This window comes from Mobula birostris, chromosome 5 (genome assembly GCF_030028105.1).
Source record: "Mobula birostris isolate sMobBir1 chromosome 5, sMobBir1.hap1, whole genome shotgun sequence".
Lineage (NCBI taxonomy): Eukaryota > Metazoa > Chordata > Chondrichthyes > Myliobatiformes > Myliobatidae > Mobula > Mobula birostris.
The window spans coordinates 128415192-128487280 of NC_092374.1; positions in this window are offsets into that span (position 1 = coordinate 128415192).

The following is a 72089-nucleotide window of genomic DNA, read 5'->3' on the forward strand; positions in this document are numbered from 1 at the left end:
GACAAGGTACCACACAGTAGGCTTATTCAGAAAGTTAGAAGGCATGGGATCCAGGGAAGTTGGGCCAGGTAGATTCAGAATTGGCTTGCCTGCAGAAGGCAGAGGGTGGTGCTGGAGGGAGTACATTCAGATTGGAGGATTGTGACTAGTGGTGTCCCACAAGGATCTGTTCTGGGACCTCTACTTTTCATGATTTTTATTAACGACCTGGATGTGGGGGTAGAAGACTGAGTTGGCAAGTTTGCAGACGACACAAAGGTTGGTGGTGTTGTAGATAGTGTAGAGGATTGTCAAAGATTGCAGAGAGACATTGATAGGATGCAGAAGTGGGCTGAGAAGTGGCAGATGGAGTTCAACCTGGAGAAGTGTGAGGTGGTACACTTTGGAAGGACAAACTCCAAGGCAGAGTACAAAGTAAATGGCAGGATACTTGGTAGTGTGGAGGAGCAGAGGGATCTCGGGGTACATGTCCACAGATCCCTGAAAGTTGCCTCACAGGTGGATAGGGTAGTTAAGAAAGCTTATGTGGTGTTAGCTTTCATAAGTCAAGGGATAGAGTTTAAGAGTTGCGGGGTAATGATGCAGCTCTATAAAACTGTGGTTAGGCCACACTTGGAGTACTGTGTCCAGTTTTGGTCGCCTCACTATAGGAAGGATGTGGAAGCATTGGAAAGGGTACAGAGGAGATTTACCAGGATGCTGCCTGGTTTAGAGAGTATACATTATGATCAGAGATTAAGGGAGCTAGGGCTTTACTCTTTGGAGAGAAGGAGGATGAGAGGAGACATGATAGAGGTATACAAGATAATAAGAGGAATAGATAGAGTGGATAGCCAGCGCCTCTTCCCCAGGGCACCACTGCTCAATACAAGAGGACACGGCTTTAAGGTAAGGGGTGGGAAGTTCAAGGAGGATATTAGAGGAAGGTTTTTTACTCAGAGAATGGTTGGTGCGTGGAATGCACCGCCTGAGTTAGTGGTGGAGGCAGATACACTAGTGAAGTTTAAGAAACTACTGGACAGGTATATGGAGGAATTTAAGTTGGAGGCTTATATGGGAGGTAGGGTTTGAGGGTCGGCACAACATTGTGGGCTGAAGGACCTGTACTGTGCCGTACTTTTCTATTCTATGTAATTATCTTCCAGTTGCTCTAAAAGCACTCACTCAGTCCCCTTCCTGACCTCAATGATTTTGACTTGCTCTGTTGCAAGAGCTGGGAGCTATCTCTTCCTTCTTCAGCCCTACATGAGTTCAAACTCAGTGAGTTGTTACCTTTTTTCTTTCTGACCCACATGTACTGCCAAGCAGCAAACATTAATCTTGGGAATGTCAGCTTCAGAGGACTGGAATGAGGCACAAACAGAAAGAAGGCCAATGAGAAGCAAGGGATTATAAAATGGAAGGCAAGAATGAATACCCATCAAGGAGAGTAGGGGAAACAGAATTTAAAGAAATTGGAGAGAGAAGAGATGAAAAGAGGGATAAATGTTTACAAGGAATGTTGAGAAGGTAATCAGTATTTCTGAAAATATGAAATAGGAATGCCAAAGTATGCTTGTAGCAGATTATATTTTAACATAATTACTCTTATTGCTAAACGAGTCCATGTTTTGAATTTTCAAGCAGCACGGATAATGCTAAAACAGATTTGATTGATGAGATAAATCACAAACATTCTGTGAAAATAAACCAAACTCATCTTTGTCATCATCTGTTCAGATGCCTGTATAGTCTATGAGTTAGGCAGATAATACTTCAGTTGCACTTAAGTTTGTTTTTCAGACTACAAACACCACGGGACCAAAACCTGTCAGAAATGTTGAATTCATTTTCATTAAATTCTGCTTCAAGTTCTTGAGTTGAAAAGTGAATTGATGGTAAATATTTTATTCTCAAAATCCCAAGTTGCGTGGTTGTACTGTTTCTGTTTGGAAGCATATGAAAGCACAAGGGTATTAGGAATATACTGAAGTGATTTTAGTGAACTGATCTAGAGAAATCTCCCTTAAGGCACTTTTTTAATGATTTCCTGTTGAGCATTCAACAGGGGAGGCCTTACTCTGCAAAAGGACAATAAACTAGTTTTGGTCAATTAATGCAAAATGGAATTAACTACAAATATTTTTACTTGTTTTTGTTTTATTACTTACCATATTTCATCTCTCCTGAAGCTAAGTTGCTCAGAAGTAAATAGAAGTTTTATGGAAAAGGAAATGCATTGGAAACAAAAGGTGCTTAAAATACCCATCGGATCAGCCGGGAGCTGCGGAAGAAAGGCAAAGTCAAGGTCACTGCCTTCCATTAGAATTGTAAGATATCATAATTGAGTATCTTTAATATAAATTCATGGCCAGGGAAAGGTTTCACACAGGTGAAGGAGGAAATAAGAGCAAAAGGAATGGATAACTTTGTGGGGTGCTGAGGAAAACAACATTAATTACTTGAGTAACTTTACATGTTGAAATCAGCTTCAGGTTTAATATCATTGGCATATGTCATGAAATTTGCTGTTTTTCAACAGTAGTACGGTGCAATACATTAAAATGTTATAAGAAATATATATACAAATTTGAGTTAAGTAGTGCAAAGTGTTTTCAGCTGATATTGCAACCGTACCATAGAAGCTTGGCCAGAGACAACACTAGCTCTGAAACACCTGTCTTTAGCATTGCAGATGGAATGCTCTCTGACCCCATAGCCTTTGCTGAATTCAGTTCGCTCAGCCAATTCTTGAGGTTATGTAGAATAAGTTAAAATGGCTGGAGATCGGTTTCTGTGATTGTCCATACCTCAGAAAGAAGGCAAGAAAAATCATTCATTTGGCATTTCTGACTAAGGGTGGGTGCAAATGTGTCAGCCTTGGAGTTGCTGGTGTTGTGATTATACTGTACGTTAGGTCTGCCATCATCGAGGATGGTGTTTACCCTGGATTTTCATCATTCGTTCATCACGTGCCGTGTCATATGATGAGGGCGATCATGGTCTTTCCATGACCATGATCGTTCTTGGCAAATTTTTCTACAGAGGCGGTTTGTCATCGCTTTCTTCTAAGCAGCATCTTTACAAGATGGGTGACCCCATCTATTATTAATACTCCTCAGTGGTTGTCTGCCTGGCGTCAGTGGTCACACAACCAGGACTTGTGATATGCACCAGCTGCTCATACAACCATCCACCACCTGCTCCCATGGCTTCACGTGACACTGATCGGGTGTTGGCGGGGGGGTGGTGAGAGGTTAAGCAGGTGCTACATCGCAACACCTTGCTCAAGGGTGACCTGCAGACTAGCAGTGGGAAGGTGTGCCTTACACGTCCTTTGGTAGATATGTATCTCCACCCATCCACCTAATTTCTCTTACCAGTTGTTTAATTATCCACTACCAATACTGACAAATGTTCATAAAATTATTAGAGGTATAGATAGTCAGAATCTTTATTTCCTACAGAAGAAGTATAAAATACTAGAAGACGTACTTACGATGAGCTTGCATAAGTTTAAACTAGATGTGCAGAGCAAGCTTTTGACACAAGAAAATGGTAGGTTACTGGAACCGATACAATTGTGTGGTGGAAACTAATGGAATAGTTGCATCTAAGAGGAATTTAGATAGCCACATGAAGTCTGAGGTCAGGGTCAACCATGGATGTTGCATCCTAGCTATCTAGGTACACAAAGCCAGTGCAGTACGGACAGCAAGCATGTAGCAAGCTCCCCCTCGCCACACAGCTGATTAATCCAAAGGAATGGCGGAGACTGATATAGTTTGACACCAGTGACATCGTAGGAGCTGCCATCAAAGTTGAACTCAGTGAGCTCCTGTTCCCGATTTTTTTCCTCAGTGTTTACTCCTGGCCTTCCCCATCAGTGAGTATAGCCATCAATTATTGTGGTTTGAAAGGGTCTGTTTATGTGCTATATTCTATGTTTATGATCTGTTTCACAATTTGATATAGCCGGTTTACAGAGCTTTTGCTTGATGATTGTGAGATCACTTAGCTCTCAGTATGGACTTGCAGTTCTCTGCAGCGTTCACTTTATTTTGAAATAGGCCCAGTTCTACCCAAGCATCTCATTCCCATATCCCAGTGAAGCAGTCAATCCCCACATGTGAAATGAATGCTTAAGTTTACTGATGGTTGAGGAGTGCAGTTCTGCTGTTGTTCAATAGTCCCCAGTGCCTGACAGATGCCCTGCTTTAAATTTTTAGATCTATATTCCATTTAACACAGTTGAAGCATCATGTAACATAGGAGACTGGGGGACAGTCAGGAAGGGGAAGGGGGCTAAGGAGAAGTGCAGAGTACTCCTGTGGTCATCCCCCTCAACAACAGGTATATCACGTTGGATACTGTTTGAGGGTGTTGACCTAACAGAGGAATGTCACAGCAGTCAGGTCTCTGGCATTGAGTCTGCCTCTGTGACTCATAAGGGAGGGGGGAGAAGAGGCACGCTATGGTGATTCGTTAGTTAGGAGAATGGATAGGAGGTTCCGTGGGTAAGAACGAGATTCCAGGATGGTATGCTACCTCCTAGGTACCAGCATCCCAAGAGGAAGAATTATTATAAAGGAATGATAACACAACTGTGACTAATGAGTAGTCAAATCCAACATAAAGCCAAAGAAAGGGTTTATTATAAAATCTGTGGGAAGTTAGAGAATTGGGAAGTTTTTAAAAACCAGTAGAAGGCAACTAAAAAATTCATTAAGAAGGTAAAGGTGGAGTACGAAAGTAAGCTAGGCAATAGTATTAAAGAGGATACCAAAAGTTTCTTCAGATACATAAAGTGTAAAAGAGGCGAGAGAGGATTTCGGAACACTGGAAAACGATGCTAGAGAGGTAGTAATGGGGGATAAGGAAACAACAGATGAACTGAATAAGTATTTTGCATCAGTCTTCACTGTTGAAGACACTAGCAGTATGGTGGAAGTTTCAGGTGTCGGATGATGAAGTGTGTGAAGTTACCATTACTAGGGAGAAGGTTCTTGGGAAACTGAAAGGTCTGAAGTTAGATAAATCACCTGGAGCAGGGTTCTGAAAGAGGTGGCTGAAGAAATTATGAAGGCATTAGTAATGATCTTTCAAGAATCACTAGATTATTGAATGGTTACAAAAGACTGGACAATTGCAGATGTCACTCCACTCTTCAAGATGGGAGAGAGGCAGAAGAAAGGAAACTACAGGCCAGTTAGTCAGCCTTCAGTGGTTGGGAAGAAGTTGGAGATGATTATTAAGGATGAGGTCTCAAGGTACTTGCAGGCACATGACAGAATAGGCCATACTCAGCATGGATTCCTAAAAGGAAAATCTTGCCTCACAAATATGTTGAAATTCTTTAAAGAAATAACAAGCAGGACAGACAAAAGAGAATTGGTTGATGTTGTGTACTTGGATTTTCAGAAGACCTTTGACAAGATGCCACACATGAGGCTGCTTAACAAACTACGAGCCCATGGTATTACAGGAAAGATTCTAGAATGGATACAGCAGTGGCTAGTTGTTAGGAGCCAAAGAGTGGGAATAAAGGGAGCTTTTTCTACTTGGCTGCCGATGAATAATAGTGTTACACAGGGGTCTGTGTTGGAACTGATTCTTTTTATCTTATATGTCAATGGTTTGGATGATGGAATTGATGGCTTTGTTAGAAAGTTTACAGATGATATAAAGGTAAGTGGAGGGGCAAGTAGTTTTGAGGAAGTAAAGAGGCTATACTGGATTTACACAGATTAGGATAATGGGCAAAGGAGTGGCAGATGGAATACAGTATTGGGAAGTGTATGATTATGCAATTTGGTAAAAGAAATGAAAGGGTTGACTTTTTTCTAAATGGAGAGAAAATACAGAGATCTGATGCACAAAAGGGATTTGCGAGTCCTTATGTAGGGTTCCCTAAGGCTTAATTTGCCTTAGAGTCTTGAGTTTGAGTCTGTGGTGAGGAAGGCAAATGCAATGGTAGCATTCATTTCAAGAGGACTGGAATATAAAAGTAAGAATGTAATGTTGAGACTTCATAAAGCTCTGGTGAGGCCTCACTTGTAGTATTGCAAGCAGTTTTGGTACACTCAACTTAAAAAAGATGAGCTGTAACAAGAGAAAGTTCAAAGGAGGTTCACAAAAATGATTCCAGATTTGATTGGCTTGTCATATGAGGAGTGTCCGACGGCTTTGGGCCTGTATTCACTGAAATTCAGAAGAATCAGGGTTGACTTCATTGAACTTATCGAATGTTGAAAGGCCTTGATAGAGTGGATGTGGAAGGGGTGTTTCCTATGGTGTGAGAGCCTAAGTTCAGAAGACATAACCTCAGAATAGAGGGGTGTCCTTTTAGAATGGAGATGAGGAGGAATTTCTTTAGCCAAGGAGTGGTGAATCTATGGAATTATTTGCCACAGGCAGCTGTGGAGGCCAAGTCTTTATGTATATTTAAAGCAGAGGTTGATAGATTCTTGATTGGTCAGGGCATGAAGGGATACGGGGAGATGGCAGGAGGTAGGGACTGAGGAGAAAATTAGATCAGCCACAATGAAATTGTGAAGCAAACTTGATGGGCCACATGGCCTAATTTTGCTCCTATATTGTATGGTCTTGTGGATTTATGGTAATATGGTGGGCCAAGCCTTCAGATGAAGATGGAACTTGGTGTTACTTTTGCCATATCTTGAGTGCATAGCAACTCATGATGGACAAAATAGGCAAATAGAGTGAAGTCTGCAATATACAGCTCTTGAAGAACAGTTAATCTTGCTGCTCTGAGTTAGAGATCTGCTCAGAAATAAAATTAAAACTCAGTCCAATCCACTTTGATCATGGCCATTCTGAACTCTACCAATGGTTATGGGCTTCAAATTGGCTTGATATTCAAATTGCTCAGCCCAATCCATATAGCTGTGTTTAATCAATGTTGGTCAGATAGCTACACAGTAAAGGTATAGAGCAGTATCACAGCTATTTACAAAAAGATGCATTTACCCAATTTAACCCTACCCTCAGGACTCGGTAGTAATGCTCACCAATTAGGGTTCAATTCCCACCGCTGGTTGTAAGAAGTTTCTATGTTCTCTCCGTGTACGTGTGTGTTTCCTCTGGGTGCACCAGTTTCCTCCCACATTACAAAGATATATGGTTAGGGTTAGTGAGTTGGGGGCATGCTATTTTGGTGCCTACAGCATTGTGATACTTGGGGTTGCCCAGAACAAACCTCGCTGATTTGATTTGATGTAAGCAACATATTTTGCAGTATTTTTCAATGTTTCAGTTTACATGTGATAAATAAAGTTAATCTTTTCGTAACATTTTGTTATTTGACCTGATCCAACATTTGTTGGACTTTTTTGAGGTAGCCAGTTTCTACCCTGATTTCCTCAAAGGATAAAATAAACATAATGCAAATACTTTTAGTCAAATAATATATTTCTCCATGGTAGAATTTGCTTTTTTATGATTAAAAATATTTCTGTGAAGTAGAAATTAAATGTAAGTCCACTAAATCAATTTTCAGGAATCTTTATTACATATTCAGCATTAGCTTGGGAATCTCATCATCTTCACCTTGACTGCAAGTCCCAAAAATCATCAGATTGCAAACTAGTTACAAAACGCTGCTTTGTATGGTTGAGGTTTTGATTTATGAGATATTGATTTGAATGAACAATTCCACATAAAGAAAGCACTTTGAACAAAATCAATATGTTCGGGAGAGCAAGAAACTTTAAATGATGTTGAATTAGAATCTTGAAAAGGAATTAACAGTTGAGAAATGTTTCCAGTCATGGAGTCACAGAGTCATAGAAAGGTACAACACAAAAACAGGCCCTTCGGTCCATCCAGTCAATGCCGAACCTTTTAAAATGCCATCGACCTGAATCAGGACCATAGTCCTCCATACCCCTGCCATCCATGCACCTATCCAAACTTCGCTTAATCATTGAAGTCAAGCTCACATGCACCACAGGCACTGGCATCTCATTCTACACTCTCACATCCCTCTGAGTGAAGAAGTTAACTCTTTATGTTCACCTTAACCTTTTCACCTTTCACCCTTAACCCATGACCTTTTGTCCCACCTGACCTCAATGGAAAAATTCTGCTTGCATTTAACCTAGCTATGCCTCTCATAATTTTGCATACTCCTATCAAATCTCCTCTCCACCTTTTTCTTTCTAAGGAATACAACCCTAACCTAATCAATTTTTCCTTATAACTCAGGTCCTCCAATTCTAGCAACATCCTTGTAAATTTTCTCTGTACTCTTTCAACCTTATTCACATCCTTCCCGTAGGTAGGTAATCAAAAAATGCACACAATGCTCAATTTTAACATATTACATGGAAGACCCTGGAATGATACCTCAACACCCCACATCCTGAAAGTTCCATTTGTTTTAACTGAGAACAATTCAGACTGGGAATTAAACTGATTCTGCATCTACCCCTGTGAACATCTTGATTGCTGGATTTGTGTATGATGTTCATTGTAATATTGTTTCATTGCATTCTGATTAGAATTCAGATCCTCATGTTGACTTGGACAGACAGTATGTCAGGAGTTATTAAGCTACAGCAAGGAGTAGGCCCTTCTGGACCTTTGAGCCACATTGCACAGCAACCCACCAAGTTAACCCTACCTAATCATCGGTCAATTTATAATGACTAACCTATTAACCGGTACGTCTTTGGATTGTGGGAGGAAATGGGAGAACCCAAAGGAAACCCATGTGGTCACAGGGAGAAAATATAAATGTCTTACAGGTAGTGTTGGGAATTGACCCTGTATTGCCTGTATTATAAAGCATTGTGTTACCCACTATGCCACTATGCCACCCTGATATGGAGAGGTCTTCTTTAGCATCACTCATCATAAACATTCTGTGGCTTTGTTATTTGAATAAACTCTTCTATGTTGTGGAACAATGTAGATTTTTTGTATGCATCTGGAAGTCACAGCTCTATGATTCCTACCAAATCCAAATAATGACCTTCTTAAAATCATCTGAGAGTTTTCTGACCTTTGTTTCCAATTACTACACACATATAGCAGGTAACAAAATTCATATAATTTGCATATTGGAATTACTGAGACTCTGAATATGAGTAGATTAATTATTAAATCCAAATGTATTGCATTATTAAGATTCATATTGTATGGAAATCAATTAACAAATGTTACTTTGTTGAATTTTTAGTGTTACTTTTCTTTCCTCATTACATTCTCCACTTTTTTCATTTGCCAAACCAGTCTATTTGTTTCTTGGTTCATTAGGAGCAAGAATAGACACTCCAGCACTACAAGTTTGTTCCATCATTCAAGAAGACCATGCCTTGGCCTCATCTCCGCTTTCTACATGTTACCTATAACTCTTGATTCCTTACAATCCAAACAACTGTCTATCTCAGCTTTGAATATATTCAATAATGTAACTGCTTCGGTTCTCCAGAGACCCATGGCCTTCTGAGGATATAAACTCCTTCTCCTTCCCATAAGGAAGAATACCTGCCCCTTAGTGGAACAAGTGTCACACCTGCCCCTAGTAGAACAAGTGCCATGCCTACACCTAGCGAAACAAGTACCACACCTGCCCTTAGTGAAACACCTGCCCCTAGCGGAACAAGTGTGACACTTGCTCCTACACCTCCTTCCTCACTATCACCCAGGGCCCCAAATAGTCCTTCCAGGTGAGGCGACTCTTCGCCTATAAGCCTGTTGGGGTCATCTGCTGTATCCAGTGCTCCTGGTGTGGTCTCCTGTATATCAACGAGACCCGACACAGATTGGGAGGCCCCTTGGCCAAGCACCTATGCTCTGTCCCTGAGAAAAAACAGCTTTTCCTCGTAGCCACCCATTTCAGTTCTACATCCCATTCCCATTCTGACATGTCAGTCTCTGGTCTCCTCTATTTCCGTGATGAGTCCACACTCAGGTTTGAGGAGCAACACCTTATATTCCATCTGGGTAGCCTCTAACCTTTGAGTAATTGCCCCCCCCTCCACCTTCATCATTCCCCATTCCTTTTTCCTTTTTCACCTTGTCTCCTTACCTGCCTATAACCTTCCTCTGGTGCTCCACTTCCTTCCTATTTTTTCATGGTCTGTCCTCTCCTATCAGATCCCTCCCCCAACTCTTTATCTCTTTCACCAATCAACTTCCAAGCTCTTTACTTCAACCCTCCTCACTCCCAGTTTCACCTATCACCTACCACCTTGTGTTTCTTCCTCCACCACCCCACCCCCACATCTTACTCTGAATTCTCCTCTTCCTTTCCAGTTCTGAAGAAGGGTCTTGGCCCAAAACATCAATTTTTTATTCATTTCCATAGATACTGCCTGACCTGCTGTGTTCCTCCTGCATTTTTTGTGTGGATTTCCAGCATCTACAAATTTTCTTGTGTTTGTGAGACGTACTAAATAAAGTCTCACCATGTCACTTGCATTTTTTGTGATCAACAGGCTTGAAAGATATGGAAATTATCGAATCATCCCTACCATATTTATTTGTAGTCTTGATAACTGATTGGCCCTATTCCCTGTCTCTCCCTTAAGCTTTTACCATCTTCTCCTGGTCAATAATCTGGCTGAGATCATATAATTTATGGCAGATTGGAGAAACTGAAACTTACTTGATCTGAATTATTCTGCTCTTTTTCTTCTGGTGAGCGATTGAAACATTTTAGTGATGTAATTAGGAATGCATACTGAATGAGCAAATGTGCCTGCATTAATGGTTGTTCATCTTACTCACGTTGTCAGCCTGCAAACCTCACTGGTGGGTGGGCATGAACTTACTAATCCTGACAGCTCTTAATATTCATAAGCATCACTTGTCACAAATATTTTGGCGATCACGTTGGAAGACGGAATCTTTATTAGCAGGCCGTCCCAGTGGAGTTGGGATGAACTTGCTTTAGGTTCCAGAGCGAAATACAAATTTCTTCACAGACTATCACACACTCTCACACAATGCAAGGTTTTAATTCAATACAGTATCCTATGCCCTCTGGTAGCTTAACTACAGTTATGGCACAAATGATTTTTTTCTTACCAAAAGATCCCAGGTGCTTTTCCTGACTGAGGATGTGGAGATCGGGTCTGTTTGTCTGGAGCATGGGTAGCTTCTGCAGCTTTTCTGCAGGTCTTTTTTTTTCTCAACACGGTTATGGTTTTTCATTCCTGACCACGTTCAAGAAAAATAATATCTTGGACCTTTGTGCTATTTCTAGACTAAGAGTTCAGTCTTTTTCACTCTGATTGTAGATCCTCGTCCTATACAAAGGACCTCTTCAGACTCTCAGGTTCATCTTCTGATTCATATGAATTTATGATGTATATGCCAGGGTGCAGTCAAATACCTTGCTCACACAGTAAACCATGTCATTATCATTGTTGCGTGCCATGTCATATGACATGGATGATCATAGACTCATGATAATCCTTGACAAATATTTCTACAGAAGTGGTTTGCCATCGCTTTCTTCTGGGCAGTGTCTTTACAAGATGGGTGACCCCAGCCATTATCAATACTCTTCAAAGCTATTCTTGAGTCTGGTTGTCTGTGCTTCCAAGCCCCTGTATCTTCTCCTAGAAGGTAGAAGAGAGAAAAGGGAATGGCCAGGGTGACACGTAACCTTGAGGTTACCTTTAGCCTTCCAGATGTAATGAACCATGAAGATGGACTATATGGAAGGATCTTCCTAACTCTGTTTCCTCAGTGATTTGGCTAATTTCATGCAGTTAAAGTCTTATACTTAGAGCACAAGATCATAAGACGCAGGAGCAGAATTAGGCCATCCAGGTAATTGAGTCTTCTGCACCATTCAGAATCAAAATCAGATTTAACATCACGGGCATATGTCATGAAATTCAATGTTTTGCAGCAGCAGTACATTGCAATCTACAATAACACAATCTGTAAGTAATAATAAGAAGTGTATATAAATATATATCTATATCCATATAACATTATATATACATATTATATATAATATATATTGTATATACATATTTTACTGTATACATACATCTACTGATGCTTCTGGACACATCTTCAGTGATATTACTGGAATCATCGGGTGTTTTGGGTCTTTCAACATCATACAACCTCCTCCAGCTGACCCAGCCGGGGCTGATCAGACCCCAGCTTGTGTCCAGATGGCTAGCTACTTATGACTCCATGGCTCCCCTCTTTTGAGCCACAGCTATCTTGAGGCCCTCTCTGCCGCATCGGTGGTACTGCGGATGGCTCTCCTCTTCCTCTCTCCCTCAATGCCCAAAATGCCGAAGGCTCTAACTAAGGAACGGGCTACAAATCCCCTACAACCAACTTCTACTGGGAGACACCTTGCTCTCCATCCAGCCTGCTGACAGTTGCTGACCAGTCCTGCATTCTTGGAGAGCTTCCTTTCAAAGGCCTCCTCCAAGCTATCTTCCTATGGGACTGTCAGCTCCAGCAGCACCACTTGCTTAGTAGACTCAGACACTAGGACAATGTCTGGTCGCAGGGTGGTGGCTGCGATATGGTTGGCGAACTTCAGTTGCCGTCTGAGGTCCACCAACAGCTGTCAGTTTTAGTTATTTATTTATATATTTATATATATATACATACACACACACACACACACACATATACATACATACATAAAATAAGTAGTGCAAAAAGAGAAAAAAATATAGTGAGGTAGTGTTCATGAGTTCAATGTCCATTCAGAGAGCTGATGGTGGAGGGGAAGAATCTGTTCCTGAAACACTGAGTGTGTATCTTCAGGCTCCTGTACCTCCTTCTTGATGAGAGCAGTGACATGAAGGCACATCCTAAGTGATAGGGGTCCTTAATGATGGATACTGCCTTTTGAGGCATTGCCTTTTGAAGGTGTCCTGGATGATAGAGAGGCTGGTGCCCATGACGGAGCTGGCTGAGTTTACAACTTTCTGCAGCTTTTTCCGATCCAGTGCAGTAATCCATCCCCCACCCCCACCATACTGTGATGCAGCCAGTTAGAATGTTCTCCATGACACATCTGTAGAAATTTGCAAGTGTCTTTGATGACATACCAATTTTCCTCCAAATCCTAATGAAATATAGCCACTGTGGTGGTTTTTAATTGCATCAATATGCTGGATCCAGGACAGATCTTCAGAGATGTTGACACCCAGGAACGTGAAACTGTTCACCCTTTCCACTTCTGATCCCTCAATGAGGTCTGCTGTGTGTTCCCTCGACTACCCCTTCCTGCAGTCCACAGTCAATTCCTTGATCTTACTGTTGTTGAGTATAACGTTGTTGCTGTGACACCTCTCAACCAGCTGAACTATCTCACTCCTGTATACCTCCTCATCACCCTCTGAAAATCTGCCAACAGTGGCTGTATTATCAGCAAATAGATCGATGTCATTTGAGCTGTGCGCAGCCACACAATCATGGGTGTAGAAAGATTAAAGCAGTGGGCAAAGCACACATCCCCGGGGTGCGCCAGTGTTGATGGTCAGCAAGGATCCACACAGACTGTGGTCCTCCGGTGAGAAATCAAGGATTTGGTTGCAGAGGAAGCTACAGAGGTTTTGGAGCTTGTTGATTAGTACTGAGGGTATGATTGTGTTGAATGCTGAGCTGTTAATCAATAAGCAGCAGGCTTATTTTCCAGGTGATCCAAGGCCGAGTGGAGAGCCAATGAGAGAACATCCACTGTAGCCCTATTGTGGCAACAGGTAAACTGCAATGGGTCAGGGTCCTTACTTATTCAAGAGTTGGTTAGATCCATGACCAACTTCTCAAAGCATTTAATCACAGTAGATGTTCCATCATGGCTGATATATTATCCCTCTCAACCCCATTCTCAATAGTCTCCCTGTGACTATTGACACCCTTGCTAATCAAGAGCTTATCAAATTCTGCTTCAGATCTACCCATTGACTCGGCTTTCGTAGCCATCTGTGGCAATGAATTCCATAGGTTCATACCCTCTGCTTAAACGAATTCCTCCTCAAATTTGTTCTAAAGGGACTTCTCACAGACGGTCTTAAGACTGTGAAACAAGCTGTCAGAGGAAGTGACGGATGCAACTCGATTTCAACATTTAAGAGAAGTTTGGATAGGTACGTGGATGGGAGGGCATACATCCTGGAGCAGATCGGTGGGACTCAGCGGTTTAATAGTTCTGTACAGGTTAAATGGGCCAAAGGGCCTGTTTCTGTGCTGTACTGTTCTATGACTCCATGACTAAGAGTCATATATATTGTGAAAGTGGAAAAGCTTAGAACTGTAGCCTATTTCCCAAACTCAAAGCCTAGTGATGGTCATGAAGGAAGAAGGTCCAGCTGCTGTTATGAAATGATATCTCAGAGCTGACATTCTGCCTCTGTGAAGAAGAGGTTAGTACTCCAAACCATGACTACCCCACCATTGTCAGCATATTGCCAGCAAGGTGGTCTTTCATGAGCAGAGAGAAGATTGCCGTTAGTACAGTGGAAAACCTCAGATAATCAATATTATATAGGAGGGTGCTGTTGAATAGACCTAGAGAGATTAAAATACAGGAAGGAGAGGTCTAAAATGATTGTGAGTTCCAGAGATAAAGGAAAGAGTGAAGTCTGTGTGAAGACAGTTAGCCAAAAATTAAACACGGAGGTGAAAGCAGCAACTTAACATCATACTGGGCTTACAATTCAACAAAAAGGGGACTCCACTGCATCTGTTGCAATGATGAGAATTTACATTGTCTTTGAGATCTCATCTATTTCCTCATTCTTGGCTTCCCTTCTACCACAATGTTGTAACTGTGATCAAAGTCATTGGAGCAACACTGAAGCTGTGATATAAGTGTTTTTATTCACCATGGCAATCAGGCATCCTATTGGAGACACTCTTACTAAAGCCTCCCAGATTTAACGTTTATCTCATTTTTATTCCCTTAAGATTAAAGGCACCAGCGGGTTATCCAGCACAATTTCAGCAGCTACAATGGCATCATTTACTTCAATATTTTGGGTTAAGAAATGATTCCTTTGAATTACATGCCTATAGTGGGAGACACCTCTGAATGGTCAAACACCTTTGCTGGGACAAAGTAATTCACACAGTCTAAAAGCTTTTGGGGACAGAGATCCCAGACACGCAAAATTCATGTTTTCAGTGCTTGCCTGCATTGATGCAGGACAACGCCATTGCAGAGTACAGAACCTGTGCTCTGTAGACAATGCTATCTACAAAGCTGTTCTTCTATTTTCAAACTGATTACTGATTCCAACTTACATTAAGAACTAAAGATTGGTTCTTAATATCAGATATTAATTGTTTGAATTAATATCTGATATATTCAGATAATTACATAGCAGCAGATACATAGTTCACTTACACATAGTTCACAGGGTTCTTTACAAATTCTTGATTTCACACATTCTTACCTGCTCGTAGTTGAAATGGAACAAAGATACAGAATCCCCTTATCCTTGCCATCTACCAGACTCCACATTGAATGTATTACAATTTGTAAGTTCTGATGCTTTCAATGATTTTCCATCACTTAACACATCTTTCCCTCTCCTTCCCTTTAAGGCACAAACCCCTCCATGATTCCCTGATTAACATTTCAATCTCCGCCAACCTACCCTGATCTCACAGCTCCCTCAAGGGGAACCACAAATGATGTTGTACCGATCTTTTTGCCTCTTCCCTTCCCACTATCTTACGACCCAAATAATCCCCTCATGCAAAGCAGCGATTCACTTGCTCTTCTTTCATTTTGTATGTGGTGATCACCAAGTGATCTTTGCCTCATTGGAAACAAATGCAGATTGGATGTCTGCTCTGCAGCACACATTCATTCAGTCTGCAATGGCAAAGCTAATTTAAGATGGCGCTGGCAAAGTACAGTGATGACTTGTTGGCAGCAAACATGACTGTTAACTATTTTATTGCTCACACGTTTTCTCAAATGATCTCCGAAATCAGTAGGCTGTAACTTCCCTTTTGGAGTTGAGCACGTAAACCTCCTGTACAACCCAGCATTTTTGCGGTGTGAACTGAAGTCTCGATTGTGCAGGATATTTGTGGCGAGGTACATACAGGCTGAATCGAGGCAGCGGGGCCTGGGCCCCAGAGCAGGAAGCGAGCCAATGTTTGGCTGCTGGAGCAGACTTGGAGGTGATTCGAAGTGGCATAACCGAGGTGAGGCAGAGTCTCGGTGGGCGCGAGAGTGGGGAATGACTCAAGGTTTCAACAATTGGAAAGATCTGGGGCAGGCCGAATCAAGGTGGCTGGGCCTGCATCCAAGAGTGAGGAATGACCTGCTGTTTGGCTGATTTAAACTCCAGGCCAGATTGAAAAGGTCTGGGTAACAGGGCGGAAGGAACGGGATGGGCCGATGCTCAGCTCGCTGCATGCTGTGGTATATTTGTCTCTGTGCTAAACTGAGGCGGTGGCCTGCAGCTCACAAACTCCTGGACTGGCTGTGGCTGTGGATTAATTTTTGCTTACTTCAGTTCTGAATGTTACACCCTATCCTCTTTATATGCATCTTCAGACTATGCGGATTCACGGTTATGTGAGGAACCTATTTCTACCAATGTCTCGTTATATGCATCCAAAATTCACAGTTATGCGAGAAGCACTGCCTTCCCGCCGATACAAGTTACGTGCGCATGCCTCACAGACTCACTGTTGGGATGAGAAGCACCGCTTTCCCGCCAATACAAGTCAGGTGCGCATGCCTCACAATCTCTCTCACGCCACTCTCACATTGGTTTTGGCAAGGTGTGGATGCGCGATCTTAAACTTTTGTTGGTTTTACCTATGGTGCAGTGATTTTGTGCTTGAAATATTTAACTATGCCTCCTAAGCATCCGATGTCATGTCTTGCGCCGTCAGCCGAGCGGCAGAGAACCACCTTAACACTTGAAAAAAAAGTTGGAAATTATAAACAGCATGGCATCAGCTGAGGATAACACAGCTCTGGGACGCTACTGTCGGGAACAGAATCTTGCCTTTAAAGTTCTTTTGTTGCTTGACAATGCGCCAGCTATCCTAAACATTTGGACAGCATTCATCCTAACATAACAGTACGTTTCCTGCCACCTAACACAACATCGCTGATTCAATCACTCGACCAAGGTGTGATCCACATTCAAAGCGTGCGTATTTTTTTTACCGCAAACTATCTCTCAGCTGCTGCAAGCAACAGATGATTTTGAAAATCCCGGGAGTTTACCAACGGTGAGGGAATGGTGGAAGTCGGAACACTTGGCACAAATGGCGATGGACAGGGACCCACGTTTAGAATGGAGTCAGCATTTCAGCCGTTCCCTGCCATCAACCCTTCTTCCCTACAAGCAAATTTACACTGAAAAACAAAATGCTGCCAAGCAAACAACCCTCACCACTTTATGCAAATCGGTGTCATCTTCTGCTGCCGGCAGTTGTAAGAGTTCTGTGAGTCTTCCTTCACCCCTTGCTGTGCTTGATATGATCCTGACAACCACAACCATCCACCTTATCCATGTAAAGCTGCCTGACACCACAACAACCACTCATCTCCCGGAGCGAACACACCTACCACTGTTGGTGAGTACTGTACACCCTAGGATGTTAACTTTCTATGATTTATTACATAAAATATTACCTTTAAATTGATTAAATATAATACAAATGTTGTCTTGTAGTACTGCTTTTGTGTCGTATTGGTATAAAAATGTGAATAAGTTACAGATAAAACATTTAGGAAGCCCTCTGGAACGCATCCCTATTTTCTCCATTTAAATAATTATTCACATTATACAACTTCACATTATGCATCAAATTCAAGGAACGTATCCCTCACATATGACGAGGATAGGGTGTACTTGCTCACTTTTGTTATTTGCACAATTTGTTTTTCTTCCGCACACTGGGTGCATGATGGTCTTTTTTTAATGGATTCCATTGGGTTTCTCTGTTTTGTGGCTGCCTAAAAGGAGACAAATCTCAAGGTTGTATATAGTATACATACTTTGATAATAAATTTACTTTGAACTTTGAAGCTTTCTGGTGCTTATCACTATAATTCACTTATACTCTGACATCTTGATCTTTGACAATGCTCAAATGATATCCAATATAAACTCCAAGGAACCGCACCTTATCTTCTTTCATACACATTGCTACCTTTGAGACTCAATATAAGATTAAATAATTTCAGATAGCTGGCCTTTCTTATTTTTATGAGACACCCAGCTTTGATATGTTTATTTATTTGTAAAACTAGCTCAGTTTACTTTGCCCTACTGTAAGTACCGTGTAAATGTCTTAGGCACATATATATTGATAGGGTGCCTAAGACTCTTTCACAGTATTGTATTTGTCAACATAGAGTGGAGAGCGAGTTTGTAAATCTGGCAGAAGCAAAGGATGTAAAAAATGGCGATGGTGGAGCTCCATGGTAGGGGTGTTAGACAGGTGGCAGTGGAGTGCCAAGTGGAGCAAGTGCAGACACACTCAGCCCTGAGACACCAGACAAGTTCAATTGATTCCATACAATTGATTTATTGATCATTATAGAATGTTTCTCTGGTGCTTCCCGCTCCTTTCCCTCTCCCTTCCCCTTTTCCAAATCATAATTCCCCTCTCTCTGCCCCCTTCCCACTCTCAGTCCACAAAAGAGACTCATATCAGAATCAGGTTTGTCATCACTCACATGTCATGAAATTTCTTTTTTTGTGGCTGCAGTACAGTGCAATACATAAAGTTATGACAGTACTGTGCAGAGGTCTTGGGTACCTTCGCTATATCTCTGTGTGCCTTTTACACAGTATCACATATTCATGATTCTCATTTGTTTCAGATTTCTAGCAGCTGCTGAAATCTGTATTTCACACTTCTGATAATTCTTTTAGTTCCCTTTCTCTCTCTTTCATTGCTAGCACCTAAAGTTAAAACGTTATCTGGAGAACCTCTGTCCCCACCCATTGATCGTCCTTCTATTGCACCCTTGCCCTCTCCCAAAACACTTCTACAACGTAAAATATGCCTGTTTTTGCCTTTCTTTTCCCTTCAATTTTTAGTTCTGCTGGCATACGCATGGAGTTTCAGCTACATAGTATCAAAATTTAATGGTGGAAAAAAGATCCAGAAATTGCATGAAAAATGTTGTATACCAACATACCCAAGAGTCAGTGAGTGTTTGAAGCCAGAGTTACAGAGAGAGAGACAGAGACAGAGAGAAAAACAATGCGGATCTCATATCTGGATTTCCATTGCAGAACATTTTAAAGTACTGATAGTTCTGAAGAGCTCAGTGTTTTGCACAACAGAGAGTAGGTGCTAGGATTTTTTTAAGACTGTTATTTTCCCTCCTTGTAACTTAATTGTAAATAGATCCTCTTGAATCCCTGTAACTTAACATATCGCATTGTGACTATCAGACTCACGGCATCATAGAGTTGTACAGCACTGGAAGACCAAGACGTCTACCTGAGTTGGTCCTATTTACTTGCATTTAGTCCACATCCTTACAAACATTTTCACTCTGTATGCTTGCACGAGCATCTTTCAAACATATAATTCTTCCCATCTCTACCAATTGGTAGAGGACCATCACAAAAATATCTAAATTTAAGGCTATACACAGAGGGCTCAACCCTGCAGCATTCCCAAAAACATTGCAGGTTTCTGCATCCTAAAATCCTGTAAGGTTAGTTCCAAACAGTTTAATCCCAACAAACCAGCATCTTCTTGAGCTACTTAAGTATCACAGGCACAGGGCATTTCTTACTGTTCACACCTGTCTCCTGTGCAAGGCCTTTACTGGATGTTAATGGCAGATATGTGACTCAATTTTATACACTAAGTGTTGATTGGGCATTGAGTATGATTTGATAACTTCCTTCAAGGGCCCTCATGCTCCACCCCGACTATTATGTTTTGTAACTTCAAAACATTAAGCTCCTTCAAAGGAAGACACAGGAATCCAAAATGCAGTTCTAACTTACCTTACGTGAGATGTGCACATTGTCATGTGATATTGTGATGACGTATGCAATTCATGTATTTAAACATAGAGCCCATAATGAATTATTTTAAGTGAACAAGAATGCTTAATCAACAACATATTTACAAGATTACACAAATATGAATTATTAAATACACAACAATGATTCAGTTGGATAGTATATAAGCTAAAAAATACTGAAAATTTTCAAAACTACCGAACGCATCACTGGCAGCAACCTATCCACCATCAAGGACATATATGCAGAAAGGTGCTGGAAAAGAGACAGTAACATTATGAAGGATCCCATACACCCTGCTTACAGACTATTTGTCCCACTCCCATAGTATCCATGGCAGGACCACCAGACTTATAACAGTTGCTTCCCCCAAGCAGTAAGGCTGATCTACACCTCCACCCACTAACTCCACCACTAATTTATTATCTTCCATCGGTCACTTTACGTACAGCCTAGTGACACTTTGTGGATATACTATCAATCTATGTATATAAGCTATCTTATGTATTGATGCTTACTGTGTTTTATCATTATTATTATTATTATTATTGTGTTCTTTATCTTTTGTGTTTTTGATGCTGCATCTGATCTGGAGGAACAATTGCCTCATTCTCCTTACACTTATGTACAGGAAATGACATCAAACAATCTTGAAACTTGTTCTTAACATATTTTGGTTCAGATTCTTGCAGTTAGATTCACTTTTCAGAGAAACCTTTATTTAACCAGCTTTTAACATAAGCACCTGTGCAATCCAGATTTTTACTTCATCCCAATGGTAAAATTGGCTACAAATGGAAGAAAAAGAAAATCCTGCAAAGTACATTCTTATAAAACTTTTCAGCAAATTATGTGTAAAAACATTTCAGCAGAAAATTCAGTTGGAGGTAAAGACACAAAACAAATCTTTGTTCAGAGGTTTGTATTTGCACATAGGAGACAGTCCACGATCTCCTGTGGTTGTTAATTGGCAACTCCAGATAGTTGCACGGTGAAAAGACTGGCTCTAATTATATGCACCTGCATACACTCACTCATTCAGTCCCAGAATGCCTTCAGATAATAGCATGTGTTGCACAGAAGTGCTTCTATGCAAGTGAACTCGCTTTTTGGCCCTTTTCTAGACTGTTCCGAGGTCAAATTAATTCTACTTAAGAGCAAGAAGCAATTTCTCGGCTTAAGTGGGAGATCACTTTTGCCAAGGTGGCCAAGCACAGTTTAGCAGGATCACAAATGATGCTAGAATATCCTAGGTCACCTTATAATTTGTCACGGGGCTGCTTTCAAAGCAGGTGGTCTTTGAGAAGAGTGAATATTATCTCAGTACTTCAAAAAAAAGTTAATGCATGGACTGGAGAATTACGATCAGTGTAAAGAGGAAAAGCTGTTTTATGAGACAGTTATCAGTGTTCCTGGGGACAATTTAAAAGGCTTTCAGCCTTACTTTCTAAGGGTTTGGAAGTTACAGATCACACCATATAAATTTTACATGTTAATGGAGGAGGAGGAGGAAGAGAAGGGAAAGGCAAATCTGTGAATATACAAACTCAGTCCTTGGAATTACTGGATGTACATCTTTAACTTTTCATGTTGTGACATCTAAAACAAGCTGAAGCTGATGAATGATTTACACATGAACTGATTGGATTTAAAGCTGAATCAACAGTAGTGACCTGATCTCATCCAGGGAGTTATACCTAATGGAACTTGGATGACAGCTCACTTTTATCTTACTCATACGTTCATGGGTGAAAGTGAGAGATGTTATGTTGAAATTACATTTCACCATTCTTTGGTGTAATAAGTGAATGTTTCGTTTACCCAAACATTTCGTCACAATAATCACAAAATTATGATGATTACCTTTAACTAATTGTTCGGTTGGTTTGCCCCCAGAATGCTTCTTATAGCTATACTGTGGAGTTTGCAACTGCTGAGTCACAGAGACTGCTGGGAAGTGAGGCAGTGCCTTACATTTTCCATGGCAACCAGAATACCAATAGGTTGCCATGGAAGTGAGGGAAAACTAATGATCTGGGGTGGAAGGTTGCAGGTGTCTACAATGCATCTGACCTCCCATGTCCACACAGCCATATTTTATGGCTTCAAATAGGCAATGTATTAGACAGGCAAAGTTTTGAAGCAGTCATGCCCACAGTTAAATGTATTTACAAAAGTGTGAAATCATAAAACTGACCTGGTGCTGAAATAGATCAGTCACACAGACACAGATGGAGGACAGAACATCAATGTTTTAGCAAGAAGGTGTTCACTCAAAATTCAAGATTGTTTAACGTCATTTCCACTACACAAGTGTAAGGAGAATGAAATAATTGTTACTCCAGATCTGATGCAGCACAAATAAAAGCACGATAAGATAAAGAACCCAATAATTAAAAAAGACACAATAAAAATAAATTCATAAGATAACTTATACATAGATTGAGTATATACCAATATAGTGACGCCAGGCACAGGGGTGTCTTGCACATTACAGGTGGGTTAGTGGGTGAAGGTGTTGATCAACCTTACTGCTTGGGGAAGGTAACTGTTTTTGAGTCTGGTGGTCCTGGTGTGGATGCTACACAGCCTCATCCCTGATGGGAGTTGGACAAAGAGCCCATGAGCAGGGTGAGTGGGATCCTTCATGATGTTACTGGCCCTTTGCTGGCATCTATCTGTATATATGTCCTTGGTGGTGGGTATGCTGATGCCAGCGATGCATTGGGCAGTTCTGACTACCCATTGTAGAGCCTTCTTGTCTGCCACAATGCAATTTCTGTACCATACAGTGATGCAGCTTGTTAGGATGCTCCCGACAGCACATCAGGAGAAAGATGTGTATAGTCCAACTCACTTCTGCCTCCTCAAAAAGTAGAGGTGTAGGTGAGGCTTCCTAATTGTGTATGATATGTTTTGGGACTATGAGAGGTTGTATGAGATGTGCACTCCCAGGAATTCGGAACTGCATGCAGTTTCCACTGCTGTGCTGCCAAAGTAAAGGGGGTATAAATGGTACGAATTCTTCTGAAGTCGATAGCCATCTCCTTTGTCTTGTTGACATTGAGGAAGAAGTTATTTGCCTGGCACCAGGTTGTGAAGTCTTCCACCTCCTTTCTGCAGGCCATCTCATTGTTAGTGATGAGTCCCACCACTGTTGTGTCATCAGCAATCTTGACTATGTAATTACTCAGGTGCTTAGCTGTACAGTCATGTGTGAGCAGAGTGTAGAAAAATTATATTCTTTTTATCTGCAGTATAACTTCAGAAAATGAGCAAAAGGCCTAAGCAGGTGTTTGTTAAAAGTCCCACCTCATCTCTTAGGAAGGGAATTATTCCTCATTGATTATGATGAAGATATTCAATATCCACTCTCTGGGGTGAACTGTATATCAGACAAAGTATGATTTTCCATTTAATCATTGCAATGGTGAATTTTTAACAACTACACATGTGTGAATTCCCAATATATTCTTTTATCTTTTCTGCATGATCACTGATGCTAGGTGTTCTCCCACAGGTCACCTGGTATTCTACTTTTAATTAGTGCTATCTTAATTGGTAGTAGTGCACTATTACAGCTCAGGGCGACAGAGTTCAGAATTCAATTCTGCCGCTGTCTGTAAGGAATTTGTACGTACTGCCTGTGACCATGTGGGTTTCCTCTGGGTGCTCTGGTTTCCTCCCACAGTCCAAAGATGTACCAGTTGGTAGGTTAATTGTTGATTGTAAATTGTACTGTGACTAGGCTACTATTAAATCGGTGGAATGCTGGGCAGCACAACTCATGCACATAAAAGGGCCTGTTCTGCACAATATCTTTGACTGAATGAATGAATGAATGAATGAATGAATAAATAAATAAAAAGAATGTCACTTAATGCATTGCCAGGAGAATTCACTGAATCACGAGTTAGAGCACATGCAACCCAATGATTAACAAGAAGGCAAGTTCAAGTCTCTTCATTTGTTTCATTTTTTTTCTTCCAAATTGTTGCACCCATGAACAATTATTTTTATTGAATAACAGTCTGAAATTGGAACAGGAGTTCAATGGTGCCATATGTTGGCTCTGGCTGAGATTCTCAAACCCATCACTGTCTCTAGCTGGGACGTCTAGAATACATGGTTCAGTTCCTCTTCGGATAACTTTTCACGTCACTGAGGGACTATTACAGTGTTCATCATCTGTTTGTGCCTAATTATCCAGCTGTGCCAGAGCATTCTGCTCAGCTAGAGGCAGAAGTATTAAAGTATCTTTTTGCTCCCATTACATATGAAAATATACATTTTCATCTCTCTTCATTTTATTGAATGGGAAAAGCAGGCATAAAATGATATGCAAGTCTTCAATAAATCAGAATCAGGTTTAATATCACTGGCATAGGTCGTAAAATTTGTTAACTTAGCTGTAGCAATGCAACGCAATACATAATAATAGAAAAAAATATAAATTACACCAAATATACATAAATATTAAATAGTAAAATTAAATAAATAGTGCAAAAATAGAAATACAAGAGTAGTGAGGTTGTGTTCATGGGTTCAATGTCCATTCAGAATGCAGATGGCAGAGGGTAATAAGCTGTTCATGGATCATTGAGTGTGTACCTTCGGGCTCTGATACCTCCTCCCTGGTGGTACAAATGAGAAGAGGGCATGACCCAGGTAATGGGTTAATGATGGACACCGCCTTTTTGAGCATCACTCCTTGAAGATGCTCCGGATACTATGGAGACTAGTGCCCATGAAGAAGCTGACTAAGTTTAAACTCTCTGCTGCTTACTTCGATCTTGTGCAGTGGCACCCCCCTCGCCACCCCCACCCCCGCCCCTATAGCAGATGGTGATGCAACCAGTTAGAAAGCTCCCCATGGTACATCTGCAAAAATTTGCTTTTGTTGACATACTAAATCTTCCCAAACTCCTAATGAAATATATCAGCCGTCATGCCTGCTTTGCAGCTGCATTGATATGCTGTGTCTAGGTTAGATCCTCAGAGATATTGACACCCAGAAGCTTCAAATTTCTCACTCTTTCTACTTTCCACTGTTGCCGGTTTTCAGGACAAAGTTCCAAAATTCATAGTTGGGAATATTACAAATATGTTTCATTTGGAATATATTTTATTGCAAAAATAGTCCTATCTTCCAGCCTAGTAAGAAAGTGGCACTGTTTCTGATTCTCTGACAAGGGCTGGATAAGGCGTGAGATTTCCTCTTCAAATTTTGTTTTCAGAGAACATCAGCTGTTCTCTCTTTATTATGCTTTTGATGACTCTGGCCTGTACTCGCTTGAGTTTAGAAGAATGAGGGGTGGTGATCATATTGAGACCTATTGAATACTGAAAGGTCTATATAGAGGGGTTGTGGAGTGGATGTTTCCCACAGTGGGGGTGTCTAGGACAAGAGGGCACAACTCAGAATAGAAGGATGTCCTGTTTGAACAGAGATGAGAATGAATTTCTTTAGCCAGAGGGTGGTGAATCTGTGGAATTTATTGCCACTAATAGCTGTGGAGATCAAGTCATTGAGTATATTTAAAGCAGAAGTTGATATGTCTTAGTTAGTAAGATCATCAAAGATTATGGGGAGAAGACAGAGAATGAGATTAAGAGGGAAAAAAATCAGCCATGATGGAATAGCAGAGGAGACATAATGGGCTGAATGGCCTAACTCTGCTCTTATGTCTTATGGCCTTATAGTCTTAATATTATTTCTCTGCTTCTTTGTTGCAGCTTGGAGAGAAGAGCTACTTCCATCACCCTCAATTTTTTTCTTATTTTCGGGTGCCACGGTCATCTTGAAAGACTCCAATATGATCAACAAGATGTACTACTAAGCTCTTCAGTTGAATCTTCAAATAAAAGTTCTGGAAGCCTGGCCTAGAAAAGATTCAGAAACTGTACTTTTTTTTTCAGTTCGCCTGACTAATTGTTTCACTGTGTCATGGGATTCAAGTGCCTAAACATGTAACTGTCAAAAATCTCCGAAAGCTTCAAACTGAATTGTGCCTCAAAGTTTGCACTATTTCTTCATTTGAGTCCTGGCCTTCTTTCCAGAATTGGCAAAATCTTTAATAGGTTTCAATTGGTACATTTAATGTCAGAGAAATGTATACAATATACATCCTGAAATTTTTTTCTTCACAAACATCCACAAAAACAGAGGACCGCCCCAAAGAATGAATGACAATTAAACATTAGAACTCCAAAGACCCTCCCCCCCACAACACCAAATGTAAGCTTAGCAGTATTCAGCAAGATTAAGTGTTCAGTAAAGATATGACTTCCACTGGTCCCAAGATACAGACTGCCACAAAATATGCAAGAATACGTAGCTTATTAGACCATAAGATTTAGGAGCAGAAGTAGGCCATTCAGCCTATCAAGTCTGCTCCGCCATTCAATCATGGGCTGATCCACTTCATCCAGTCATCCCCACTCTCCTGCTTTCACCCCATACCCTTTGATTCCCTGGCTAATCAAGAACGTATCTATCTCTGCCTTAAATACACCCAATCACTTGGCCTCCACAGCCACTCATGGCAGCAAGTTCCATAGATTTACCACCCTCTGACTGAAGTAATTTCTCCACATCTCAGTTCTAAATGGACGTCCTTTAATCCTGAAGTCGTGCCCTCTTGTCCTAGACTTCCCTACCATGGGAAATAACTTTTCCATACCTGATCTGTTCAGGCCTTTTAACATTTGGTTTGTTTCAATGAGATCCCCCCTCATTCTCCTGAACGCCAGGGAATACAGCCCAAGAACTGCTAGACGTTCCTCATACGGTAACCCTTTCATTCCTGGAATCATTCTCGTGAATATTTTCTGAACCATCCCCAATGTTAGTATATCCTTTCTAAAATAAGGAGCCCAAAACTGCAAACAATACTCCAAGTGTGGTCTCATGAGTGCCTTATAGAGCCTCAACATCACATCCTAGCTCTTATATTTTATACCTCGAGAAATGAATGCCAACATTGCATTCACCTTCTTCACAACTGACTCAGCCTGCAGGTTAACCTTTAGGGTATCTTGCACGAGGACTCCCAAGGCTCTTTGCATCTCTGCATTTTGAATTCTCTCTCCATCTAAGTAATAGTCTGCCCATTTATTTCTTCCACCAGAGTGCATGACCATACACTTTCCAACATTGTATTTCATTTGCCACTTATTTGCCCATTCCCCTAAACTAGCTAAGTCTCTGCAGACTCACTGTTTCCTCAACACTCCCCGTTCCTCCACCTATCTTTGTATCATCAGCAAATTTAGCCACAAATCCCTTAATACCGTAGTCCAAATCATTGAATTATTCTGGTTGTTTTTGCCATGTCTCCACTACCGTGACTAGTTACATAAACAACATGCAACACAGATTACAAAGCAAATAGAGAACAGATTCATGGTTCCTACACTTTTGTCATACATTCCCATGTTTCTTTGCTTCATCATCTTTTAGGGGGGAAATTGTTTGACAAACATTTTATCTATCGGGCAATGGCAAAATTGATCCCTAGCTTTTGAGATTGCCTTCCCCTGGCTGCCATCATCACCGCTTTGTTTCGAGATATTCCTCATGCTGATTCACTTTCTCACCAATCCTTCAAGCAGTTATGTCCACAGTTCAATGCCAATGAAGCATACTTCCCTCCATAAATGCTGCCTGACTTGCTGATTTCCCCCAGCATTTTATGGGTGTGTTGCTCAAGATTTCCAGCATCTGCAGAACCTCTTGTGTCTTAAATGTCAATGTAATATCCATATGCTTCTACTGTGCTGCTGGAGCAGAAACAAATAGTCAGAGATAAAGATACTGAGGCTAACACTCACATCTAAACTCCAGATTCCAGGTACGCCAATGCATTAAGATCCATACCAGGTTAAAAGTTCAAAGTAAATTTACTACTAAAGTACATATATGTCACCATATAGAACCCGGAGATTCATTTTCATGCAGGCATACCAATAAATCCATAATAAAATAATAGCCATAATAGAATCAATGAAAGACCACGCCAACTTGATTGTTCAACCATTGTGCTAAAGACAACAAACGGTGCAAATACAGAAATAATAATAATAATAATGAACAATAAATATGGAGAACACGAGAGGAAGAGTCCTTGAAAGTGAGTCCATAGGTGGTGGGAACAGTTCAGTGATGGGGCAAGTGAAGTTGAGTGCAGTTATCCCCTTTGGTTCAAGAACCTGATGGTTGAGGGGTAATAACTGTTTCTGAACCTGGTGGTGTGTGTCCTGAGGCTCCTGTACCTTCGTCCTGATGGCAGCAACAAGAAGCAAGCATGCCCTATGCGGTGGGATCCCTGATGATGGATGCTGCTTTATTCTGACATCACTCCATGTGGATGTGCTCAATAGTGGGGAAATCTTTACCCATGATAGACCAGGCTGCAGCCACTACTACCTACTGATGAAGGGTATTGGCCCAAAATGTCGACTACTCATTTATTTCCATAGATGCTGCCTGACCTGCTGAGTTCCTCCCGCATTTTGTATGTGTTGCTCTGGATGTCCAGCATCTGCAGAATCTCTTGTGTTTATTATATAGGTAACCTGTACATTTATATACAATTACAATTATAGAAACAAAGATAGAAATCTCAGATGACCGGGCATAATCAATTCAGATACAGAAATAATATTATACTAGCGAGTTTGAAATGCAGTCAACAAACAACACAGTGCTCGATTGAACTGAACTGAGCTGAAACTGAACATTCCTGAACTGTTTTGTTGACTTTATGGTTGATATTTTATATTTTGTGTTTTTTGCTTTTTTTTTACTATTTATGCAATTTGTTCTTTTTTTTGCAGATGGGGAGTTTGATGGTCTTCTTTGAATAGGTTCCCTGGTTTTTCTTTGTTTTGTGACTGTCTGTGAGGAGACAAATCTCAGGGTTGTACACTGTATGTATTCTTTGATAATAAATAAACTTTGAATTTGAATCTTTGCAAACAGAATGGGGAAGGGAAAAGGAGTCAACATTCTTGATTGAAGCCAGCTGATGGTGTAATGGCATCAGCACCGGACTTCGAGGCAAGTGGTCTCGAGTTCAAATCTAGCCGGCTCCTTGTACACTTTCCGTTTGTGCTGAGTTAAGCATTGAGCCAGCAACTCGGCCTTGTAAAAAACAGTCAAATGCTACAGAAAGAGCAAAAATGTCACAAAATGTGCCACAAGGTCCGAAAAGGAACAAAATTCCTGATTGAAGATCCTTTGAGAGAATATAATTTGGACAACGCTTCCTTGTTCTGAAGGTTCAGCTCTCTGCTTTTCTTTGCACAAGTGCTGCATGACCTGCATTTTACTGCTTTACTGCTTTTTTTTTGGTTTTGAAATTCTAGCAGCTGCGGTTTTGGCTTGATGTGCCAGGCAGTTGATCAACAGATGTCAGGAAACTACTTGGAACCATCCACAAGTAAGTTAACAGCCACTTGTACACGTAGGGGCCACTTGAGGAGACTCAGCATGGAATTTTGATGCAAAAAATAAAATCCCAATACATATGAAGTGATACATTTTTGGAAGGTTAAATAAAATAAGCATTACACCATGAATACAAGGGATCTGGGAATACTAAGGAAAAGAGAGAGACCCATGTCTACGAGTCCAAAGTTACCTGAAGGTGGCAGGATTGGTAGAAGGGTGGTAATGAAAATATCCATGATTGTGATATCAGTAAACACACTCCTTATACTCACACGTACACAAACATTGCCTTGCCATTTGCACTGACTGTACACAGTTTACAATATCTTCCCTGGTATATTCTCATAATGAATCCTAAATCGAGCTGATGTGCTCAAGTTGGCTTTATGGTGACTTTCCCACCATACATGGTGGAATATTCCATTTCTTTTGTAATGTGGATGTGTAAGTGTACTTGTATACTGGATTTAAGGTAGATACTTCTGTTTGTTTTGTAATATGATGATAACTACATTGTGAGGTGCATCATATTCTAATTCATGTGTAGTCATAAGTTAACTTTGTGGGTAATTAAAGATGATATGTCCTGCTGCCTAATAAATGGGTCTCATCGCCCTCAGTGGAAGAGAGAGAGAGAGAACGAGGCTGCCTGTTCACGCTAGACAACAACATCTATTACAAAGCTGTTATTGTGTTTTCTGATAGATATGTTTTAGAAAAACTCGCAGTTTTCTTTTCACTATTTTCATTAATATTTGTAAGTTTAATTTTTGATGCACCTAATAAACACCATTGCACTAAAGTGCTAAACGATGCCAGCCATTTTTCCTTTGGTCATAACAATGATGCTAGACTTGATTAGCCAGGGCACAGATTATTGAACAGGAACAGGAACTTACTGTGGCAAATTCTTTACAACATTGGTGAGGCCACATCTGGGATGTTGTCAGAGACACAAGAGCTTCTGCAGATCAAGTCAAGTGAAGTTCCTTGTCATTTAACTACATACATGTATATAACTTATATACTGTAACCATATAATAAATATAGAAATGAGACACTGTTTCTTCAAACCAGGGTATAAACCACATAACACACGATAACTTATGAACGTTAAGGATAAAATCCACCAATGAATCACACAGAAACAACAAACCAAAGTGCATTAATATTAAATATTACAAGGTACAGGACAGATTAACCAGTGACACTTCAAATATAATGTGGCCGGAAGTTCAGAAGCCTAATGATCTGGGGGAAGAAACTGTTTCTCATCCTGACTGTTCCTTATTTTTATGCATCGTAGTCTCCTGCCTGAAGGTAAAAAGTCAAAGAGGATGTTGGACAGATGGACAGGATCCTCAATAAAACTCAGGGCCCTGCGTACGCAGCGCTCCTGATAAATGTCCCTAATGGATGGAAGGGAGACCCCTATAATCCTCTCAGCTGTTCTCATTGTCCTTTGTCGGGATGGAGTTCTGGTCCAATGCTTGACAGCTCCCATGCCAGATGGAGATGCAACTTGTCAGGATGCTCTCAGTGGTGTTCCTGTAAAACACAGTTAAGATGTGGCGGGGGGGGGGGTGTGGTGGAAGCCTTGCTTCTCTCAATCTTCTTAGAAAGTAGAGCCACTGCTGTGCTGTGCCTTCTTGTTCAGGGAGGTGATTTTAAGGGACAAGGTGAGACCATCCAGGAACTTAGTGCATTTAACTCTCTTTACAGAGGAGCCATGCCTTCGCAGAAGGAGATGCTTTGTCTGCCCGCTCCTGAAGTCCACAATGATTTCTTTTGTCGTCTCCACGTTCAGGCTCAGGTTATTCTTCTCACAACAATCCACCAGCCGTTCCTCTTCCTCTCTATACTCCGTCTCCACATCATTTGTGAGAAGACCAGCCACTGTTGTCTCATCCGCAAACCTGATGACATGGTTAGAGCTGGATCCTGCAACACAGGTATGCGTCAGCAGTGTGAACAGCGGGGGGCTGAGCGCACAGCCTTGGGGAGCGCTGGTGCCCAGCATAATGGGACAAGAGACATTGCTGCCCACACAGACTGGCAGTGGCCTTACTGTTAAGAAATCCAGAATCCAGTCACAGAGGGAGGTGCTGAGACCCAGCGAGGACAGTTTCCCCACAAGTTTCTGAGGTACAATGGTGTTGAACACCAAAATGAAGTCTATAAACAGCAGTCTGGCAAATGAGACCCCGTTTTCCAGGTGAGACAAGACAGAGTGGAGGGCAGAACCGATTGCATCGTCAGTGAATCGATTTGAGCAATCAGTGAACAGGAAAGGGTCCAGTGTAGCCGAGTGAGAGGCTTTAGTGTTCTCTATGACCAGCTGCTCAAAACATTTCATAATGGTTGATATTAATGTCACTAGACAATAGTCACTTAGGCAGGTTAGGCAGATGCTGAAGGTCTTGAGTACACACATAAACAAGGAAAGGTCTCAGTAACCTGACTGTTTACTTCATGTTGCCTTACCTGCTGAGTTGTTGCAGTATTCTGTGTGTGTTGCTCTGGAATAACGTCTGCTGTTTTGGTCGGTGCAGTCTCAGAACCTCAAGATGTTCTGGAGAGAGTGCAGAGGAAATTCACTATGATATTAAAAGGGATGGAGTGTCTCAATCATGAGACAGGTTGAACTCATTTTCCTTGCAGCAGAGAAGGCTGAGGGGAAGCTGACAGAGGTGTACAAAATCATGAGGGACATAGGTTGGGTAGACAGTAATACTCCATAGCAGAATACTCCATAGAAGAACAGCCTGCAACCAGATAGTACAGGTTTAAGGGAAAGAATGCAAAGTTTAGAAGGGGTATAAAGATGGTGACTGGAGTTTGGAATGTTCTTTCTAAGTATTCAGACAAACAATTGAAATGCCAAGGCATAGAAAGCCACAGCCCAAGTGCTGGTAAGTGGGATTAAAATAGATGGTCACATGAAGAGGGTGGGTCAAATGTTTTTTATGTAGTGTAAGACACTATGACAACCAGTGAAATAAGAACAGAAATAATATACTGTACAAGCACTTGTGAATAATGCAATGTGTATTTGAATGTTTCAGATCTGCAATATATCTGTCTCAAATTTCTTTCTCCAAACTATTTTCATCAGGGCAATTGCCCATTTATTTTGGAATGGGTTAAAGATTCCTTTAGAACAACAGTGAAAAAATGAATATGAATACATTCAATTTTCGTAAGGTGTTTGTCCCACTGCAATGTATTGGCAATGGAATTTCAATGACTTGACTGCAACACAGCCTGACCATTCATTTCCAAGGAGGGCTAGGTCGGGGCTTAGAAACATAGAAAACCTACAGCATAATACAGGTCCTTCGGCCCACAAAGTTGTGCCGAACATGTCCCTACCTTAGAAATTACTAGGCTTACCCATAGGCCTTGATTTTTCTAAGCTCCATGTACCTATTCAAAAGTCTCTTAAAAGACCCTATCGTATCTGCCTCCACCACCATTGCCAGCAGCCCATTCCACACATTCACCACTCTTGGCGTAAAAAATTTACCCCTGACATCTCCTCTGTACCTACACCCAAGCAGCTTAAACCTATGCCTTCTTATGGCAGCTATTTCAGCCCTGGGAAAAAGCCTCTGACTATCCACACGATCAATGCCTCTTATCATCCTATACACCTCTATCAAGTCACCTCTCATTCTCCTTTGCCCCAAGGAGAAAAGGCCGTGTTAACTCAACCTGTCTCCGTAAGGCATGCTCTTCTTCCAGGCAACATCCTTGTAAGTACCCTCTGCACGCTTTCTATGGCTTCCACATCCTTCCTGTAGAGAGGCGACCTGAACTGAGCACAGTACTCCAAGTGGGGTCTGACCAGGGTCCTATATAGCTGCAGCACTACCTCTCGGCTCCTAAATTCAATTCCATGATTGATGAAGGCCGTATGCCTTCTTAACCACAGAGTCAACCTGTGCAGATGCTTTGAGTGTCCTCTGGACCTGGACCCCAAGATCCCTCTGATCCTCCACACTGCCAAGAGTCTTAACATTAATGCTGTATTCTGCCATCATAGTTGTCCTACCAAGGTGAACCACTTCACAATTATCTAGGTTGAACTCCATCTGCCACTTCTCAGCCTAGTTTTGCATCCTATCAAAGTCCTGCTGTAACCTCTGACAGCCCTCCACACTGTCCACAACACCCCCAACCTTTGTGTCATCAGCAAATTTACTAACCCATTCCTCCACTTCCTCATCCAGGTCATTTATAGAAATCACGAAGAGTAAGTGTCCCAGAACAGATCCCTGAGGCACACCACTGGTGACCGACCTCCATGCAGAATATGACCCGCCTACAAGCACTCTTTGCCCTCTGTGGGCAAGCCAGTTCTGGATGCAGAGAGCAATGTTCCCTTGGATCCCATGCATCCTTGTTTTCTCAATAAGCCTTGCATGGGGAACCTTATCAAATGCCTTGCTGAAATCCATCTACACTACATCTGTTGCTCTTCCTTCGTCAATGTGTTTAGTCAGCATACAGAGAGGAGGTGCAGCGGCTAATGGACTGGTGCAGAGCCAACAACCTGTCTCGGAATGTGAACAAAACAAAAGAGGTGGCTGTTGACTTCAGGAGGGCATGGAGCGACCGCTCTCCGCTGAACATCAATGACTCCTCTGTAGAGATGGTTAAGAGCAGCAAATTTCTTTGTGTCCACCTGATGGAGAATCGCACCTGGTCCCTCAACATCAGCTCCATAGCAAAGAAAGCCCAGCAGCATCTCTACTTTCTGTGAAGTCTGAGAAAAGTCCATCTCCCACCCCCATCCTCACCATATTCTACAGAGGTTGTCCTGAGAACATCCTGAGCAGCTGCATCATGGACTGGTTCGGAAATTGCACCATCTCAGATCGCAAAACCCTGCAGTGGATAGTGAGGTCAGCTGAGAAGATCATTAGCGTCTCTCTTCCCGGCATCACAGTCATTTACACCACACGCTACATCTGTAAAGCAAACAACATTATGAAGGACCCCACGCACCCCTCATATAAACTCTTCTCCCTCCTGCCGTCTGGAAAAAGGCACCGAAGCATTTGAGCTCTCACGACCAGACTATGTAACAGTTTCTCCCCCTATGCCATGAGACTCCTCAATACCCAGAGCCTGGACTGACACAACCTACTGTACCCTCTGCTGTGCCTACTGTCTTGTTTATTATTTATTATTATTTATTGTAGTGCCTGCACTGTTTTGTGCACTTTATGCAGTCCTGGATAAGTCTGTAGTCTAGTTTAGTTTTTTTGTGTTTTTCTTACGTAGTTCAGTGTAGTTTTTGTATTGTTTCATGTAGCACCATGTTCCTGGAAAACATTGTCTCATTTTTATTATGTTCTGTACTAGCAGTTATGGTTGAAATGACAATAAAAAGTGACTTGACTTGACTTTAGTCACATCCTTGTAGACAGAAGTTGTCTATCACTGATATACATCATGAAATGTGTTTTTTTTTTGTGATAGTAGTACAGTGCAATCCCTAAACCATACTATCAACTATAATTTATTTTATTTTATTTCGGGATAGAGTGTGGTAACAGGCCCTTCCAGCCCAGTGAGCTCATACCACCCAATTACACCCGTGTGACCGATTAGCCTACTAACCTGTACATTTTTGGACAGTGGGAGGAAGCTGGATCCCCAGGAGGAAACCCAAACACCTTTCAGAAAGCGGTGAGAATCGTGCCCGGGTTCCCAGGTTGCTGGCACTGTAAAGCTTTGTGCTAACTCCTGTGTTACCACACCACTCCCATATATATATATGATATGAAGAGGGCATGTCCTGGGTGTCAGGGGTCCTTAATGATGGATGTCACTATTGCCTTTTGAAGATTTCCTCAAAGGCAGGGTGGCTGGTGCCCATGACAGAGCTGGCTGCATCTGCAGCCCACTACATCTTTTTCTGATTCTGATGAGTGAACACACCACACCAGACAGTGGTGCAACTCTAACAGTCACGCTACAATCTACATTCCGTTATTGCTTTCTCTTTTGCACTACCTGATGTACTTATGTTTGGAATAATGTGTATGGATGTCTTTCACTCTATCTCAATACATGTGACTATGTTAAACCAATTACTACACAGTCTCTAATTCTAATTCTAACCAGGTAAATACGTGACTGTGCTGATTTTAATTAAATTGTAAAATTGCTTTGTGTTGCATCCCCGTCTGCTCCTTCTTAACTCTCAGGAATATTACTGTACTTCTAATTTCTGTCTCCATGGATGTTGCAGTGAGCGGAGGTGCTGATGTTGATCCTGTCAGTCTGGGCTTTAAAGGCCAACGAACAACATGTGAACGCTTTGTGCCACCTGATCCCTTGAAACCTCAATTTCCTTTGTGTCACCACTCAGCTGAATTAACAGAGCAAAGTGCTAGCAGCTTGCAACTGCTGTGAACTTTTTTTCCCCTCAGAGTTAGCAATGGGGTGGGATGAGTCTATGCCAAAATAGACAGAAAGGGAATGCATAAAGTGACATTCACCCTTTTCAAGAACTGCTGGTGGTGCATAGTGATTTTGCTCCAATACATGGTGCTTGGCCCTGAACCAGAAGCCTCCAAGGGTGCTATGATTCTTTGTCAAAAGATTACAATGAAAAAGACCCCAAAAATCCACAAAACTCCTTAATAGTTCAGTGACTGCAGCTGCTAAATTTGACTATTTAATTTAATAATTAACTCAATTGCCCTTTATCCCAGCAGGTAAGCATAGTAACCATGGATGCTGAAACTAGAATTTAACAATTTTCCTGGCAGTATTCTATTCCAAATAGTACGAAGGAAAATATATATTTACAACACAATGTGGGAGATTTTGTGAGCATGACATGTAACAGAGTCATAATTTCATTTAAAATGAACAGCATATAATTTGTTCCACTGCTGTTTTGACGAACTTCACTGAAGAGTAGTAACGTCCATCATCAGAGATCCACGCGGCACAGGACATGCTCTCTCCTCGCTGCTGCCATCAGGAAGTAGGTACAATAGCCTCTGGACTTGCACCACCAAGTTCAGGAACAATTACTACCCCACAACCAAAGGGGATAACTTCACTTGCCCCCATCATTGAAATGTTCCCACAACCAATAGACTCAGCTTCAAGGATTCTTCATCTCATGTTCTCGATATTTTTTGCTATTGGTTTATATTTGCATTTGCTCAGCTTGTTGTCTTCTGCACTGTGGTTGAATGCCTTAGCTGGGTGGTTTTTCATAGATTCTGTTGTAGTTAGTATTCTATAGATTTGCTGCGTATGCCAAGAGAGAAATGAGTCTCAGGGTTGTATATGCTGACATAAATGTACTTTGATAATAATATTTACTTTGAATGTTGAACTAACAGTTTCAATAATGTTTATATATTTATTTTATTACTGCCTGTTACAACCCTGGTGTTTAGGGCAGCAATGAAGGTCCTCTATCTCTGGCAGTGTTCAGGCCTTCCTTCATAATGCAAGTAGCACTCACATGTCGAAGGAATCTTCATTGCTGTTTCCATAACAAATTTATTTTACCATCCAGCGTTGTTAGCCCTGAGGCTGAACCCCTGAACTTTGAGGACTGGGTTTATAAGTGAAAATGAATATTTATTTTAGCTACACTTTGTAGCCTTCAATTTGGCTGCAGCGAAAATATCTCTGTGTGTTTACATGGGGAACTGGAGAACAGTGATATTCCTCTTCTGGATAAAGGGTGGTGAATTGAGTGGGGAGGGGGATGTTGTGGCAGGTGGTTTTAAGAAGAGATATGGATTCATTCCACTCATTAAGGGTAATTTAACAAAGCAGATGGTAACAGGTTTTAAATCCTGAGGCTGTCTGTCACTTTAACATGTTTATCTATCTAAAGGGTTTCAGCATTTCTCAGGTAATCTAAAGAACAGATCCTGAGGAAAGAAAACGCTGACCTCATCTGGATAATTTTACATGAATCATACATCCTGTTGGTTACAGCCTGGATTTCTGCCAGACTCGAAGTAAGAGCATTGATCATTCTGTACCTGCCTCCTCTCCCCAACTGAGGATATATCCATTGTGTAAATGTACCAGAAAGGCAAGTAAAATAAATTCACAGCAAACCTCCTGATGTTTCTTATATACTTGGTTGTTGGTTACAGCTGGATGCTTACTGGATACTTCATATCTGAAATGTCTTAACATTACCTTTTTCAAGTAACACAACTAATGTATTAACTAAATTAGGGAGGTCTCCAAAACGGGGTGTTACAGTACCGTAGCGGTAAGCACAAAGCTATTACAGCTCGGGGCGTCAGAGTTCAGAATTCAATCCCCACGTTTTCTGTAAGGAGTCCATGCCCTCTCCCTGTGACTAGGGCTACTCTGGTTTGCTCCCACAGTCCAAAGGTGTATGAGTTAGTAGGTTGATTGGTCATTGTAAATTGTTCCATGATTAGATTAGGGTTAAATTGGGATTTGGCGGCGGTTGCTAGTGGCATAGTTCAAAGGGCTGGAAGGGCCTATTCCCTCTGTCAGTCAGTCACTCAGTGGGTGCCGTCCCGAATCCAGGGTTGGCGGCTATGCACCTCCATCTTCTTCGATCTTGCGACAGCACCGAGTACAGCCTCTCCTCCAGTTTGTCCTAGCTGGCCGCCTTGGCACCGCCCGCTGCCGCCCCCACCAAACTCGAGCCCGAGGCCGTGTCAGTCTCCAGCCACGGCCACATCTTCGAGCTCGGCCCTTCCTTAGGCGGAGGCCTTGGGCAGGTCCAGGCGCATGGTGCAGCGCCCAAGCTCATCACGTCTCTTCTAACTAGGTGCATAGCATACGATTCGTAGATACGTGGTGAGGCTTTAATCTCTTCCATGGAAGATGGCCGTTGGCTCACAGGGAGCTCATCCACCCTTTGTCAGGTCTTGTTTTTTTCAGTCCTGCTGGGTGTCCTCACACCCTCCTCACCAGACTAAATCCGGAGGAGGAGCCGGCCCAAGTCACCGACCACTTGACCATGAGCCCCAGCCGAACGCCGGGCACCCACCCCCCCGGCCGAGCTCCAGGCACCCACCCCCCGCCGAATCTCTCCGAGTGTCCGACACCCGACCGAAAACCATGGTCGATCTGTTTAACTAAATAAAATAAAGAGATTCTGCATTTGGTGGAAATCCAGAGCAGCACACAGAAAATGCTGAGGGAACTCAGCTCGTCAGACAGCAACAATGGAAAGGAATAAACAGTCAACACTTCTGACGTTTCATCAGGATTAGAAAAGAAGTGGTGGGGGTGGGGGGGAGAAGGCGGAATAAAGAAGCTGAGGGGAGGATCTTTTATCAAACTTTATCAAAGTTATAATAGATGTCTTCAACTTCAATTGAACTCAAATTAACTGAGCAATGTAGTTTTAAGACAGGTAATTGATGAAAACAATACAATTAGAATGACATGTGAAACATTTCCTTAATATGCAAATACTCACTAATCAACATATCTCTCTGTTCTTAAAGAATGGTTGACACATTATATTAGCTATGTTTATATTTCCACACTGTACCTGTATTTGCCTTCCATGTAAATAATGTGGGCCATTTCTTACACGCTCTCTGCCCACTCTTTTCTAATTGCTTGTATTTTGATCTCTGCAGTATCTTTTACTTCTGAAGGTGTACTTTGCAACTGCTCAAACAGAAGTCCTTTTATCACGTATTGGCAAAAATGTTTATTGCCCGAGGTTGTTTACAAGCCTGAAAATTGCCATAGAACATAGAAATTTACAGCACATTACAGCCCTTTGGCCCACAATGTTATGCCGACCATGTGACCTACTCTAGAAACTGCCTAGAGTTATCCCACTGCATAGACCCTATTGTATCCACCTCCACCACCATCGCCTGCAGTGCATTCCAAGCACCCATGACTCTCTGTGTGAGAAACTTACCCCTGACATCCCCTCTGTACCTACTTCCAAGCACCTTAAAACTATGCCCCCCCCCCCCGTGTTAACCATTTCACCCCTGGGTAAAAAACCCTCTGGCTATCCACACGATTAATGCCTCTCATCATCTTATACTCCCCTATCAGGTCACTTCTCATCCTCTGTCGCTCCAAGGAGAAAAGGCCAAGTTCACTCAACCTATTCTCATAAGGTACGGCCTCAAGTCCAGGCTACATCCTTGTCAATCTCTTCTGCACTCTCTCTATAGTATCCACATCCTTCCTGTAGTGAGGTGACCAGAACTGAACACAGTACTCCAATTGGGGTCTGATCAAGGTCTTATATAGCTGTAACATTACTTCACAACTCTTGAACTCAGTCCCACGATTGATGAATGCCAACACAACATACGTCTTCTTAACAACACTGTCAACCAGTGCAGCAGCTTTGAATGTCCCATGGACACAGACCCTAAGATCTCTCTGATCCTAACACTGCCAAGCATCTTACCATTAGTACTATATTCTGTCTTCAAATTTGACCTACCAAACTGAACCACTTCACACTTACTTGGGTTGAAATCCATCTGCCACTTCTCAGCCCAGGTGTACATCCTATCAATCTCTCTCTGTAACCTCTGACACCCCTCCAGACTATCCACAACACTCTCAACCTTTGTGTCATCAGCAAACTTACTAACCCACTCTTCTACTTCTTCATCCAGGTCATTTATTAAAAAAAAATCACAAAGGGGATGGGTCCCAGAACAGAACTTTGCAGAACACCACTGGTCACCAACCTCCATGCAGAATACAAACCATCTACACTCTTTGCCTTCTGTGGGCAAGCCAATTCTGGATCGACAAAGCAAGGTCTCCTTGAATCCCATGCCTCCTTACTTTTTGAAGGAGCCTTGCATGGGGAACCTTGTCAAATGCCTCACTGAAATCCATATACACTACATCAATGTGTTTTATTACATCCTCAAAGAATTTAATCAGGCTCGTAAGGCATACCCTGTCCTTGACAAAGCCATACTGAATATCCATAATCAGATTATGTCTCTCCAAATGCTCATAAATCCTGCCTCTCAGTATCTTCTCCAACAACTTGCCCACCACTGAAGTCAGACTCACTGGTCTATAATTTCCTGGGTTATCTCTACTCCCTTTCTTGTACAATAAAAAATAATATTCAACAGTCAACACACATCAAAGTTGCTGGTGAACGCAGCAGGCTGGGCAGCATCTCTAGGAAGAGGTACAGTTGATGTTTCAGGCCGAGACCCTTCGTCAGGACTAACTGAAAGAAAAGCTAGTAGAGATTTGAAAGTGGGAGGGGGAGGGGGAGATCCAAAATGATAGAAGACAGGAGGGGGAGGGATGGAGCCAAGAGCTGGACAGGTGATTGGCAAAGGGGATATGAGAGGATCATGGGACAGGGAGAAGGAAAAGGGGGAGGGGGGGAAACCCAGAGGATGGGCAAGGGGTATATTCAGAGGGACAGAGGGAGAAAAAGGAGAGTGAGAGAAAGAACGTGTGTGTATAAATAAATAATGGATGGGGTACAAGGGGGAGGTGGGGCATTAGCGGAAGTTAGAGAAGTCAATCTTCATGCCATCAGGTTGGAGGCTACCCAGACGGAATATAAGGTGTTGTTCCTCCAACTTGAGCGTGGCTTCATCTTTACAGTAGAGGAGGCCATGGATAGACATGTCAGAATGGGAATAGGATGTGGAATAACTCCCCCTCCCCCTCCCACTTTTAAATCTCTTACTAGCTCTTTCTTCAGTTAGTAGTGATGAAGGGTCTCGGCCTGAAACGTTGACTGTACCTCTTCCTAGAGATGCTGCCTGGCCTGCTGCATTCACCAGCAACTTTGATGTGTGTTGCTTGAATTTCCAGCATCTGCAGAATTCCCTGTGTTTGCATATTCAACAGTCACCTAGTTACATATGTCATCAACCAACAAATATTTTGCTGGGGGCAGCCCACAAATGTCACCACACTTCTGACTCAGACATGGCATGCCCACAGCTCACTAACCTTAACCCTAACTGTATGCCCGAGCACATGGAGGAAACCCGAGCACGTGGAGGAAACCACAGCACATGGAGGACATCCGATCAGGTGGAGGAAACCAGAGCACGTGGAGGAAACCCAAGCACGTGGAGGAAATCCAAGCATGTGGAGGAAACCCGAGCACGTGGAGGAGACCAGAGCACATGGAGGACATCCGATCAGGTGGAGGAAACCAGAGCACGTGGAGGAAACCCAAGCACGTGGAGGAAACCCAAGCATGTGGAGGAAACCAGAATACGTGGAGGAAACCAGAGCACCTGGAGGAAACCCAAGCACGTGGAGGAAACCCGAGCATGTGGAGGAAACCAGAATACGTGGAGGAAACCCGAGCATGTGGAGGAAACCAGAGCACCTGGAGGAAACCCACATGGTCCTGAAGAGATATACAAACTCCTTACAGATAGCAACAGGAATTTAACCCCAATCGGTGATTGCTGCACTGTGAAGTGTGGCGCTAACCCTTACACTATCATGCCACCCACATTGGCAGTTTTAGACCAGACTGTGTACAGATGGCAGATTTCTATTCCTCTACCAACTAAATGGTCAGTGGAATGGAGTGGTACAGCAATTAACTCTTTACTCTGGTTCTTACTTTGATGAAATATATTGAAAATATGAAGCTGCCATGGTGACATATCAAAATCATTCCTCCAGGTTTCCAGATGATATTTCCCATTGTATAATCACAGTGTTACAAATTTCATAATAGTGACTTCACTCATGGGAGAATATTGTGGAGGATTTCTACTATTTTCTTTTACTCCACAATTAAATGACCTTCAATTCCTCCATTTCCAAGATCTCATATGAATTCAATGCACAGAACTATTGGTCAAGTTTACACTCTCCACTGCACTATTATTTCTCTGAGTCTGATCAAGCATGTTTTCGCAATGTCTTTCATTGCTGTGATCTTAATAGGTACTTGGAAGCATCAAAGTACATTTATTATCAAAGTCTGTATGCATTATATATCCCTGTGATTCATCCTCCCCACAGACAGACACGAAACCTGAGGGGAGATTGAGTCACCTGGGACTGTACTCACTGGAATTCTGAAAGAGGAGAGGAGATCTTATAGAAACATATAAAATTATGAAAGGGATAGATAAGATAGAGGTAGGAAAGTTCTTTCCTTGACTAGAACTAGGGAACATAGACTCAAGATTCAGGGGAATAGATTTAGAATGGAGATGAGAAGGAACTGCTTTCCCAGAGAGTGGTGAATCTGTGGAATTCTCTGCCCAATAAAGCAGTGGAGGCTACCTCATAAAATATATTTAAGACAAGGATGGATAGAATTTTGCAGTAGGGGAATTAAGGGTTATGGGGAAAAGGCAGGTAGGTGGAGATGAGTCCATGGTCAGATTAGCCACGATCTTATTGAATAGCGGAGCTGGCTCGATGGGCCAGATGGCCTACTCCTGCTCATATTTCTTATGTTCTTATATAAACAAAGAACCACGGAACCAACCTGTTCAAGGAAAAACATCAAACATCAAACGTCCCCCCATGCGCAAATGGCAACAAAAAAAGAGCGGAAAGAGAATATAAAAACAAAATCAAAAGGCATATTTCGGTACAGTTCAGCTCAGTTTTCATTATCTGTACCACATTGCATGTAACACATTCCTGACTCTTGTGGTTTTCCTGCAGTCAGTGATGTTAGTTGGGTGGTTTCTGCTAATAGTTAGCAGTTCAAATGTTTTGTACTGTTGTCAAAATGTGGCTAGAAAATACCTCCCAATGTCCCCATCAAGCTAGTGATGTCATGTAGGAGGAATCCTTTGGTTATTTTCTAGTTATTCTACATCCCTGCCTGTTGCAGCTGCTTTCTTAGGTGGGTTAAAGACTAACTAAATCTCTGCAAATATGTGTACCAGCATATGCAGAAGAATCCAAAAGGAACTTGAAATTTAGATATCCGCCAGGCATGCCTTGATGAAACTGATGGCCCTTCTACTTCTTGGCTGACTTTTCTAATGACTCATCATTCATTTTGAAGTTGATAAAACAAAATGTCAGCCTCACTGCTAGAATTATTGTACAAAGTAAACAAATTTCTACCTCATAACTTCCCATTTCATGATTTTCTCTTTCCCCACCTCGGCCTGTTTCTGGACAGCTGTTACTGTTTGTTTAGTGTGAGCTCAAAAGAAAATCTGTATGTCTCAAATAAATATTTGCATGATAGCGCAACTACAAAAATCTAATTTGAATTGACAAATTATGGAAATATTCCAAAGCTGTCTTTGTCATCTTCAAACAAAAGTGGAACTACCCGGTGGCCAAACATTTTAATTCTAATTCCCATTCCCATTCCAACGTGTCAGTCCTTAGCCTCCACTTGTGCTAAGAAGAGGCCACCCTCAGAGTGAAGGAACGTCACCTTATATTTCGTCTGTGTAGCCTAACATGATAGCATGAATATTGATGTCTCCCCCTCCCTTTTTCTTCTATTCCTCACCCTGGGGTCTTACCTCTTCTCACCAGCCACCACCCCACCCCCGGTCCTTTCCTTTCTCCTATGGTCCACTTTCTTCTCCTATCAGATTCCTTCTTCTCCAGCCCTTTACCTTTCCCACCCATCTGGTATCACCTATCTTCCCCTGCCCCAAATTTTATTCTGGCATCTTCCCCCTTCCTTTCCTGTCCTGAAGAAGCGCCTTAGCCTAAAACATAGACTTTTATTCATAGATGCTGCCTGACCTGCTGAGTTCCTCCAGCATTTTGTGTGTGTCAATTACAAGGTTCATAAATTAGAAGATGTTATGTTAAGGGCAAATTATCATTTTAAAAGTCAAATGTTACTTTCCAAAAGCATTTGTGATAATAGCATTATTGAGACATTTATAAATTACTTCATCATTTTGAGAACACAATTCAAAATCTCTTCAAATGAGTCAGACAATTGAAAATTAACTACAGCTGGTGGACATGGACTAACTTTCCAATGGTTATTGAACAATATATTATTTTCAGCTCATAATCTGTATTTGTTGTTTGGAATGATATGCTAGCAAGGAAGGCCCCCCCACCCCTCAAGGAGTGAGGAAGACCCCAGTCAATGTCAACCCCAAGCAAAGCCATGGGGCCTGATAACATACCTGGTCAAGTGCTGGAGGACCGTGCAGCCCAGTTAACAGAGGTCCTTACATCTCTCTGGAACAGTCCACTGACCCCATAAGCTTCAAGGCAGCCACCATAATCCCAGTGCCCAAGAAAGTGACAGTAACCTGTCTCAATGACTGTAACTTGCCTCTAGTAGCACTGACCTCAACAATCAAGAAGTGCTTTGAGCGGCTGATTACCGATCACATTAAATCGCATCTTCAAGTTCACTTCTCACTCAAGTCATCCCATTGATGATGTCATAGCCTCTGCACTCTTCTCTATCCTCCCCCACTTGAAGAATGATGCCTCGTATGCCAGGATGCTCTTTATCGACTTCATCTCAGTGTTTAATATGGCCATCCCTCAGAAGCTGGGGCAAGCTGTCCGCATTGGGTCTCAACACCTCTCTCTGTAACTGGATCCTGGGTTTCTTGACAGAAAGTCTACAGTCATTTTATGTTGGCAGCAACATCTCTAGCCTGCTTCATGCTGAGCACCCCACACCCAACCCCCCCCCAGGGCTGTGTGTCCAGCCTGCTGCTCTTCACATTGCTCACACATGACTGTACTGCTAGATGCAGTTCAAAACAAATAATCAAATTCGCTGAAGACTCAACAGTGTTGGCCTCACCAACAACAACGACAGAATAGGGTACAGAACGGAGGTAGAACAGTGCGAGGACAACAACTTGAGTCTCAGTGTGGAGAAGACTAAAGAAATGATTGTGGACTTTAGGAACATGCAGGCTGACTACTCCTCTCTTCACATATATGGCTTCTCTGAAAAGAGAGTGAGGACCACCAAATTTTTGGGACGCACATCACAGATGATCTTACTTGGTCCCTCAACACCACCTCTTTGGTTGAGAAAGCGCAGCAACACCTCCGCTTCCTGAGGAGGTTGAGGCAGGTGAAGCTCCCATTCCCTCCACCATTTTAACCAGCTTTTACAGGAGTACCACTGAGAGTGTCCTGATAAGCTGCATCGCCGTCTGGGGTGGAAATTGCAAGCCATCTGACTGCAAGACCCTACAAAGGATTACAGGAACTGTTGAGAAGATCGTTAGAGTGTTTCGTCCACTCATTCGAGATATTTATCAGGATTACTGTATATATAGGGCACAGTGTTGTCGATGATACCTCCCAGCCATCCAACGAGTTCTTTGAACGCCCATTATTTAGACAGGAGGTACCATAGCATTAGGCCAAGGACTATTAGGATGGGAAACAGCTTCTTCCCCCAGGCTGTGAGATTACTGAACTCCCTGCCACCACCCAAATCTCATCACATATAAAGTGCCAGTATTATTATAGTGTTTACTTGTGTCATAAACGCAACTTATTATTTGTTAATTTATTTGTGGTAATATTACCTTTGTGCTGTGTGTGAGTTATATGTATTGCGTTGTGCACCTTGGTACAGAGGAACGTTGTTTTGTCTGGCGGTATATGCTGTATGTATCTGGTTGAATGACAATTAACTTGAATTTGAACTAATGTACTCCTTTTCAAGGAAACATTCACAAAATTATTGTATCTCAAGCAAGCATTAATACCTTGGTTAGCGGCATAACCTTAGGCAATTAGACGATTTTAGAAATTAGTAATAATTTTGACATGGAATAATGAAATGTTACATTTTTCATTGTTGGCCAATTGAACAACACCTAACAGCAGCAAAATGTTTTCTCAAGCAAGGATGTGATGCTAAGTCTTTATAAGGCATTGGTCAAACCGCACTTACAGTATTGTGAGTAGTTCTAAGCTCCTTATCTAAGAAAAGATGTGCTGACATTGGTGAGGGTCCAGAGAAGGTAAACAGGAATGATTGTGGAAATAAAAGTGTTTACATCTGAGGAGCATTTGATGGCTTGGATCTGTACTCGCTGGAGCTTAGATGAATAAGGGGAGATCTCTTTGAAACCTATCAAATATTGAAAGGCCCTCCATTGGATGCTGCTGGACTGTTGAGTTCCTCTGGCAAATAATTGTTGCTGCAGATTCTAGCAATGGCCGTTTCTGCTGCATCTCTCTTCCTTTTTCAGTAGATGAGAAATTGAAATTGTTGCCAATATTCTACAAAACCATGATAGCAAGGATCGATTGACATAGTCCTATTTAACGTATTGTAATGAAAAAGGAAATAGGGCTATCATCCACACTTTATCAATTATGCTACATTACTGAGTACAAACCAATGGATGGTGAACGAGTGAAAAATAGCCATCAACATGAAAAACCATAAGATGGAACTCAGGTAAAAAGTGAAACGAAAATTAGAGAATCCAGACCATATCATATTCTGTCTAGTCAGGCCACACATCAAATCCGCTTCTGACCTCAGAGGCAAAACACACTTTAAAAAAAATATCCTCACCATGCTGGTGGCATGATGGAGATACATCTGTACAAAGGGAGGTGTATTGCACTCCTTCCCTCTGCTCGCCTGTAGGTCACTCTTGGGCCAGGTGTAGCACTTGCTTAGCTCCCAATCAGAGTCACGTGGAGTAGCTGGTGGATGATCATATAAGTAGCTGGTGCAAATCACAGGACCTCATTATGCAACCCCTGACACCAGGCAGACAACCTCTGAAGAGTATTGATAATGGCTGGAGTCACCTGTCTTGTAAGGACACTGCCCAGAAGAAGTCAATGGCAGACCATTCCTGTAGAACAATTTGCCAAGAATAATCAAGATAATGGGATCATGATCGCCTATGTCAATGCGACACAACACATAATCATGATGATGATGATGACCTACACAATATATTAGGTTATTTTCTGCTGCTTAATATTGGGCTTAAGAGAAAGAGCTATGGACTTCTAAGTCTTAAAGGAAAGAAACTTACTAAGACATTTGGATAGCAAGTAAGGTGAAATGTGAATAACTCCTTGCAATTAAAATTCAAGCATACAAGAGGACTAAAACATTTTCACTCTTTAATATCTCATTGGCCGTTTAAATCAAAGGAAGAACTTGCTTTATTCACTGTGCTGTTGTCATTCCGCTCTCAAAGCTGGAGCAAATCATGTCTGCAAGCTTATGTTCTATGATTATCTGTGCTGAATCAGTCTGGCAGTTCAAACATTAGATGCCCTTTCTTCTGCATCAGGTAGTATAATTACAAAGTAATTATCAGTGAACAATGCCGGGTTGATAGGAATATTCATGATACATGCAGTCCGTGCTATTATTTATTGTGTAAAGATTCCATGATAATGGGAAATGATTTTAAATAAATACTGAGCAGAATCACATTCTGCATTGTGTATATTCTGCTCATTCTGATAATTTCTCTGAATTTTAGATATGATCTGTGAGTCAAAATTCAGTGGACTCAAAAACAGAAGAGTGTAATGACAGTAACTTCCTCCCGAGCTCAGTAGGCTGGAGGAGGTTTTGATTCTAAGAATCTATTTGACAAATATGATGTCTGATCATGTAAAGAAACAGGGCATCGTCATAAAGGGATTAAAATATACCCATTCAAAAGAAGCTGAAATCAGGCACTCAAGGATTTCTCTTTTGGTTGTCATCTTTAATGAAACCAATTAAAATGATGGAACAATATACACAGCATTAACTAAGAACTGCTTTTCACATATCATAGAGTCATAGGTTCATTGAGCACTATAAGCACAGAAAAAGGGCCTTCATCCTATCTAGTCCGTGCCGAACTAGTCGAATCTGCCTAGTCCCATCGACCTGCACCTGGATCATAGCCCCCCATTCTCCTCCCATCCCTGTACCTATCCAAGTTTCTCTTAAATGTTGAAATTGAAACTGTATCCATCAGCTCTGTTGGCAGCTTATTCCACACTCTCACCCCCCTCTGGGTGAAGGAATTCCCCCTCATGCCCCCACTAAATTTTTCACCTTTCACTCTAAGCCCATGATCTCTAATTTTAGTCTCACCCAATTTCAATGGAAAAGGGCAGCTTGTATTTACCATACCATTACCCTTCAGAATTTTGTATACCTCTGTCAAATCTCCCCTCATTCTTCTACGCTCTGAAATAAAGTCCTAACCTATTCAACCTTTCTCTATAACTCTGGTCCTCAAGGCTTGGCAACATCTTTGTCAATTTCTCCTATGGTCCACTCTCCTCTCCTATCAGATTCCTTCCTCTCCAGCCCTTTATCTTTCCTAAGCACCTGGCTTCACCTATCACCTTCTAGCTATCCTCCTTCTTCTCTCTCCACCTTCTAATCTGGCATCTTCCCCCTTCCTTCTCAGTCCTGAAGAAGGGTCTCAGCCTGAAACATTGACTGTTTATTCATTTCCCTAGATGCTGCCTGACCTGCTGAGTTCCTCCAGCATTTTGTGTCTGCTCCTTGTAAATTTTCTCTGTGTTCTTTAAATATTATTGACATCTTTCCTGTAGGCGGTTGACCAGAACTGCACACAATACTCCAAATTAAGCCTCACCAATGTCTTTGACAACTTCAATACAGCTGTGCTCAATACTTAGATTTCAAAGTTCAAAGTAAAATTATTATCTTTTGTACATGTCACCATATACAACCCTGAAATTAGTTTTCCTGCGGGCATACTGAGCAAATCTATAGAATAGTAACTATAACAGGATCAATGAAAGATCAGCCAGAGTGCAGAAGACAATAAATGGTGTAAATGCAAATATAAATAAATAGCAATAAATAACGAGGACATGAGATAATAAGATGAAGCGTCATTAAAGTGAGATCATTGATTGTTGGAACATCTCAATGGATGGGCAAGTGAGTGTAGTTATCCCCTTTTGTTCTGGAGCCCGATGGTTGAGGGGTAGTCACCGGGCCAATGTGCCAAAGACTCCGTTTACTTACCTGTGATACTCCACTGTCTAATTGAAGACGTTCAGCAGTGTTATCAAATGATGCTAAGCTCTGAGATGGTGTGTACAAAATTGTACAGTCGAAGAGATCATAATCCAGCAACATGGGATCTTTTGTTAAAAATATCCTTTGCTGGTTGACCGTAAATGAGATTAATTGAACCAGTCCAAGAATTTGAGTTATCAACAATGACATTCATAACTAATATTTACAGACACATTTTGTAATTGCTTTCCATATAAAGTCTGACAGATGTATTGATCAATAGACCTGTAAGTAATAAGAACAAGGAGGTCACACTGAAATCAGGAAATATCTGTGGAATGGGGGAAAAATGCAATTAAGCCAGATAATATACATTGCCTCCGTCCGCAGTGCGATTAATTTGAAGGATTACTTACTAAGATCCTGATTGATTGAAATTGGAATCACATTCTTTAATAAGAATAATTGGATAAGGGATCAGGCCAATGGATTAGTATATTGTTTTTTTTCTCTCTGGGATGCAGTGCAGACTGATTAGATAAAAGTCTTCTCCATACCAGCTGTACAAGCTTATGTGACATGAATTATAAGTTGCTTCCTGAAGGCAGATACAAAGCACAGAGCCACCCTATTTTGAATGGCTGTTATGAGAAGTGGGAATGTCACTTTATGGATCTTTTGAGTGCCTGAAAAGGGATGTTGATCCAGCCCCCTGTGTTAATGAGCTCCCTTGTGGTAATCATCTTAAAGAAAGGCCAGAATTACAGGATCATATAATTTTTTTTTCTGTTCTTTACAGTGTTGTTTCTGTGAAGGACGTAGTGCAATTAATTGATTTCACGAGCCTCACTAATCTATAATCAACATTCTAAAAGCTAATCTAGTGTGCATATGCAGATCTCTGTCTTTGTAAACAGTACTAAATTCCCTGTAGCTTTGCCAGTTATAAAGGAGATGGGTAATTCACCCCATCAAACTGAATATTAGTCGAATTTCCAAGCAGAGGATTAACAAGGGTAGGCTGAGAAGTGGACGACTAAAACACTCTTGAAAGTCAAATTAGAATATATATATATATAGCGAGGGTGCCTAAGACTTTTGCACAGTACTGTAGTAATTTCATGTATTACACTGTCCTGCTGCCACAAAAAAACAAATTTCATGACATATGATGATAAATCTGGTTCTGATGTGGGTCTCTATTGTCGACTGAGAGTGGACAAGGGGTAGGGGGAGGGGAATCATGGTTGGGAAAAGGCGAAGAGAGAGGGGAGGGAGAACAAAGCACCAGGGAGACATTCCGTAATGATCAATAAACCAATTGTTTGGAATGAAATGGTGCAACAGGGCTAGATGTGTCTATCCCTGTGCCACACCTCCTAACCCTGGTACTCACCTGTCCTCCACAGCAATCCTCACTTGCCAATCCCAGCATCCTTCGCTCCTGCCAGATTTACAAATTCATTCTCCACTCCACGTTGACAGATGCAGTACAGTGCACAAATTCTGGTTAATATATATTTATATGCCTAACAATTTTGAACAGTTCTGTCTATAAAATGAAATTAATAGGTAGTGTTGTGTATTTATTTCAATAATATTTGAGTAATTTTGTATAGATATTGGTTGATTAAGCATTCTTATTCATTCAATTAGTTCATTATGAGTTGTATGTATAAATATGTGAACTGAATTCGTCATCATGGTACCACATGATAAGGGCGTGTCTCGCTTTAAGTAATTCAAAGTTAGATTTGCATTCAGGGGCTCCTGTGTCTTCCTTTGAAATTATTTAATGTTTTGAAATTATGAAACATAACAAGTAGTGCACAAAGAAAGGGGGGAAAGAACTGAGGTAGTGTTCACTGCTTACCGAAGTACATTAATTAAGGCAAACTTTAGTCGCCTATAAGATTTAATGGGCTTCCTGGTGCTCATGTAATCCAGCATCTGAATGAACTAAGAGGAATAGATCCAGAGACACCCAATCCTGGCACAACCATCAGCTCTTTTCAAGCTGTTAAATCTCTACTTCCCTCTCCATGATCATCCCCTTAATATTTCTCTCCCTCCTTGTCTACAGTCCACAGATGTATGCAGCAAGCACAGACTCCCTGTCTGACAGTTACTCTACATCTCAGTCTCTTGGCTGCTGGCCATATCACAAGAAAATAAATTTAAGATGAGGTGTTGACGTTAAATTCAGCAAAACCTCCCAGTTCTCTGGATGTTACAATATCTCCCAAAATACTTCCTTCTAGCCTTCCTGTGAATGTTGGATTATAGGGTGCTTCAACTTTAAAGAGCATAATTTAAGAACTGTTCTTTTTGAACTGTGAGAGCTTTGGAATGTCCTGACATTGTGGAAAGTTTTTTCGAAAAGTATGCTTATTCTCTTTAATGTTAACCTTTTTTTTTAATTGTGAGCTGTGAACTGGAAAACTCATTGAGCTTAGCCTAGAGAAATTCCCTCAGACCAGCCAGTCCAAAGGTTAACTAAGTAAATCATGACAAAGGTCAAAATCAAATATAGTTTACATTGAATAATCAGGATTCAAGCCTGGTATATCAAAGCTAATCTCTGATATGGAAATGGACAAATGTAAATCAAGAATATTACTAAGTTCAAATAGCTGGTTTTATTTTCAGAACAGAGACTGATATTAGTAAAATCTAAACCAAAAACTGATATCATAAAACTCTCATGGCATGAGATTCTAGGTAACACAGTGCAGATGGCACACCTAGAATTACTTAGCAATTCAATTCAGTTTTTAGATAGAGGTGTCAAGTAGCTTTTCAAAGTTTTAAAGAACATTTATTGTCAAAGAGTGTATAAGTTATACACTTTGAGATTTGTCTGCTTAGAGGCAGCCATGTAATCCAATCAAAAAAAGACCAAAAACCACTGCACAGAGAAAGAGAGAAAAACACACACACACACACATCATGCAAACAATAGAAACAAGCCAACAGCATCACGAACCAGACTGAGTCCTAGATCCACTCCTGGGGCAGCTGGAGTAGGCCCAAGGCAAGCCTTGATCCCCAGTTCATCGCACCAATGGGGCAGGAATGCACAGCAGCCGGATCAGTTCACAGTCTCGGTGCCGCAGAGAAAGGTATAAAGATTTGCGGGAGAGTAAGTGAAATCAACTCAACCCTCGGTCCAATGTTTAAGTTGTCCAAACACTGGGTATTGCCATGCTCCAGGACCAGTGACACACCCAGGCCACCCAGGTGCTTGGAGTGATCCAGCCTCACACCCAAGTTAGGTGGACGGACATCGAAACTGTTCCGCATCGACTCCTCTCCAAATCACTCACTCCACCTCCGACAGCAATACGAACTCCGTCTGTGACTCTACCTCGAACACCTTGCTCCTCGCAATGCCCCAGCACAGCTCATCCCCTGAACCAGCCTCACTTCTGCCTGCCTTCTCACGCTCTGCAGTAATAGTTCACCAAAATTTGCTTTGGGAAAGATGCTATAAGTAATGTTTTTAGTCAAATCTCTTGTCTTATGACTTGCCAGTAAGCTGTCACACATCTTCGGTAGCATCATCTTAAACCAGAAGTTTTCTCATCTATTTTTGCCTCATCTACTAAGATTTGTTCATATAGTGTCTATCCTTGTTCAAGAGAGCTAAATGCATTTTGCCAATAGCTTTGGTGTACAAATCAAACTTCTAGTTTTGACAAATATAGCAGTAAAAAAATAAAGCAATCCCTTGGAATTTTAATCACCATGGCCCCATGGTGACTTCTTTAAATCAATAATCTGAATTGCTGCAGAATGTTTAATACAGGTAGATTTTTTCCATCTCTTCATCTATTCTGGTATACATAATTCATTCGATGTGCACACCTTACCGTCAGTAATGTTGAAATAATGAAAGGGACATGGTACTGTCTCTCTTACCTAATTGTATGCATAATTCATTTAGAATATACACCTTTATGCTCAAAATCTCTCCAATAATTAAAGAGGCACTCTGCTGCTTTCCCTGTGTAGATACAATACCAGTATACATTATTCATTATCACTGAGAATCATTACATTTATTATCAATTAATTAAAGAGGGTTTTCTATATTTTTTGAATAATTGCATGGTTTTGGTGCCCATTATGCTTTGAGAGTGCATGTATTTTATGAAGTTGACTATATTCCGTGTTTTGAAAGTGGAGGGTAAACGATAGGTGGAGACTAAGGTCACAATTAAAGGATTGTTGGGTGCCATAAATCTCAGGAGTAGATAATACTCACGATCTGCTTATAGTTAAGAACATAAGAGCATTAGAAATAGAATTAGCGGAACACTATTTATCCTGCAGGCCATCTCCACTATTCATAATGATTACAAATGTAGAATCACTTCAGCTTTACCCTTCTGCAAAGAACTTTTGACATCAGAAGCTAATTTATAAAAATATTGAATATAGAACATATAACAGTACAGGCCCTTCAGGCCCCCCTTCTAACCTACTCCAAATCAATCTCACTCTTCCCTTCCGCATTGCCCTCTATGTTCCTTTCATCAATTACCTATCTAAGAGTTTCTCAAATGTTCCTAATGTAACTGAGTCCACCATCATCTCTGGCAGTGTATTCCACACATACACCACTCACTGTGTAAAAAAAAACTACCTGTGACATCCCTCCTATACTTTTCTCAAATCACCTTAAAATTATGCCCTTTCATAAGGGAAAGGGCATTGGATCTTCACTCTATCAATATTTCTTATGATCTGATACACATCTTTCATGTTGTCACCTGTTATCATCTTTCATGTCACCTCTCATCTTCCTTCACTCCAAAGAGAAATGCTAGAGCTTGCTCAACCTTTCCTCATGTCTTATGCGCCTATGTCTTATGATCTAATTTATGGTCTAAAACAATCCATGCAGCATCCTGATAAATCTCTTCTGCACCCTCTCTAAAGCTTCTGCATCCTTCCTATAATGAGGTGACCAGAACTGGACACAATTCTCCAAGTGTGGTCTAATCAGAGTTTTATAGGGCTGCAACATTACTTTCTGCCTCTTGACTAATGAAGGCCAACACACCATATGCCTTCTTAACCACCCTATCAACTTGCACGGCAACTTTGGGGATTTTTGGATGTGAACTCCAAGATTACTCTGTTCCTTCATAATGCTAAGAATGCTGCTGTTATCCCTGTACTCTGTCTCCAAGTTCAATGTTCTCTGGATTGAACCCTGTCTGCTACTTCTCAGCCCAGCTCTGTATCCTATCAATTTCTTACTGTAATCAATGTCAACTTTCTACACTATCCACAAAACTTCTAACCTTTATGTCATCTGCAAACTTACCAATCCACCCTTCCACTTCCTTATCCAAGTCATTTATAAAAATCACTAAGTTCAGGGTCCTGCAGGACTACCACCAACCTCCAGGAAGAATACGCTCCGTGCCTACTATCCTTTGACTTCTGTGAACATCGTCAGGAGGTTGTGCCTCAGGAAGACAACATTCTTCATTATGGACCTCCACCATCCAGGACCTCTTCTCATTACTACTATTGGGAGGAGGTATGGCAGCCTGAAGACCGACACTCAGAGTCTCAGCGACAGCTTCTTCCACTCAGCCATCCGATTTCCGAACAGTCAATGAACCCATGATCAATACCTCATTACTCCTCTTTGCACTTCTTTTTGTAAGCTGTAGTAATTGTTACGTCTTGCACTGTACTTCTGCAACCCAACAAATTTCACAACCTATATCAGTGATGATAAACCTGATTCTGATTCTGATTTGAGTCTGCACTACCATTCATCAAGGTGATAGTCTGTCTTTTATGATAGGATTTGAGAATAGTATCTTGGCATTTGATTGCTTATTTCCCATGATTCTCTCAATATCCAGGTATTAATTGATGCCTGTTTTGAATAAAGTCAACGGCTGAACCTCACAGTCCTTGGGGTAAGGAATTTCAAAGATTCGCTACCCTCTCAGCTAGAAAATTCCTCCTCACATCCTAAACAGCCCATCTCTTATCCCATGATTGTGATTCCTGGTTCAAGGCTCTTCGATGTGGAGAGTGGTGAGTGCGTGGAATGGGCTGCCAGCGACGGTGGTGGAGGCAGATACGACAGGATCTTTAAAGAGACTGCTGGATAGGTGCATGGAGCTTAGAAAAATAGAGGGCAATGGGTAACCCTAGGTAATTTCTAAGTAAGTACATTGTCGGCACAACATTGTGGGTCGAAGGGCCCGTATTACGCTGGAGGCTTTCTATGTTTTGATATTTCTATGTCTTTAAATCAGATTCCACTTGTAACTGTTATTAATATCCATCTTACTATACATTAGAGTGACACGGTAGTGTAGTCTTAGCACAATGCTTCATAGTACTGGCAACCCAGGTTTAATTCCTGCTGATGCCTGTAAGGAGCTTGTACGTCCACACTATGATTGCTTGGGTTTCCTCTGAGTGTTCTGGTTTCCTCTCTCAGTCCAAATATATACTGGTTGGTAGGTTAATTGGTAATTGTGAACTGCCCCATTATTAGGCTGATATTAAATCGGGTGATTACTGGGCAGTGTGGCTTGAAGGGCCAGAAGGGCCTGTTCCAGGCTGTATCTCAATAAATATTTTTAAAAACTCTCTGAATTTCTTAAAGCTGATTTTTATTAAGCCAATCTTGCCTTCAGTTGGTTTTTCTAAAAGAAACAAATTCTTCTAAATTTGGTGCAAACTTTTTTTTTAATTGTAGTGTTATAAGATGTCTTTTCTTCAGTAAGAAGCTTGTCAGTACAACTAACTAACCCATTCTTTTCACTTAGTTGTTTTTGAAGTTACTCATTTTAATTTGGCTGCTCATGTTTAAATCTGGCAGTATTAACACCAATTAGAGCCATTGTATATACAGAGCTTCCTGGTGCACTTTCACAGTAATGCTTCTTTCTATTTGAAAGAAAATCACCCTCTTTGTAGTCTGCACTAATAGTGCACACCTTCTATTCAAGTTTTTTGAAATTAGAGAAACAATGCCACTTCCTTGGCCTACTCTGCATTGCACAATAATATGCAAGTACAGAACAACAAGGTTATTGTCTAGTTTATACTACCTTTCACAAAAGAAATAATCTCAACAGGTTTCTCAATCAATAGTACCTAATTGTATCTTCTGTGCTCCTGAAATCAAAAGGACAAAGCTTATTTCCCTGGAAAAAACAGGTGAACTTTTCATTAGTTTGAATGAAACTCCATTATGTGGTTTAATGTGCATTCAGCATTGAATATTGTGTCGGTGAGAAGATTGGTATTCTCATGGCTTGACAGCCAAGCTGTCATTACTCTTCACTTAACAACAAGTATGCCTTAATGTCCACTTATCAAGAAATTACAGAGCTGATTTTTATTCACCACTCAGTGTGTGAGATTTAGAATTCAATCCTGGCCTGGACTTTTTGGGTGCCTTCAGTAGACTCCTGAGAATATGGGAATGTTAGCCTGGTAGATCAACAAGTATTACCCTGGCTTCATGAAGTTGAGGCCTAAGCGCAGGCCTAGCATGACCATTCAGACACTGATTCATATCCGAGGCACCCAGAAAAGGGCCAGGGTTGTTCTCAGCTATGGAAACAGCAATATCTTGCCAGGATGAGACAGCAGTTGGGACATTGATCTCAGGATGTAGGGAAGCAGGAAACTGGATCTCTGGTTGGGCTGATAACATTGTATCTTAGACTAGTTGAGACATAATGTAAGTGAAGCTAACAGCTCATTTTGAGGCTGGAAAGTGGGAGGAACAGCCCAGAATTTATTGTACATCTGTCTGTCTATCCAATTATGACCAAATAACCTATTTTATTCACTACTGTCATATGAAGTTGCTTGAGGATTTATTCCTGATCTCCTTCTTGTTCTCATCTGCTGAGTATCCTTTGGTGAAAACAACCACAAGGTTAGTGGAAGATCAAATTCTCAGTCTTTATCCCCAGTTGCAAACTCCCTTCACTGGCCACTGACTCCACCTTCTTCTTTGCAAACTAAATGAGGCTGAAGAAGGTTGTTGGAAATCACATCATAGTGTTTTATCCATAGTTCCAACTAACTGCATCCACTTCCATCATCTAGTTAGGTTGAAAGAGTGATTGGGACATATAGAGCATTGGATTCAATTCCCACTGCCTCAGTTTAGAAAGGCTATATGATGTTGCAGTGAGGGTGCAGGGAGGTTTAACAGGATGCTGCCTGGATTAATAATAATAATATAATGACTATTATAATACATAATAATTTAATACCTATTAACAACGAAAAAAAGAACCACCACCATTGTCAAAATAAACTGAGGCATTTGCCAAGGCAACTCTCTATGCCCAATATGGTTTTGTCTAGCTTTAATCCCACTCTCTAATTTACTGAGATGAAAATAGGTTATCAAATCAGAGAATGATACCTTTACATAACTTCTATACATGGCCGATTTGAAATTATATGCTCCTTCGGCAGTAAACCTAAAGCAATTAATTCAAATAGTAGTTCTATTTTCTAAAGATATAAACATGAACTTTGGACTAGGTACAGTAAGTGTAGAACATGATACATGAACATAGAGCTAGTAGAATATAAAACAGAGCAGTAGGATACCATACAACCGATGGGTGAATTTGAAACACTGGAGCATCTGGGACATCAACAAACAAAGAAAATAGATCACAATATAATAAAGGGAAAACCTTCAACAGGATTTACTTCAAAGTTTGATAAAATCTGCCAAAAAGAGCTCAATAGTGGAAGTATAACAAACGCAATGAACACTTCCACTATATCCATATTAACATATTCTTTTGGCATAAAATCTTGGTCTGGAAATGATCTGGAAAATTTACAAGGAAATGTAGAAACCAAAATGACAAATTTCAGAAAACACTCGAACACACTTAGATTAACATTACCTAGGTGTTGTAAACCATATATATATGTTGTAACTGGGTTACCTGTCTGGACACGCCTCTCTGCTGACTGCCCCTGTGGCTCCTCCCACAGACCCCTGAATAAAGGCGATTGTGTCACTGCTCCTCCCTCAGTCCAGGGGCAGATACTCAGTATGGACGTTGGTTCATTTACTGTTAATAAAAGCCTTTCAGTATTTACTCTACTTCCAGTCTTTTGGAGTAATTGAAGGTGCATCACTAGGACAGAAGAAGGAAGAGGAATAATAGGCACAATCATTTTACACAATAGTCAGATTAAACTTCTAAGGATATATTTTCCTCAATGAAAACAGGATTCAGCACTCTACACGAGCATATGCAATTCTGATAAGAAGTACATTCCACTAAACTTAAATGAAATCACAATCCAGAAAAATGAAGAAATTATCACTATAGAAGAAAAATTTAACCAATGGAGGAGCATAACCTTCCATGGAAGACATCCCCATAATCTGAGTTGAACAGATATCAACAAGAAAGTTTCAAAATTCTGGTTCAGAGTTGGAGGCCTCTTCCCAGAAACAGTAGGGTTTCTTGGGCAATACAGGACCACGTGGTAAAAACAAAAAAAAGTCAAAAATACATAATAAAAGACCAACAAATTCAAGATGATAAATGCAGAAGGTTCCAAGAGGAACCAGAAACAATCCAACGCAATACAGGATCCTGTAATAACTTAAGTCAATCTGAATGTAAATACAAGCCTGATCCAGTTTTAGTGTCAGAGTCCCACAGATTATATTATAACTAATCCATTATTACAGATAGGACAATCTATAATAACTGTCCAGATATAATAATAGAAACATAGAAACATAGAAAATAAGTACAGGAGTAGGCCAATCGGCCCTTCGAGCCTGCACCGCCATTTATTATGATCATGGCTGATCATCCAACTCAGAACCCCGCCCCAGCATTCCCTCCATAACCCCTGACCCCCATAGCCACAAGGGCCATATCTAACTCTCTCTTAAATATAGCCAATTAACTGGCCTCAACTGCTTCCTGTGGCAGAGAATTCCACAGATTCACCACTCTCTGTGTGAAGAAGTTTTTCCTAATCTCGGTCCTAAAAGGCTTCCCCTCTATCCTCAAACTGTGGCCCCTCGTTCTGGACTTCCCCAACATCGGGAACAATCTTCCTGCATCTAGCCTGTCCAATCCCTTTAGGATCTTATACGTTTCAATCAGATCCCCCCTCAATCTTCTAAATTCCAACGAGTACAAGCCCAGTTCATCCAGTCTTTCTTCATATGAAAGTCCTGCCATCCCAGGAATCAATCTGATGAACCTTCTTTGTACTCCCTCTATGGCAAGGATGTCTTTCCTCAGATTAGGGGACCAAAACTGCACACAGTACTCCAGGTGTGGTCTCACCAAGGCCTTGTACAACTGCAGTAGTACCTCCCTGCTCCTGTACTCGAATCCTCTTGCTATAAATGCCAGCATACCATTCGCCTTTTTCACCGCCTGCTGTACCTGCATGCCCACTTTCAAAGACTGGTGTATAAGGACACCCAGGTCTCGTTGCACCTCCCCTTTTCCTAATCGGCCACCATTCAGATAATAATACAGGATAAACAAGAACAAATTACTTAATAGATATAGCCATTCCAAACACACAGAGCATACAGAAATCAGTAAGTGAAAAACACCAGAAATATGATGAATTAAAAGAGGAAACTGAAAGATTATGGAAGATGAATAGGGTATGCATTGTCCCATAGTAATATCTACAACTGGTATCATCCCAAAGGCACTACACAACAGCATTAAACAATTAGGCCTACACAGTAATATTTATATAAATCTTTAGAAAGCCACAATACTAAACACTTCTAGAATACTGAGTCTGCATCCCTTATAGTTTTAGACATTGAATTCCACAGAATTTAGGAGCGTAGTTCAAAAAAGTTGACCTCCCAATTATCTTTTGAGGGAGAATGTTTTTATTTATTAGATTGGTGGAGAAGATCTGAGGACTCGATTAGAAGGCATGCCAATAAAGAGAGTTTGAACTGACTTGAGTTGTTTTCTCTGGGACCATGGAGGCTGAGGAAGACCTAATGGAGGTTTTTAAGAATATGAGAGGCATTTATAGAGAGGCAGTATCTATTTCAAATATCAAAATGTCTAATATTACAGGACCACCATATCAGGTGATGGGGATGGGATCATAAGTTCAAAGTAGATGAGCAGGACAAGTTTTTTACACAGTGAGTGGAGTGTCTCTGGAGCTGCTAGGGATAGTGATAGAGGCAAATATGATAAAAGCGTCTAAGAGTCTAGTAGATAGGCAAATGAATATACATAGAATGAAGGAATATATCGACGATGTGCGGCAGGGGGGTTAATTTTGTTAGGAATTTAATTACTAGTATAATTAGTTCGGTGCAACATTGTAGACTGAAGATACTGCTCCTGTGCTGTTCTATGTAACATCAGCTATCTCTTGCCTGTCGTGCAATCTGCAGCCTGTAATTTCCCTTTACATTTGAACCTTCGAAACAAAGGTACATTTGAACCTTCGAAACAAACTAGCAGTTTTACAGTCTCCTGAGGGATTCAGCAAACTTGCACTCTTGAGAATGCAGATACGGCCGTTGCTGCGGCAGTCATTGCTGGGGTGGACAGCAGGGCAGCTTAAAGCACTGAAGCCCGAGGTTGGAAAACAAACGCGTTTAGCTGATCTAAACACCGAGCCAGATTAAAGCTTTGGAGCCGAGGGTGGAACACGAACTGGGGTTCAGCTAATCTCTCCATGTCAGCCAAGATCCCCAACCTGAGCCCGTCCTGTCTGCCTGGGTTTGACCCGTATGTCTCTCTTCTCGCTATTAGCATCAGGCAGGGAGGAGGGTGTGCAGAAGCCTTGATCCATGTCACCAGGTTCAGAAGTAGTTTTTGCCCTTCAGCTATCGAGCTCCTGGACTGGCTTCACTCATCTTAGCGCTCAATGCTCTTTCAGCATCTCTGCGGTTCACTCTCTAAGTACCATTTGGCTATTTTTTATTATATGCACAATTTGTTCCTTTTTTGCACATTGGATGTTTGTCGGTCTTTGTTGAGTGTAGCTTTTGATGGATTCTGCTGTCATTCTGCAGGAAGATTGTATACTTCAATAATAAATTTACCTTGAACTTTGAACTATCTCAATCACTCTGTTAAGGAAGTGTGACTTTATATTCTTGTGGTGCTCTTGCTAAGCTAAACCTGGAGCGGTGGAGGCTAAGAGGTGGGAACGACCTGCTAGAGGTTTATGAGATTAGGAGAGGCATAGAGAGAGGAGATTGGGAGTATCTTTTTCACAGGGTAGAAATGTCTAATATCGGAGAGCATGCATTGAAGGTGAGAGGAGGTAGGTTCAAAGGGGATGTAAAGGGCTATGTTTTTTACTCAGAGAGTGGTGGATGCCTGGAATGAGCTGCCTGGTATGGTGGTAGAGACAAACACATTAGAGGCTTTTAAAAGACATTTAGATAGGCACATGAATATGAGGAAGCTGGAAGGATTTTTTTTGTTTTTTTAAATTTACTTTTCACCTGGCTCAGCACAACACTGTGGGCTAAAGGGTCTGTTCCTGTGCTGTACCATTCTATATTTTATGTTCTATGTAATCCTTATTGTGACCACAATTATTCATATTCCAACCATTACTAAAACTAACTGAATTTAATTCCATAATCTCGCTAGTATGTGCAGTTCTAATCACCATATTACAATAAAAGATATTAAGTCACTCCAGAAGTTACAATATAAATTTAAACTAGAACTTAGAACCATCCGCAAAGAACCAACATGGTTGGATTTCTTTCCTGTTGAAAGGCATTAGCTAAGCATTTAACTCATTAAATTTGTTTGAAATTATGAAGCATTTTAATTAAGTAGACTAAATGTCAAAGATGAGAAAATTTCAGTAAAACACAAGTTTTATTGCCCTATTAAGTAGCAGGAAGGAGCAATTTAGTTAAAATATTAAGAATGTTAAAAATATTAAAATTTCAGATGTATGGAATATGGCAAAAATCATACATTCAGCAGTTTTGCACAGATTCAATTTTCTGAAATAATTAGACAGCCAATGCTTTCTATTTATAATTCAAATAGTCATATTAATTTGTCATGGTTTTTCAACAGCATTAAACAACTTCAGACTGATGTCAAAGTCACAATTAAAGGGGCAATGTCAACTGTGTTTGCCACATTGTTATTGTCCCCAGAAGTACCAGAAAATGTAAAGCAACTTTTGACTGAGTTTATTAGAATTACAGTAGTATTGATCTAGGCCAGTAATCCAGAAAATGGGCAACCAATTCCACAATTGAAACTGGAGAATTTGCATTCAATTAAATGCTGGTCTCCAGCATGGAGAATAAGAACTGAATGGATGGTTCAAAATTCGCAGTTTGGTTTGTGTGTATCACACTTGGAAGAAAATCATAGAACAGAAGAGATTCTACAGATGATGGAAATCTTGGCCAACAGATATAAAGTGGTGGAGGAACTCAGCAGGTCAGGCAGCATCAATGGAGAGGAATAAACAGTTGATGTTTCAGGCTAAGGCCCTACATCAGGACTGGAAAGAAAGGGGGAAGAAACCAGAATGAAGCCAGAAGCCAGAAGAACTCCATCCAAATTTAGCAAATCTAATGTATATGTGAGTCCAAACCTGCAGGTTGGTCCTTAACTGACATGTGATGCACCTTAGCAAAATTTTCAATTCAAGACCAATCTAGCAATCCATTTGCCATATCCCTATCAAAGAAGTAATGCCCTTGCAAAAGGCTGTGCATGTTGCATCAGTCCTTCTTCAACATCCTTTTCAAGATTTAATATTCAAGATTGTTTAATGCATCGATTAATTATATGTCCATAAAGTGACACTAGGCTCTACATAAGGTGGCTGATGGGAAATAGTAAAGTAGTGGTGGAGGTGGTTGATCAACTGTCCTGCATTCTTTAATATGGTTGTGCAGCATACAGCAAAGAATCACAACACTAGTGTGTCGTATCACAGTTCACATGGGTATATGGCTTTTCTTATGTGCAACCTGTGGAAAAATGTGTGGGGTTAGATGCCTGGCTTAATTCCATGGGGGAAGCAGCAGAATGAAGTCATCATACCTATTTATCTGATGTTATGGCAAGTTCCTTTACTGTGACTTTGTAGTTTACTGTCTATGGTCACATGGCAGTTCACAATGAGGGAGTGGAATCCTTTTTAGTTTTGGTGATCGGTAAAACTGCCATATATGCTCACAGTTAGAATTATAAGAGTTATGGGGTTACGCAGCAGAGAACCAGCCTTCTACATCCAGGCTGGCTATCATGCCTCTCTATTCCCTCATTAATTTCCTGATGCCCTGCTCATTCAAGTCTCTGTCCAGGTGACTTGTAAATAAATTATTATTCCTGGCTCCACAAATTCCTCTGGCAGCTCAGTCCAGACACCAATTACTCTTTGTGTGAAAAAGTTCCCTTTAAACAAGCTCCCTCCTACCCTGAACGTGCCCTCCAGTCTTAGAAACCACTACATAGGAACTGAGTGGCGGGTTGGAGATACGTCTCTACCAAAGGAGGAGAAAGGTGCTCCTTCCCTCCACTAGTCTGCCGGTCACCCTTGGGCAAGGTGTAGCACCTGCTTAGCCCACCCCTCCCCCCGCCCCCAATCAGGGTCGCATGAAGCCATGGGAGAAAGTGATGGATGATCATATGAGCAGCTGGTGCACATCAAAAGTCCTGGTTATGCAACATCTGATGCAAAGCGGATAATCTCTGAAGAGTACTGCCAATGGCTGAGGTCACCCATCTTGTAAAGACACTGCCTAGAAGAAGAAAATAGCAAGCTACTTCTGTAGAAAAACTTGCCAAGAACAATCATAATCAAAGACCATGATCGGCCACGTCATGCAACATGGCATGTAATGATAATGATGTCCACAGTAACAATAATTTCATTCTCCTTGACACTCGTGTACAGAAGAATGAGACTAAACAATCTTGAATCTTGAAACAGGCTCTGGCTACTAACTCTAGCTTCACTGCATAATTTGTACTAACTGTAACCTGACACTCCAACTCCAGTACTCAACTACCAGAGCGATGAAGATGAGCATGCAGTATGCCTGTCCACCTACAGTGCTGTGCAAAAGTCTTAGGCACATATATATCGTAGAGATGCCTAAGACTTTTGCACAGTTCAGTATTATTGACTTGTACACAGTACTGTATGTTCCCACTTTCAAGGAACATTGTACTTGTATCCCTTGGCCTTTCTGTTCCGCAACAGTTCCCAGGGCCCTGGCATTCACTATGTATACATTGTCCTGGTGTAATTTCCCAAACAACATAACATGGCACTTATCTCAGTTAAATTCCATCCACCAGTCCTTTGTTCACCTTCTCAATTCATCTATAAGTATTTGCATCCTTTGACAGTCTTTTTGACTGCCCACTACAGTGTACCGCCAATTTCGGTGTCATCTTCAAACTTCAAGTTTCATGACATATTCCAATTCTGAATTAACTAATCATGTAAACTATATTCACCTCCAAATCATTGATCACTGCCAGGATCCCAGGCAACCTTCTCCCTTGCTTCCCTTAATATCCTAGGGTACAACTTTTCAAGCCTTAGTGGTTTATTCACCTTCTAGTCATTTCAGGACTTCCAATACCTTGCTTGCTCTTAACATTGAGATGATCCAGAATATCACTGTTCCCTGACCTGAACACTTCAGTTAACATGTCTCTCTTTCACAAGAAATGCAGATGAGATGAGGAATACTCATTTAAGACCATCTATTTTCCATGGGTCCACACATAAATACCATGATAGTCCTTAAGTGAACCTATCTCTCCTTAGATACTCTTTTTATTTTCAATATATGTAAATCATCTAGTATCCTCATTTGTCATATCTAAGTGTCGCTTATAATCCCTTTTGCCTCTTAATTTCCCCTTAAGTGCACTCCTACATTCCTTTGTGATATTTGCTGCCTACTGTATACTTGGACATATGCTTCCACATTTTTTCCTGAGCACTGCCTTGATATCCTTCATCAACCTGGGTACCCTTATACTTATTTACTTATTTAGGATACAGTGTGGAATAAGCCCTTCCAGCCTTTTGAACTGCACCACCCAGCAACCCCTGACAACCCCGATTTAACCCTAACCTAATCATGGCACAACTTACAATGACTGATTAACCTACCCGGGGAAGAAACCGGAGCACCCAGAGAAAAGCCATGCATTCATGGGGAGGACGTACAATCTCCTTACGGAGAACTGCTCACTCTAATAGGAACATGCTGACCTTAAGCTCTTCCTATCTCACTTTTAAAAGCCTCCCACAAAGCAGACGTGACTTTCCTTGCAAACAAAATCTCCCAACCAAATTTTGAAAATTGAAGTTTGATGCCATCAAAATTAGCCTTCTCCAAATTTAGGACTTTGACTTGAGGACCATTCCTATTTTTACCATGACTACCTTGAGGCTAATAGAATTATGGTCACTGATTCTAAAGTGACTCCATGACACATCAACCATTTGTCCAGCTTCATATCCTAAGAGGACGTCAAATGTAGTCCCTTCTCCAGTACGGTCACAGATCACTTTAATGGACCCACATAACAAATTCTGTCTCACCTAATCCCATAACACTAACACAGTCCCGGTCAGTATTAGGATGATTAAGGTTGCTTGTTATTGCTACCCTATTATTCCTATATATATCTGTGACATCCCTACATGTATACTCCTTTAATTTCTTCTGCCTAGTGAAGGGTCTGTTGTATAATCCCATCAAAGAGATAACCAGCCACTTAATAGTAGTCTTTACCAATGATAATCCTGTCATCAGGAAAAAGGTACAAGAGCCTCAGGACTCGCACCCCCAGGTTTGGGAACAGTTACTACTCCACAATCATCAGGCTCTTGAACCAGAGGGGATAACTTCATTCATCTTCATTTGCCCCATCGTTGAAATATTCCCTCAACCTATGGACTCACTTACAAGGATTCTTTATCTCACGTTCTTGATATTTATTGCTATTTATTTATATTTGCCAAGTTTGTTGTCTTCTGAACTGTCATTGAACGCCCTCATTGGGTGACCCTTCTTTGATTCAGTAATAGTTACTATTCTATGGATTTATTGAGTATGCCACAAGAAAATGAATCTCAGGGTTGTATATGGTGACATATATGTACTTTAAAATTTACTTTAAACTTCTTAATCTTGTCAAACCACACGTGAAGAAAGCCATATATTTAAATCTGAAAAGCTGTACAATACTGGACAGCATACTGCTAGACACTGCAGTAGCTTCAACATCAAATCCGCAGTCATTTTTTTCATTACCAGTCACCTTGACAGCCACTATAATAATATTCTCATTCTCTTCTGATGATCCAACTGGGGATATTGTATGTGGGAGTATGAAATTATCTACTTTGGTTTTGTAAAGTAAAACTCACAAGTGAGTAAAATAAAACATTTCTCTGGTGGTGCAATATCCAGAACTGTTCATTAGCCACCAGGTACATTCTGGCTTCAGTTTTGCACAACTTGCATTACACCATGCACACTGTATTCTATTCCATTGCTTTCATAATTATTGCAGTTCCTATCCATGGAATATATTTTTATTTAAATAAATGGAACCACAAATCTCCTCTATTTATCAATATAATTGGAAAATACTTTATTTTAATATTTCTAGTCCAAAATAAATGATCTCACATCTTCCTGCATTTGCACTAGTTATGCAAGGAATAAAGACTAAAAAGAATTAAGCCATTTGGCACATCGAGTCCGCTCTGTCATTCCATCATGGCTGATTTATAATCTCTCTCAACCCCATTCTCCTGCCTTCTCCCTGTAACCTTTGAAACCCTGACTAATCAAAAACCTATCAACCTCCACTTTAACTGTACCCAATGATTTGGCCTCCAAAGATTTAGCTGAAACTAGAGACCCATTTGGCATCAGTTGTATTGCAGAAAAGTGAAAAGCATTTTGGCTGATTTATGTTAATATCAGACGCAGTGAACTGCATAAGTCCTCATGACACTTTTTCAATTACTGTGTTTGGATTGGAATTGAAGCTAACTCTAATTCACCGCATATTGATACAGGTAATACCGCTCTCAAATAAAATAAAAATGTAAATGCTGTCTTGTTCCCTCTAGTGAAAGCCTTCAATAGATTTGCTTCTCTCTGGAAGAAATTTTGACGTGTTTGCATAATTATTATCCAGAGTTATTGAGTCAGTTCACAAGCCATCTGACCAAAATGCTGCTGCTTTTTCCCCTTTAAGACTGTAAAGATGGTTTTGATTTCAGTTTTTGTCAATAAAATCCTGTACATCTTACAACAATTTCAACAGTGATTGCTGTTTGATGTCACATACACAGTTGGATTTCTCTGATGGACCAGAATGCTTGCGTTGTTCTACAGTATGTCAGAAGCTATTGATTTTGTTCTGTCTTTACTGTGGTAGAACCTCCTTCCTTCATTGTTTCTGGTTGCTTTTGTTACTTATTGTTCAGGTAATATGTCAACCACAGATGGGCAGATGGGGGTCATCAACCATGTTTAGCAGCTCATCCGGGAGAAAGAAAACTCTGATCTCAAACCCCTGCGGCCTTGTGGCTATACCCACTCATGGAGAAGGCTTCAGGAATAAACCCCAAGGAAAAATCCAGAGCTGGATTCCCTAAGGCAGCCCTACATTGAGTTCAACACTGACTGGCAACTCCTGTGACGCCATTGGTGCCAAACTTTATTGGTGTCTAATCGTTCCTTTGGGTTCATCAGATGCATGGAGAAGCGGGGCCTGCTACATGGGCAACAGCTTCCTCTCTATATCGTACTGCCCTGGCTTGCTTGCATATCAGTTTGTGTACTGCATAGACTTCTGGAACGCAACATCCGTGATTGACACTGACTAACAGAGGACAAGGATGGTAACCACACAAAAAAATCCAAAGCAGATAAAGACAGCTTGAATCATCTTGGAGAATGAAAGAAAAATAACAGTTGTGTCAGCATCGGAAATCTCAAAGAATCTGAAAATAGTTTCTGTTTCATACTTGAATCTTCTCAAATATGTTTGGAATACCTTTTATACTTAATGTTGAAGATTTTTTCTCAATTTTGTGCAGATTTATACTTTACACTTCTTCAAACCAATAATCCTTTTTTTTGAGCTAAAGCTCCATAACATTTAGCAGAATTTTGATCATTTTGACATGTAACTGTCCTTCAAGTGAGATCTTGACAGAATGCCTTCACTGGTAATTTAACCTTGAAGTCCTTTGAACCCAGACTCAATCTGGTTTCCGTTATTCATTAACAGTGATATATTTCCATGGTAATGAAAGATCAGGATTAGAAGAAGCAAGATGTGTAAGCTATTCTATCTTCCAAGCCTGCAGCACAATTCAATATAGTTGATCCTTGAACTCTTGCCAAAATCACCATATTTTATCAATACTTTACCTTGTATAAATTCAATAACTGAGTATCTGGGACAGAGAATTCCAAAGATTCAGAACACATGGAAGAAATTTATCATCATGTTAGGCTTAAGTGGCTGATCTTTCGCTCAAAAGCATAACTTTGTTTATGATATTCCAACTGGGGAAAAGAAAACATACAGTGTCTACCCTCTCAAGACCTCTCAGAATTATTCTGCTTAGATCTTGAGTGGCACATGATCAGGTGTATTAAATTGCTGGTGTAGATGGACAAATGAATAATTAAATACACCTGGAGTAGGTGTGGGATTGATAGAGATGAAAAGGTTATCGTAAGGGAACAAGGCCTGGAAAGGTTGTGGAGAGAGGCAGGGATCAGTAAAATTGTGAATACCTTATTTATTTATTTGTTTGTTTGTTTGTTTATTTGTTTATTTAATGATACAATGTGGAGCAGGCCCTTCTGGCCTTCTAGCCATGCTGCCCCAACAACCCACAACCCCAATTTAACCCTAACCTAACCACGGAACTATTTACAATGACCAATTAACTTACCTGGTATGTCTTTAGACATTGGGAAGAAAACAGAGAATCCGGGGAAACCCACATACTCCATAAGGAGGACATACTCCTCACAGAATGACGACAGAATTGAACTCCAAATTCCAGAATGCTCCGACATTAACCGCTACACCAGTATCATCTTTCTCAAGGGACCATACTATGCACAAATCATGTATTTACAGAATATTGAAAGACTTAGATAGAGTAGATGTGACAAGATGTTTCCAATAGTGGGAAATTCTAGGACCAAAAGTCACAGCCTCATTATCGAAGGACATCTCAACATCTTTTTAGGATGGAGATGAGGAGGAATTTCTTTAGCCAGAGGATGGTGGATCTATGGGATTCATTGCCACTGACAGCAATGGGGGCATATTTAAAGAGGAAGCTGATAGGTTTTTGATTAGTGAGGTCTTCAAAGGTTACTGGGAGAAAGCAGAAGAATGGAGATGAGACGGATAATATATCAGCCATGATGGAATAGCGAAGCAGACTTGGTGGATGAAATGGCTTAATGCTGCTCCTGTTTCTTGTCATCTTCTGTATGCATGAAGATAATTGCTGTAAGCGGATTCATTTCAGATCAAACATAACATTTTGAACTGAGACAAAAAAGAAGAAATCAAAAGAGACCAGGTCCTCCACAATTTACATGTAGAATAGAACATATTCTGCAGCGCTTTGGAATGTGCTGAATCAGATGTGAAAGTCTCTATTATTAATGGGAGTATTTATTTGTGCATCTCTCTGCTGATCTCCCTTGTTATAAAGAGGAATTACATTTGGAATGAAGGATATTAGGCTGAAATATAAACACCAATCTGGAATATTAGCTCTGTTTTCCTCTCCACAGATACTTGCTGGCCTGCTGAATAGTTCCAACTTTTCTGTTATAATTTAATCTTTCCAGTATTTTGCCTGAGGATATTAAGCTGAGCTACTGCATAACATGTGATTTCATGATATGAAACACCAACAATTACCATGACCATTTATTTAGTGCAGCACTATTAATTTTGCCTTTTCACATGACAATTTATCATCAATATTTACCAGTCACCAAATTGATTCCCGTTATGAATAATTGACATAATTATTTCATAAGCAATGATGAATGCCTAATGCATTTCTTACTATCCTGATATGTTGATTGTATGAATGAAATGTAGAAAATGCCTTTTGGCAGATCAGTAATTGGGTCATTCAACTGATGAGGCAGTCGAGTCCAACAATATCCCATCTGTTATGAACACTAACTCCTTAGAGACACAAATTGTTTAAATTAATGGCCAATTTCAGGATAAATGCAAGAAAATCTTGCAGTAATTTTAAAATTAGTTGAGCGAGGAATGCAGTATCTTGATTACATGACACAGAAGATGATTATATGTTCACATGCTCCAATGTTCTTCCTGGGTCAGGAGATTGCCTTCCTAGGAAACTGTTTAATATATGAGAAAGTTAGTTACTGCCTGCAACACCACTGGCGTTTAAGGCAGCAATGAAGGTCGTGATTCTTCATTGGTGTATCCATAACGATTTTTTTTGGATCAGTCAGGGTTGTTAGCCCTGAGCGGAACACCCGAAACTGGAGGACCAGTGTGCTGCTCTTAGTCTAGCCTCTACTCTTTGATATTTTTGGCATGGTGACCTCATCAAGAGTCAAAGCACAAGGCTCTGACTCCAGCCAACGTAGCTCTCTGGGTCACTGAGGCAAGCAAGCCACCAAGCCCTATAACAAGGTTGTGGTCCGCTTGGAGGAACTTATGAGAAATATTAGTCCTGTTTGATACATAAACTAAACATTTTGCTTAATGAGTACCAGTGCAAATTTCTGGAAATCTCCTGCACCCGTGAAGGGCAGTTAATATCTTTAATTCTGATTGCATGTATTTATTGGAGAAACATCCCATTTGTTTTTTTATTTTGTGTGGGTGCAGCTCAGAATGGGAGGATGCTATGTTTCTGTTTTTGTAAGTTATTTGTCCCCTGTCCTTTCCATCCTTGCAAGGATTGTCCCTTAGCCCCTATGTGAGAAGGGCAATCAGAAAGAAAGCAGAGCTATAGAACATGGGATCTGTGAGAAGCTCACATCTATTTCCTAAAGGAATTAAAATTTCTGGCTATTTGTTAATGATACATAGATGGGGGGTGGGCGGAGGGAAAGGAAATAGAAGTCACAAATTCCATGCACTTAGGACTCAACAGATTTGGGTGGCAGTGTGGAGATACAGCTTCCCTCCATTAGCCTGCAGGTCACCCTTGGGGAAGGTTTAACACCTACTCGGCCCTCCTCTCACCCCCAATCAGGGTCACATGAACCCATTGGAGCAACTGGTAGATGACCTTCTGTGCAGCTGATTTATGTTATGCAACCACTGATGCCAGACAGATAACCTCTGAGGAGTATTGACAATGGCTGAGGACTCCCGCCTTGCCCAGAGGAAGGCAAAGCCAAGCCACTTCTATAGAAATATTTGCTAAAAATAATCATGGTCATGGAAAGACTATGATCACCCACGTTATACAACATGACACATAATGATAATGATGACAATAATTTCATTCTCTTTGACACCCTTCTGATGAAGAATGACACTACATATTCTTGAATCCTGAAGCAGACTCTGGCTACTAACTCTAGCTTCACCTCACATAGTTTCATGTACCTTTGGAAGGACCATGGTCTTCCACATCATACGACAATGATGAGATT